The sequence below is a fragment of the Pleurodeles waltl genome, chromosome 4_2, assembly GCF_031143425.1.
Source record: "Pleurodeles waltl isolate 20211129_DDA chromosome 4_2, aPleWal1.hap1.20221129, whole genome shotgun sequence".
NCBI classification, from domain to species: Eukaryota; Metazoa; Chordata; class Amphibia; order Caudata; family Salamandridae; genus Pleurodeles; species Pleurodeles waltl.
The window spans coordinates 570841577-570913665 of record NC_090443.1 but is presented as its reverse complement, the minus strand read 5'-3'; positions in this window follow the sequence as shown (position 1 = coordinate 570913665).

The window sequence follows — 72089 nt, the reverse complement described above, 5'->3', positions numbered from 1 at the left end:
GTTATAGCTAGGTATGATAAAAAAGACCTTATATTACAGGAAAAAAACTGAAATTCACTGAAGTGACTTTGTAGTTAGGTGATGAAGTCACACAAGATGTAACATTTAAAAATGAAAAATCACTGAAATGCACCAGTTATACTTCTGTGAACTAACAATAATATGCGCCCTCATCATGCACTGCTTATAAATTCACATATTATATCAATTATGACCTGTTAAATTATATCATTGATGACATCACTGCTGACATCATTCAATGATTGTGACAGTGTGCTATATGTTTTTTGGTCTGGAAGGTACTCAGCAAACTACACTTAGACTGAATGCAAATTACATCTAGACCCGATTTTCTATCACCACTCTAATGCTAACATGAAGCCCATTAGTATATCTGTCAAATCACCCACATTTAGTAGATATTATGCTTTTTTTAACTGGCATTCAGGTGTGTAAGAGATGGAATGGCTCTGCAGGCAATAATGTGATCAGCAACCCATTCAGTCTTGAAAACACCCCAAAAACATGTTTAGACATTATTTACTTTAATTATCAACCCTTCATAGTTTAAATTAAATTCACTACACATATTCCTGTGGTGTGAGGAGAGAGTCCCATGTGCACTCCCTCCTAGGGCAAATTAAATAACAAGCACTGCATCATCCACTGGTCGTTTGGCCCACCCAATCTAGACAGTAGTGACTGAGCCCCACAAGCTCAGGTGCTCGGTTTAAGTGGGCCAATTTTTAAACTTGCACAACTTGGGCCCCTCTGGTGCATTTACAAAATTATTTTGGGCTCGTTCTGCTCTTTGTGGTAGGCCCTAGCCACCTAGAGCTGTTTCAGAAGACCTCCTAGCCTCCCAAATGGCTCACTGGCTCCGTGCATTCATTTCTCCAGTGCCTGGCTCATGATGCTCCCCTCCTCCTGCTGGAGCCCTGAAGTCCAGGTCTCCCCACATCTGGTCCTCAGGGCATGCATGGGGGCAGAATCACTGTCCCTAGAGAGGACACGTGTCCTGGAGAGCGCTGCAGATGGAGTCCTCAGTTTATCAAGGCATCAGCTTGTCCTTACAGATGTCCTTGGTTTTGTCGCCTTAGTAGTACAGATCTTAAGCCCTGCTCTCCTTCATGTTCTGGGGATGCAACTTTTATGCCCAACCCAGCCTATGTATTCTATACCCAGTCCAGCCTTTGTCTGTCCCAAAAACTGGTTCTGGTAAGTTCTCCCCTGTAACCTTGGCTTGGCTCCAGCAAAACTAGTGACACAAAAGGCTCAGGGCTCTCAGTGCATGCTGGGGAAAGTCACTCTGAAGTGTAATCAGGGCAGTCTCCAACTTCCCCCAGCCATCCTGTCAAGAAGACCCGCTCCCTGTACATCCAGATCCTTTTGTGCCCAGTCTGGCTCAAATATGCATTTCCCAGTGGCAGAGTAATCACCATCCCTAGTTGCTGGGAACTCCAAGAACCTTTAGGCAGGAAATTAAAGAGGTTTTTAAATTACAATTCATAAAGAGCGTGAGAATTATTTTCTAGCTGCTACCTTCTGATTTTAGCTTTTAATAAAGGAAACAAGGTAGCATAATGATTCCTAATGGCAGCAGCCAGTCTTACTACAGTCTAAATATTTTTTGGGGGAATATGTCACTGTATCGACATCCCTCATATCAATGTCTACATGTCCTACCTTTAAATATCTGCACCCTGCCTTTATGGATAGTAAGGCCTACACGTGGGCAACACTATTATTTGAAGGAGGGATTAGACCTGTCAAAAAGGGGATTTTTACAGGTCTGTTTTGCATTTTAAACTGTCACAGTCAGATTATCTGTGTGTAGCTTCCAGGCGGGGCATGGCTGTAGTCTCCCATGTGCAGTCTTTACCAACACACACACTTTTGCAGTGCTCCTCAACTTAGCTGCGACACTGGCGGCAGAAATGTGCATTTCAATTTACTATGAAATTACTAAGAGGGAGTCTCAGGTATGCAGACTCACCCACAATAAAAGGTCCAAAACCAGATTGTCAGAAAGCAAAAAAGCTAAAATTATTTGCATATAAAATGGTCAGAACCCATTAGCAACAGTTAAGTTAGACTTTCAATTGAAAAAAAAACATTTTATTACCTGTGGTGTTGTTTCACAAACCTACATGAGACTTTCTACTAAAAATTATCATTCTCTTTGGATTCTTCTTAGCAAGTTGTCTGCAGATCTGCTAGGCAGGGGCTTGGGAGCAAAGAAAGGAGGGTGCCAAAAGTGTCATTTACCACTTTAAATTCAATGGAAATCCTGCTCTTCAGTCCAGAATAAATGACTTGATGGAAATGAAGCAAACTTGGCAAAAAAGATCTTTCCCCAAGGAAGTGCCTTTGCATGATTTTGATGTAAATCCATTCAGTAGTTTGGGGGAAACTAGCACTTTAAAAATGCTCTGATCAGGGAATGGGGAAATTAAATTTTAGAAGCATCTAAATCATTAATTTGCAGGTCCTCTGCCGATTCACAAATACACAGAGGATTCATGAATCCAACTGAAAAAAAATAAAAGGATACCATTGGACTTTTTACCATTGTCCATTGCATGTTCGCAAATCTGGTGATGGGTGTATTGTATCTGCTATGCTCTGACTGGCTGGTTGCCACCAAAGAATGTCTGTTCCAACTGCCATTATTCAAAACAAGGCACTGAACACATTAGTAGATAAATAAATCAAGGGTATAACTAGGCAGGCAAAGCCTCTCTTAAGCCCCAGGTAGACGTTGGGGGATGGGACCCAAACGGATCCCCGGTCATTATAACAATAAATATTTTTTTTTTAAAATCTTGTAGGATTCATGAACTCTGTACCAAATTTGTCAATCCAGGACCTTCTTGCACTGTATGAGTTGGTCACGCAAGGGGCTTTGGTGCAGAGCCTGGAGAAAGATGAGTCCATGGGATTGTATGCAGGGTACTGCTGGATTTTGTTTATGCCTAAAGAAAAACAAAATTCACTGAAAAAGCAGCTATTCAAGTGACATGATAGTTAGGTTTGGTTATAACACAGCAACCTATGATTAATGAAACGGATGAAATTAACTTAAAAGGGCATTATTAAACTTCATTTATAGTGACTAATAAGAAACAAAGAATATCTGAAGTTAGAAAGCTGTGGTTAGTACCACAGCACATAACTTTCACAATAGCCATGAAAACCATAACTTGCACACCAAATGCAATGGTTATGACTTTGAAATATTTATACCTAAAAAAATAACATCATCTGAAAGCAAGATGAATTACATAACAACATATACTCAAACCAGTAAACAATATTACAGTGGTAAAAGCATTGTGTAGTCTATTTGTAGGTTTATTTACAAATTTGTAATTGAAACTGTTGCATGAACGGTGAGATAATATGAAATGTATTGGATGTGAAAGTTATGGCTTGCATGGCTGTTAAGGACAATTTTCTGAACCATAATTTATCAATTTTAATGCACTTGCTAAAACTGCATTTAAACAAGTATTGCCAAAACCAATAATTCTGGCTTTCAAACTGAAAATTCAAGTCCAGCCTCTTCATATTTTCTTTCAAGATAACGCAGTGAAGCAACAGAGCTTAATTTGTAAAACTATATGTGCAGAGGCAGAACGTTCTTCTTGGAAGACAGCCACCATAGCTCCGAAATATGGCACCAAAGCAGCCAAATCTTGATACTATCCCATGCCTCTTTCTTTCGCCACCAAACACTTTCTTCTTGTCTCTTTAACTCACTCTTTTTCATGCATGCTTTGCCACTTTGCTGCTGTTTTCTTGTCTTTCTAATTGTTCTGACATTCTCTCTGCTGTTCTGGGTCAAAGTGTGATGTCAGTGCTTAATTTGTAAAAAACAATAAGTGCCAGAGCTCTCCTCCTGAGGCCACTGCAGCTTAAACCACACATTGCCCCTGCCATGCTGCCAATGATGGTAACAACACAACTTCTAACCATTAGACTGCTGCAAGTGCTCCTATTTCATGCCCCCAAAGCTTTAAGAATGTATTGGGCGACAGGTAATAGTCATTTTGTATAATAAATTAATAATTAATTGTTGCTGTGGTCATCTCTAAAATACGGGACAGCACCACCTTGTGGCAGACTCTCACAAGCACCGGTGGTTGACACATAAGTGCCCTGGCTGAGCACCAGAAACCACCGGCTCAAATAAAGCACTATGAAAAATAAGTCCTCATCCCAAAACTAAGTGCTAGTGTCTTTCATCTCGTTCCACCAACACAAATGAGCCAGTCATAACAAGCAGTGTTTTCCATTGATGTCGGGCTGCCTTTGACCCATAAATCCATAACAGAAGGCTTCTGGTCTATTCTGTCCTGTTTTCATTAGTTAAAAGCCCAGTACAAGAAGCAAGCATTAACTACGCCACATAGAAGACTATAAGCGCTCTGTGTTTGATAGTTATCTAACAAAACGATATTTTTTGAGTCTGGCTTCTCGCTACCAAAATGCAAGATGTCATAGCAACTGTAATTATCTTTGCTGCCTTAATAAGTGTTTATAAAATTCTCTGGAGAGTCTCACCCCATGGATGAGGCCTTTGTTTGTGTTGCTCCCCTTGTTCAATGAAATCCATTACCTTTTACAGTAACCAAGAGGAGACTGATAAGAGATCTTTGCCTGGAAAGCAAAAAGAACATGATTTGCTTTTATTTATAACTCTTTCTATTGGTTTCTTTGGGAACGTGCTCAGAAGGTGACCTACGACAGTTTTACACTTGCCATGAGATTAATGTAAAAAAGAGGAGAGCACAAAAATCACATTCTGCCTGCTGCAGGAAAAGCTTTGTTTCTGTTTTGCATATAGGAAGCACATGTAATTTGTTTTTTAGGGTCGAGCGCAAAGTGCTATGTCCCCGGTGTAATCTCTTTGTGGGCTTTTAACCATGTCCATGAGTTTGGTTGGTTAGTGGCTAGATCGATTGATTTAATTAGTGAAAGGCATGCATACGCCATGCCTTTTCCCGTGTTTAGCCTGCCTCGAGCGCACAAGTAAACTACTGAAATCTTACAAAGCTGTGTTTTCTGTATGGTTTCTGAAATGTGTTTTCTCTTCATTTCGTAGGCAACGTGATCTCGCTGGGCAGCAGTTGAGCGCTTTGCGTAACACCGACCCTGTTACATGAATATTTGCACATTTGCCGGTTACATGGATAATTGCACTTTTGCCGGTTACATGTATATTTGTACTTTTGCCGATACGTTTCACTGTGAGCAAACTTCTGTTTCCTTTTGTGTGTGTGCTTTGCACTCATGGCAGACGTCGGCTCGCACATGTGAAACTGTTTAACTTTTCAGATTATGTGGCAAGAAAAGTCCAGTTAGGAGTTTACAACGATATTAGCTTTAACTCGTTCTTTTTTTATTTTTTAATGGCGGTACTTGCATCAAGTTTGATGTGCTTTATTTTTTTCAGTTCAACAGCGCGGAATTGTGAAGTGCCACTACTAGCGCAGGTGTAATAAAATAGTGTTCATGTATTCTGAATAAGGGATTTGTGTAGAAAACATAATAGCGTAGAAAAATAATGAACTAATTTGAAAATTTGATTACAAAGAGTGGCCGCCAATATTCACAAAGTGTATTTATTAGTAGATTAATATTATATCTTTGACTAATGTAATAATATGTCATTATAAGGGCTATGCATTATGCTCTAAATGTATTAATTGTAGGCCTTAACTTAGTGTCTTGGCCTACTTGCCAGTCCTCATGTCAAAGCTGTTTTTCTTAACATTTAATAAATGGCTGTCCTAGAGAGTTAAACTGTGATTTTTATTTTGCATTGTTTAAATGTGCTCACTATGGAAAGTTCTCATGTGAACCGAATGCTAAAGATGTTGTTCTTGCTAATGTAACATTTTGTGTATGATGCGTGTGAGACTGACTTGCTAAGGAGGAGAACAATGGAGATACTGACTGGAGTGGAAGCTGCAACAATATTGTTACCTGACAAGCCTTATGTTGAGGACATTGCAGGACAAACGAATCAACAACATGTGAACTGAGTAATAGTAGAAATCATAGATTTGGAATTTTAGTTTTATTGGACAAAACGTGAAAATGCGATTAACTGACCAATAGGGATTTGGGAAGTGGTTTTACTAGTTTTAATTTAATGACACTGCACTGAGAAGAACCCAGCATTCTGCATTTGCCACACTGTCATTGTCCATTTTCTTGTGCATCTTTACAACAGACGTGCTTAACTTTAATGCTTAAAGACTTTGCATTTTTGAACTTCGATGCTGAATCCTGATGTCTTGCTGATCGACTGATGTCCTGAGGATGAAGACTGACTCTGCTTGCTGATTCACACTGGAGGATAGGTATTAAGAATTAGACTGTTGAGTATTATGCATATTGGCTTTTTCTTTCTAGGTACCAACTGCACTGTTTTGATAGAGCCATAGTTAGATGTTTTCCAAACTTGTGTTACTAAGGGCCATATGAACGAACACATTTTCCCATAAGGACAGAATGGGTTAAGCCCTTTGCTACATCTGGCCCTAAATTGTTTTGCATGAAGCCCAACATGCTGATGCTAATCTCATGTTAGTTAAGGATCTTTACTAATGAAATTCTGCGAACAGGGAATACTGTTTCACAATTTTCTCTGCTGAATTCGAATGTATGTAATCACTTTGACGCAGTTGACTTTGCTATTAATTTGCACCATAGCCTTAGAATGTGTTGTAGTTTAAGCTTTGATTAGATTATGTTTCTTCCGCCCCTTTGGAAAGCCAGTATTGTTTCTGTACGTGTTTCATTTGATTTTGAGATTGATCTACATGACCTTAGCATTGTTAATATAGGGAAATACATATTCTAACTTTTACTAAAAGGTGTGGTCATTCATGGCTGAAAGGCTAAGTGAGTGATAATTACTGACTCCATTGATTATTTATGTTATTCATTGTTGTTGATTATTGATATTGTGTATTGGTTATTGATTATGTACTGGAGCTATGGTTAGAACATCTTAATTGTGAGTCAAAAGGTTCATTGATCTATTCGCGTCCCCTTGTAAGTTTACTTATCAAGGTCAGACGCGCTAACACCACCAAGTACTCTGTGTGTAGATTTTCTTTTCCTTTGGGATAGCTTTTAGACTAACATCTTTTGTGATTATATTTGGTTTCAAAGGTGTGGATTGTTTAATTTCTACAGTAAAGTGTGTAGTGTGCTGTTTTTATATTGGCTTGAAGCGGATTCAAGCAGGTTGCGATGCAAAACTTTACGAGCATTTAATGCAACACTTCAGTAACTTTGCAAACAGTTACTGGGGTTTAAAGTTATGCGCTCCCATATGTATTTTTTGGCACTGTAATCAAAATTTTACTGTGCAGAAGGTTAGATATTTTAAAGCTGACACACCAGCAGCGCTGTAGGGGCCCTGAGGTTGGGGGTATAAAATAGTATAGATAGGGTCACTATAATTTTACTAATAAGCAGCTACAAAGATTTTTTACATAAATATACATTTGCCTCCTTTGCCACATAGTCCATCATCTGTCGTATATGTATTTTTAAACAGAAAATTAATTTGAAGCTTAAACTGTTAAAAAGGTTTACAAAACAGAACTTTTTAATACCTTGTTCACATGTGTGCTTGTAACTGCGGTACTGTAGGGATCTGTAGGAGGAGACATTAGGTTTTATAATACACGGTCTGGTATTTACCATATTTGTTGTTTAATTTTATTTTTCTGGTATTGTCTATTAAGTGTTTTTTATATGTATGTGTTATTGCTAAATTGGAAATTTGTCACTTTTTGACAAATTACTGCACTTACACTATTTTGGTGCGATTTTCTAATGTGCATGCATTTCTGATGTGGCACTGTGTGGATTTTTATGTAGAAGCACTGGTTTGTTTCTTTAAACGATTGTGCTTTGTTTAAGGAAATGTTTTTGCTGTTTTTAATTCTATTTGCGTGCCCGGTTTAAAAAAAATAGGGAAAAAGCAGTAACACTTATTGCTGCACAGTAAAAAGTCCTTTGTAAAACTGGACTTACCATTTTAGTGCTTACTGCGATAGTTGGGTTTTAAGCTGATACCAATATGAGGCAGCCAATAATAAGACAGAGTTATCAAGTTTAACAATACTGAAATAATGAAGTAATACTAAAACCAAATGTGCACAGCTGTGACGCAGCTGGAAAACTTCATAGAGGCACCAGGGTTTAAAGATCAGCTTTACTAAAAGTAGTGAATTTGCACTTTAAGCAAGGTTTTACTGTCTTGCTATTTGGTTTAAAACGTTCTGGATCATTTAATTTTTTAGAATAAAATATTTATGATGCTGCTTCTATAGCGGCTTGAAAAGCCTTAATGCTGGTTGCGCTGCAGCCCTTTAGGAGCTTTGAAAGCGAACCCCCCCCCCATTTGGCTTATTTAATTTCATTTTAGTGAAACCCGCATCATCGTTGCTGTGCCTAATTTTTATCACCTGAGCAGCGTGGCATTGTGATCTAGCACCAAGTATTCTGTCCATTTTTGGGACTATAATGCAACAATTTAAAATTTGCTGCAGAAAAAAAGGGAATTGCTTTAGTTGTATGCAGGGTCACTGGAATTTTATGGCAAAAAAAGACAAAATTAGTCACAAAGTAGACCAATTTTTATGGCAAACATAGTCCAATTAAGCATTTAAAACACCAATAGCTCTAACTCTTGCAAATGTGAGATCTATTGCATTGAAAATGCTTGTTTCTCGAGAGGTGGACCAGTCAGCAAATTAACAGGCATCTCTAAGGGCACAAGCTGACCCAGCAAGATATTTGGCATGTAAACAGTGCAAAAAAAGACATATAAGCATGGAATAAACAAGATGCAAATCAGTGTATTTCTTTGCAATGTGGGATCATTCCATTAGTGCATTACGTTAGATCATTGCACCGAGTGTCGTGCTGGAAGTGAAAGCTTCTAAAATAAACCTAGGAACATTGATGACTTTCTTCATGTCCAGGAAGCCATAAATAAACGTAGATGCAAATTTAGCATCCTCTGCCCCTCACCTACCCTCTACCTATGTACCTGATGGTCTTCTTTATATATAACATTATAGTCTGTTAAAACACATAGAAGACAGTATTTTGTTCAGTGCATGTCCTAAACTGATGTGTTTCAAAGTGATGGAACATATGATGAAGAATGAAAAGGAGACAGTAGAAGGAAACAATTGCCCAGGATCACAAAATTTGGTCAAGTGAGGTGAGGAAGTCGGAACCTATCAGTGGTTTTCTGATTTCACACTGCACAATTAGCTACTAGACTTTCATGACAGAGCGTGTACTGTGCAAGCTTTCTGCATTGTTAGTTATCCACTAGGGGAGTTGGCAGCAACATTCAAAGGGCGGTATAGCTCCTCACTCTCTCTCCAGCTATTTAAAGACCATGATAGCAGGGCTCTGGGCATACCCTATACAGTAGGATGGGCCAGGGCAGGTTTGTACATTGATGTACAGGGCTGGCTTTAGCAATGGTGGCGCCCTGTGCAACAATCTTTTTTGCCCCCACATGACCTCTTCTTTAGATTCCTGCACTGCCACCCAGCAAAAGTGCCCCTCATCTCTCCATAGCTTCTCCCTCACATACATTTCATTTGTTTTAAAGCACTGACAAAGGCTAGCTTTACTACATCCACTCAGCTGTCCACATAAATATAGATCTGTTCTTTGCGGCAGGCACATTAACCCTATGTGCTACTTTTTGATGAGTCAAAACGGCCATGGGATAATGCTCCGATCTCTCTCTGTCAGAAACATTAATCACAAGAGTTATCTTGACATCCTTATTGTTGCCTGACAACTGGTGCACATGGAAATTTGCTTTGGGTTCTTTTAAATTGTAAGTTACTGCTAAATACAGCACCCCCTCCCCTGAGGTCAGTGCCCACTACCAGGTCAGCTTCCAGGGCATCCGCACCACGACCCCCCCTCCCCTAGAATCCAGGCCTGTTGATGTAAAAGAGTGGGCAACAGCAGATGCTGCAGCCTCTTAAATTTGTTTTTCTTTAGGGCCCCCTCAGTCTTTAGTAGATGCTATGATGAAACAACATAAAAAAGCCGGGCCAGTGGAGAATGTACAGGGGCAAAAGGGAAACAAGAATGAACTCTCCGCCTTATCACAACCTTCTTCTTTTACATTGTTAGTACTCTCTTCTCACTGGACACTCACACTCTTGTTGATAGCACTCATGACAACCAGTTAGTTCACAGCTCCATCATGACTCATACTACACCTCTCCTGTCACTGCTACATCGCTCCCAAGATTTCCCACAATACCGCTCTGCTCCATCACTGTTCACCTCTCCAGTCAGTACACTTGTTCTATAAGCATCTATCTGCCCATCAACATCCATTTTTTTCACAGCATAACTCCGCCATTATTGTCCATACCTCCTGTCACTGCCCAGCTCTTTCATCACTTACCCCTCTCTTGCTAGGGTGCATTCTTCCTACTAATGTACACTTCTCTCATCTCCCTGCCCATCCCTCCCACAGACACCTCTCTCATCAATGACCACCCCCCCATAACGGTCCACTTCTCCCACTGCCGACCCTTTCTTTCATCACTGTCATGCAGTATGAACAGTTTTAACTTCTCCAGTCAGCGTCACCATCGCCTCTGTGCACCATTCACACCACTGTCCATCCTCCATCACTACGTTTTTCCTCCATCAGTGCCCATCACACATCAGTGACCCCCTTCATGAAGGCCCACCTATTCAATTCCTCCCCATGATTCCTATAAACATTCACCACTCATGCCAATGTCCTCCTAATATTGCTAGCATCTCTTGTCAAAGCTCACCTTTCCTATCACGCTATCACCACCAACATTTCACTTTCCCTACCCTTTCTAGGGTTGCCATCTTTCCAACAGAAAAACACTGGCCATTTGTTCATGTTTTGAGCGTTCCAAAAGCTCAGATGTGATACTTGAATAGAACTTCATATAATATCATCTGTATAAATTTGACAAGACTTTTCTGTTTTTGTTTACTTTTATTATTACATATTATTATTGAGGTATCTCTAGAGCACATTTTAAAGAGTTTTTTTTTAAATATTTGCTCTTTGAAGTATGTATTGATAAGGGAAAGAAATCAGTGCTGGAACAATTTTCAGAGGGAGGGCGCTGTCTTTAACGGATTTCACTGAAGCAATAGGGATTGTAAAAAATTCAAGAAATTGACTAAGAGCAAGTGTAGCAAATGAGCCACCTCTATTCAGGAGTGTAGTGCTAAGGGTGTGGTGTATAGATGGTGGTTCATTTTAGAGAACACAGTAGCACACATAGGCCCTCATTACAACCCTGGCGGTCGGTGATATAGCAGCGGTAATTCAGCCAACAGGCCGGCGGTAATAAATATAAAATAATGACCATGGCGAAAACCACTCAGACCGCCACTTTAAGACACCGACGGCCATGGTGAAATCAAAAGGCACCACAGCGGTAACCGCCTACAGCCAGGCGGAAGACAATGTTCCGCCCACTGTATTATGACACACCAATCCACCACCTTTTCCGGGGCGGTACTAACGACAGCAAAAGCCTGGCGGAATCATTGCACAGAAGGGAAACGACTCACCTCTGGAGACTCAAGGAAGATTCACGCCACCATGGAGCCCGAGTTGCATGTGTTCCCCATGCTCTTCTACGTTCTGCTCCACTGCGAACACCAACACCGGCGAAGACGACCATTGTGAGTACTGCTGCCTAGCACACAGGGGAGGGAGAAGGAAAAAGAGAGTAATACACACACGCAACACCCCCATCCCCCAACACCATATACATAACCAGATGCAATAACATTACATATTAACCCCATATCCCTCAGGAATAGTGCAAGGACAAAATGAATTGATTAAAGTGAGTGTAATAAGAAAATATTGTATAAATACGTGCATTCAAAATCAACAAGTATAAACATATTTACAAATGTAGGTACACTGCCCAGTCCTCAATATCCGTGGGCCACAGGGCCACATCACATAGTCCAAGGCCCCACCTCACTCTTGCAACAACACAGAGAAAACACTGCAGGGGCATCAGGTCGAAAATAGCCAGGCACCCCAGGGGGACAGGGAATGGGGCCACCTCAGCCGGAAGATAGTACAACGCCACTGGTCCTGGAGGGGGCAAAATGCCCATTACTCTGTCCTGGGTAGTGCAAGGCCACAGTCTCTCAAGTGGGTGACTTGCCCACTGGCTCTGGAGGGGGAAACATGCCCTGTGCTTGATCCTGGGGAGTGCAAGGCTACAGTCTCTCAAGTGGGTGACTTGCCCACATGCTCTGGAGGGGGAAACATGCCCTGTGCTTGGTCCTGAGGAGAGCACGGCCACAGTCTCTCATGTGGGTGACTTGCCCACTGGCTCTGGAGAGGGCAATATGCCTTGAGCTTGGTCCTGGGGATTGCAAGGCCATAGTCGCTCAAGCGGATGGTTTCTTCCACTGGATCTGGAGGGAGCATTGTACCCAGTGAGCTTCATCCTGTGGAGGATGTGGTGAGTGGATGGCTTCTCCACTGGTTCTGGAAGGGACATTGTGCCCTGTGATGCAGATCTTGGTGAGTGCAAGGTCACAGTCTCTCACCTGGGTTTCAGACCCACAAGATTTAAAGGGGCAAGGCCGCACAACACCCCATGGACGCAGGACTACACACTGTCCGCCTGCAGTGACGGCTGCTCAGTTGTGGCAGTGGCGGTGCTGCTGGTGGAACTGGCAGTGGTGGGGGGAGGCTCCAGACCATCTCCTGCAGCCTCGGACGTCTGCCCACTGGGGCTGCTGATACTGGCATTGGTGCTGTTGGTGGTGCTGGCAGCGGTGGGGGGAGGCTCCTGCCCATCTCCTGCAACCTCGGACGTCTGCCCACTGGGGCTAGTGATGCTGGCAGTGGTGCTGTTGGCGGTGCTGGCAGCGATGGGAGGAGGCTCCAGCCCACCCCCTGCAGCCTCGGACTGCTGCCCACTGGAGCTGCTGCTACTGGCAGTGGTGCTGGTGGTGGTCCTGGAAGTGGTGGGGGGAGGCTCCAGCCCATCCCCTGCAGCCTTGAATGGCTGCCCACTGGGACTGCTGCTGCTGGTGGCGGTGCTTTGGCAGTGCTGGTGGCAGTGCTGGCAGTGATGGGGGGAGGTTCCAGCCCATCCTCTGCAGCCTCGTTCCGCTGCCCACTGGGGCTGATGCTGCTGGCAGTGATGCTGGTGGTGGTGCTGGCAGTGGTGGATGGAGGCTCCAGCCCATCCCCTGCAGCCTCGGGCGGCTGCCCACTGGGGCTGCTGCTGCTGGCAGTGGTGCTGGTGGTGGTGCTGGTAGTGGTGAGGGGAGGCTTCAGCCCATCCCCTGCAGCCTCAGATGGCTGCCCACTGGGGCTGCTGCTGTTGGTGGCAGTGCTTGTGGCATTGCTGGCAGTGGTGGGGGGAGGTTCCAGCCCGTCTCCTGCAGCCTCGGATGCCTGCACCACCATGGTTGGTGGTGGGGGCTCCGACTGAATCCCTGCACCAGGCCCCTTGTCTCTACTGGCTTCTGTTGCAGGCCACTTGCCCTGGGGCTGACTCCTTGTCCTTCCTTCCTGCAGCTGGGGCTGACTCCTTGCCCTTCTGTCCTGAAGCTGGGGCTGCCTCCTTGCCCTTCTGTCCTGCAGCTGTGGCTGCCTTTTTGCCCTTCTGTCCTGCAGCTGGAGCTGTCTCCTTGCCCTTCTTTGATGCACTTGGGGCTGGCACCATGTCCGTCTGGCTGGTGGCCGGGATCCTTTCCCACCTGGAGTAGTTGGTAACACTGCTGTGCCCGAGGACTGGTTGGCTGAGGTGCTTGCCTGGGTTTTTACCGCCCTGGCCTGACGTGAGGGACAGGGTAGGGAAGAGGTCAATGGTGGAGTGGAAAAGCTTCTTAGGGACATTGTGGCAGGAAGAGGGAGATGGTTTGGGAGTGGAGGAAGAGGGAGTGGTGGTAGGAGGTGTCTGTCTCCTGTGTTTGGGTGCAGGTGCATGGGCTGGATGCTGTTGTGAGGTGGATAGCTGTTGGGTGTCTGAGTGCTTGCGTTTGTGTACTTTTAGAGGAGGGGACACATACACAGTGGGAGAGGACACGGGGACGTGTGCATGGATGTGGGGGTGGTGACTGCCAGTGAGGGCTGTGTACTGTTAGGTGTGATGGTGGAGGTGGATGAGGATCTAGTGCATGCAAGTGTGAGTGGAGATGCACCTGGGAGGGAGGTGAATGACAAGGAGGAGGGGGCCACAGTGGAGGCAGTTGATGTTGGTATGTCTGTTTCTGGATGGTGTTTGTGTGAGTGCTGTGGGATGAAGTGTGGTGCTTGTGTTTGCCATGTTCACTCTTGTGTGTTGTCCTGGGTGCATGCTTGTCTGACTGTGTGCTTGGGATAGGTTGGGGTTGAGGGGAGTGGGATTGGGAAGAGGAAGTTGGAGGGGGGAGGCTGGAAACAGGGACAATGGCTGCCATCAGAGAGGAGGCCAGAGCCTGGATTGATTAATGTTGGGCCACCAAGCCAGTGTGAATGCCTTCCAGGAATGCATTTGTCTGTTGCATTTGGGCTGCCAGCCCCTGAATGGCATTCACAATGGTTGACTGCCTAACAGAGATGGATCGCAGGAGCTCAATAGCCTCCTCACTCAGGGCAGAAGGGATAACTGGGGCAGGGACTGAGGTGCTTGGGGAGAAGGAGATGCCCATCCTCCTCGCTGAGGGGCCGCTGGGAGGGCAGTGCTGGTACGGGGGTGGCAGCTGTACCTGTAGCTGGGGTGGTCACAGAAGTGTCTGCCACCACCAGGGAGCTCCCATCGGAGGAGGTATCTGTGTCTGAGCTGTCCCCTCCTGTCTCCACCGTGGTGCTCCCCTTGCCCTCCATCCCACTGGTGCCCTTATCAAGGGTGGATTCGGCCTCCTGGGTTCTGTGGGATGCAGCTCCCTCCGTCGCTGGTGCCTCTGCTCCTCCGCCAGATGATGCTAATGCACATAAGGACAGGGTGACAAAACAAAAAGTGGGGGGGGAGACAAAGGATACACTTGGTCATTGGCACCAACAACACCATGTTGGTGTACATGACACACTCACACACAGGGAAGAGCCCTACGCACTAGGCAATTCACTACCAGTCACAATGCTAGTCACCAGCCCATTGATAGCGACACCTAACGCCAATTGCAGCATACCTGAGACCGTCAGACCCCTGCCCAGTAGTGGATGCCTACTAGCTTGGTTGGAGTACTTTCACATCAGAATCCTGCCCAACATCGGACCTACCCTGCAATGCCAGGCCTGGGCTAGGGGCACCCACAGGGCCCACACCCCCACCCGGATACCACCCCACCAGACGCATGTTGTTTTTTAGAGCACTGTACTCACCCCCTTGAGGCTGCTGTGATGCCCCCAAGCACCCATCTACCTCTGGATAGGCCACCCCCCATATGAGGGCCATCAGGGGGGTCAGGGCTCGATGTACACCCCATCAGGGGGGGCAGGGTCCAATGTGCACCCCTTCCGCGTTGGGAGGCCATCCTCATCTGGGCCTCCGCCATCTTCCGTGCCCAGGGTCTCAGGTCCTCACACTGTTTACGACAGTGGGTGCTCCGCCTGCCGTAGACCCCCAGGGTCCACACGTCCTTGCGATGGCACGCCATATACCCTTCTTTTGATGGGCGCTGACCTGCAGGGAAATAGACACAGGGAAAGGTATTAGTCTGACCAACCTGCCTGTTACACTCATGGTCCACCATGCCCCTTTCCATCCCCATTAGCACAGACATGGCCTGTTATACATGCTGTATGCTGCCCAGGGCCCATCCACCACCCACCCACTACGTGAGGCCTTCACACACAGCACTCCATGCATTCACGCCCCATGCATCGTACTCACGGTGTACTCACCTGTTGGTCTGGAGGCTCATACAGCAGTCGGTACTGGGGTAGGACCCCATCCGCCAGTCACTCCAACTCTGCCGAGGTGAAGGCACGGGCCCTTTCCCCAGTCACACGAGCCATGGTCAGTTCCAGACACAGGTCACAGCAGCACATGCAGTGTAGGTCCTCTCCTGTTCAAGGTCAGGTAGCAAGTGAGGAATTAGATAGAAAATGGCGGTGACGTCTGCGGCGGTGCATACCATCACAGCAGGCGTACATCACCAGTGGGCACTGTACCCCATTGGGCCCTTTGTTAACCAATGAGGAGTTGCACGGCAGAACTCGACTGCCCACGGCAACGGTGCACGTCAGCGGAATTACCTCATTTCTGTTGGAGGCTGGCGTGGCTCATAGTGGGTACCTTGTGGTACTTACACCTTGTGCCAGGTCCAGTTATCCGTTATTCGTAGATTAGTACTGTTCTAGCAGCTTAGGCTGATAGAGGTAGCTATAGCAGAGCAGCTTAGGGTGAACTAGGAGACATGCAAAGCTCCTACGATACCACTTATATCATATAGTACTATATCATAAGAAACACAATACTCAGAGTTACTAAAAATAAAGGTACTTTATTTTAGTGACAATATGCCAAAAGTATCTCAGAGGATATACTCCTTTAGGAGGTAAGTAAAATACACAAAATATACACACAAACTAAAACTAGGTACATAAAACACTTAGAAAAGTAGTGCAAACACTGAAGAACACAATAGAATCCAATAGGAGACAATAGGCCTAGGGGTAAAACAAACCATATACTCCAAAAGTGGAATGCGAGCCACGAATGGACCCCAGGCCTAGTGTAGTGTGTAGAGGGTCGCTGAGAGTGTAAGAAAACACTAAGGGTGTCCAAGATCCCCCACCCCAATACCCTGAAAAGTAGGAGTAAAATTACCCTACTACCCCAGAAAGACAGTATAGTCGAGATAGGGGATTCTGCAAAGACAACAACTGACTGCAAAGCACTGAAGACGGATTCCTGGACCTGAGGACCTGTAAAGGAAGGGGACCAAGTCCAAGAGTCACGCAAGTGTCCGGGGGGCAGGAGCCCACTAAACCCAGGATGAAGGTGCAAAAGGGCTGCCTCTGGGTGGAAGAAGCCAAAGATTCTGCAACAATGGAAGGTGCCAGGAACTTCTCTTTTGGTCAGAAGATGTCCTACGGCGTGCTGGAGGATGCAGAGTTGTTTCCACCCAGAAAGACTGCAAACAAGCCTTGAGTCGCGGTTGAAGATTATGGGGGTCATTACAACATTGGCGGTAAAAGCCGCTTACAGCCGTGCAGAAGACCGCCAATACACCGCCGTGGAAAAATGCCACAGCTATTATGACCCACATCTCGGAATCTGCCAAAATTCAGACACCCACACAACTCTGCCACACCAAAGGTCAGTGATAAACTGGCGAAAACAAATCCTCCACCATCACGGCAACAGAAACACGCCCATGCTATCACGACCCACGAATCCATGCGGCGGTCATTCAAACGCGGTATTCCATTGGCGGTACACACCGCCGCGCTCAAAATACACACACATCTCCAAAACACCGCCACATTGGACAATTCGAAATACACACACCTGATACACATACAAACACCACTCCCACACACCCAACACAATATAAAGCACACACCCACATCACCCACAAACCCCTATGACCAAAAACTAGAGACGAAGGCGACATAGAGATTACAGCAATAGACAACCCCACCACACAGAGGCACACAACACCATCACCCACACAACATCCACGCACAAAACACCACACACCACTACACATCACCACATACACCACCCCACACATCACCTACACCACCCCATGGCACGCCAAAGACACCCCAGGTTTTCGGAGGAGGAGCTCAGGGTCATGGTGGAGGAAATCATCCGGGTAGAGCCACAGCTATTTGGATCACAGGTGCAGCACACCTCTAAAGCTAGGAAGATGGAGCTATGGCGAAGAATAGTCGACAGGGTCAACGCAGTGGGACAGCACCCAAGAAATTGGGAGGACATCAGGAAGCGGTGGAACGACCTACGGGGAAAGGTGCGTTCCGTGGTCTCCAGGCACAACATCGCGGTACAGCGGACTGGCGGCAGACCCCCATCTCCTCCCCCACAACTAACAACATGGGAGGAGCAAGTCTTGACCATTATGCATCCAGAGGGCCTCGGAGGAGTCGGTGGAGGAATGGACACTGGTAAGTCAAATCTTAACTATCATTTCCCCCACCCTACCTGCATGCTATCACACCCCCCCTATCACTCAAACTCCTCGCTAATGTACTAATTACACAAACCACCCATCCCAACACCAAGCCCTGCATGCAACATCAAAGCATGGACACCCATCACTAAAGCATGCCCACTGCACATACCCATAACACCCCCTAACCATCATCACACAAGCCCACACACAGGAATGCTAGCACTGGGGTACACGCTCACCCACCCATTGCACACCATGAGACACACACATGCAAAAATCATGCTTTTATACCCCTGCAGGTCCACTACCTAACGTCACCAGACAGGAGGGTCCAGACATCTCTACCCCACCCACAGAAGAGGCCCACAGTAATGACAGCAGCTCTGGCCAACTGGATCCAGATGACCAGCCCGGACCATCGTGGGCCTCGGGACAGTCGGATCCCATTCGCACAGGCACAGCCCAACACTGACCTTCCACCCTCTGGTAACACCAGCACAGCACCCACCCAGCGGGCCCATACCTCCGTCCCTAGGACACGTCAATCAGCTGTGTGTCCACCACTGCAGGGAACCCAGGATAACCCACCACCCCAACAACAACAGGGACCTGGGGGCAGTGGTAGTGGGCACACGGTCCAGGGGACGGAGGCAGAGGAACACAGGGGAACTGGGAGGGTTGCTGTGCGACAGGGGGCGGACAGGCCTAGGGAACCCACTCTCCACGAGGCCCTCTCCTCCATCATGGGAGCATACCACCACTCCCAGGAGATGATGGCGACGGTCCTGGCCAAGTTTCAGGAGACCCAGCGCATGCAGGACGAACTGTATTTGGGGTTCAGGGAGGAGCTCAGAATCATCAGCTCCGCCCTGGGCACCATCGTAGGGGTGCTGAAGGACAGACAGAAGACCATGAGGGACACCGTGGCACTCCAAGGGGCCCCTGACACTATCCTGGACGATGAACTGCCCACCACCTCCGCCGGTGCTAGTGGACAGGACACCCCGCCACAGGACCACCACACCAGCACCCCACCCCCTGCAAACGGAGAACCACCCCGCAAGCGGTCCCTGAGATCCAGGAACAGGACAGAGCAAGATGGCAAGACCCCCGCCAGGAAATGAGATCACCCTGATTGTCATCCCACTGTCCCACTTTGTTACCCTGTCCAGATTGGAACTGTTCCAGCTCCACTTCCTATGCCCATATGGGCAGTGCACTTGTGAGACTAATAGACTGGACTCTGCCATGGACATTCCTCCACCATCACCCATCACCATTTTGCCACCCCCTCCATTAATTAGCACTTCAGTAAACACCCTTGAACCATAAAACAATCTGGAGTCAGTCTGTGATTATGAAAATGTGTATTAACTATGACAATGGCCAAATCCGTTCGAAAATGTAATGTCAACATACCTATCTCACACATCACAAGTCCATGAAGGATGCAAGCAGATGACACACGTTGGTAACCACACCTGTGAAACCGTAATGGAAATGTACCACTCAGTTAGCAAATAGTGCTTCAAATTGACAGACAGGATAGAGGTAGAAGTGTGAAAGTAAATGTGATAGTAAAAAAATTGTTCTCACCTGTGTGTCACTGGAAATATTGTGATATGACTGAGTCCCTGTTATCAATGTCTTCTTCCTCTGCTTCTTCCTCATCACTGTCCACAGGCTCCACAGCTGGCACAACACCGTCACCTGGACCATCCTCCTGCAGAAAAGGCACCTGGCGTCGCAAAGCAAGATTGTGAAGCATAGAGCAGGCGATGATGATCTGGCACACCTTCCTTGGTGAGTAGAATAGGGAACCACCTGTCATATGGAGGCACCTGAACCTGGCCTTCAGGAGGCTGAAGGTGTGTTTGATCACCCTCCTAGTCCGCCCATGGGCCTCATTGTAGCGTTCCTCTGCCCTGGGATTCCTAACTGGGGTCAAATGCCATGACAGCTCTGTCAAACATACCATCTGTACATTCATGGAATGATAACTCTTCCGGTTCCTGTACACCTGTTCACTCCTGTGGGGGTTACCAAAGCCACATGGGTCCAATCAATGGCACCTATGATGTTGGGGATGTGTCCAAGGGCATAGAAGTCACCTTTCACTATAGCCAAATCCTCCACCTGAGGGAAAACGATGTAGCTCCTCACATGTTTCAGCAGGGCAGACAACACTCTGGACAATACATTAGAAAACATAGGCTGGGACATCCCTGATGCCATGGCCACTGTTGTCTGAAATGACCCAATTGCTAGGAAATGGAGTACTGACAGCACCTGCACTTGAGGGGGGATACCTGTGGGATGGCGGATTGGTGACATCAGATCTGGCTCCAACTGGGTACACAGTTCCTGGATTGTGGCACGGTCAAACCTGTAGGTGATGATTAAATGTCGCTCCTCCATTGTCAACGTGTCCACCAGTGGTCGGTACACCGGAGGATTCCGCCATCTCCTCACATGTCCCAGCTGACGGTGCCTAGGAAGGACAACAGCGACCAGAGAGTCAACCAATTCAGAGGTATGTACCCACAGCTACACAGAACACGACACAAAATACAAAACTCTTCCTGTATGTGTGTTGAGTCCAGGCCTAGGTATGTGTGACACAGTTGTAAATGAAGCCATGTGGGTCCCTGAAATGGCGGATGCCTGACCTCTAAAGTGGGACAATGGGATGTGAGGTAACTGCGCTGGCATTGTACACCGTCGCGGTAGGCGGTCGAAGACCACGGCGCAATGCTGCATTGGTTAACATTGGACCCTATGGGTCCCAGGAGCCAATGACGAAGTGCGCCGGCTGTGATGATACGCACCGCCGCGGACGTCACCGCCGCGGACGTGACCACCATTTTCTATCTGTTCAATCACTCGATACCTGATCTTCGACAGGAGAGGACCTACACTGCAAGTGCTGCTGTGACCTCGGTCTGGAAGAGACAATGGCACGTGCGTCTGGGGAAAGGGCCCCTGCCTTCACTGCACAGGAATTGGAGAAGCTCGTGGACGGGGTCCTCCCCCAGTACAAGCTACTCTACGGTCCTCCAGACCAACAGGTGAGTACATAGGGTGCAAGTTGTATGGGCTATGCCTGGTTGCAGAGGGCTGGATGTAAGTAGGAAGGGGGCAGAGTAATGCGAGCATGAAGGACTGTGAATGCATGTGCCACATGGCAAGGGTAGCGATGTGGGCCACTCACTTCGACGGTGCAGTTGTTAATGACTTCTCTTCTTCCCCTGTACATTTCATGTAGGTCAGCCCCCACCAGAAGAAGGATATTTGGTGTGCCATTGCCAAGGAAGTCCGGACCCTGGGGGTCCACCAGAGACGGAGCACCCACTGCCGTAAAAGATGGGAGGACATTCGCCACTGGAGCAAGAAGACGGTGGAGGCTCAGCTGGGGATGGCCTCCCAACGTGGGAGGGGTGCCCGTCGCACCATGACCCCCCTGATGTTCCGGATCCTGGTGGTGGCCTACCCTGAGTTGGATGGGCGCATGAGGGCATCACAGCAGACACAAGAGGGTGAGTACACTCACAATTCAATGACTTTGCGCGCAGTGGAGGGGTCTGGGTGGGGGAGGAGGGCTGTGGGTTTCCCCAGGCCAGGGCGAGTTCCCTTTGCTAGGCCCCTCCGTAATGCAGGCAATGTGACACTCCACCCCACCTCTGTAGATTGCCAAAAACAGGTATACATGCCACTGTGTCATCTATGTGGGCAGATGATACTCATAGGCAAGTAGGAAATATCCCAGGAACTGCATCTGTAGAGGCCAAGAGCACGGCATAGTGCATGGGGCTGCTGTGTCTGTATTGTCTGCCAACAGTAGCGGTAAGCCATGCACTCAACCTGTCTTTCTTCTGTTTCCCCACCCCTTTTTGTGGTCTCCCTGTTCTTTTGTGCATCAGCATCATCAGGCGGAGGTACAGGGGCACCGGAGCACGAGGGGGCTGCGTCCCACATGGCCATGAAGGGCCACACCATGGACTCTGAATACACCAGTGGGACGGAGGGCGAGGGGAGCTTCACGGCGGTCAGCGGATCAGCAAACAGCGACACAGACTCGTCCTCCGATGGGAGCTCCCTTGTGGTGGCGGCACCATCTGTGCCCCCCACTTCTACAGGTACAGCCGCCACCCCCCTACCAGCACCGCCCTCCCAGCAGCCCCTCAGCGTTCGCCCCGTGCCCGATCACCCAGGAGGGTGGGCATCACCTTCGCCCCAGGCACCTCAGCCCCTGCCCCTGTCACTCCTGCTGCCCTCAGTGAGGAGGCCATTGATCTCCTCAGGTCACTCACTGTTGGGCAGTCTACCATTGTGAATGCCATCCAGGGTGTAGAAAGGGAGTTGCAACACAGTAATGCATTCCTGGAGGGCACTCATTCTGGTCAGGCTGCCCTTCATCGAACCCTGCAATCTCTGGCCTCAGCACTGATGGCAGCCATTTTCCCTGTGTCTAGCCTCCCCCCTCCAACTTCCTCCACTTAGACCCAATCCCCTGTACCCCAGCCTATCCCAGGCACACCATCAGACCAGCCTGCACACACCTCACATAAGGGCAGCTCAGGCAAACATAGGCACCACACATCCCACAGGCACTCACACAAGCATCACCCACATACAGACACAGCAACATCCACTGCCTCCCCTGTGTCCCCCTCCTCGTCGTCTCCCTCCTCCCTTCCAGTCTCGTCTACACTCTCACCTGCATGCACTACCACAACAGCCACTAGGACTCGCACCAGAACACCCAGCACCACACCCCGCACACCTGCACTCACCACCCCCACTACCATTTACATGTCCCCTGTGTCCTCTCCCAGTGTGTCTGTGACGCCCCCTCCCAAAGTACACAAACGCGGCCACACACACACCCAACATCCATCCACCTCACGACAGCCTCCAGAACATTCACCTGCACCCAAATCACCAAAAGTTACACCTCCTACAACCACCTCCTCTTCCTCCACTTCCAGACCCCCTCCAGCTACCCGTCCCAGTGTTCGTCAGAAAAATTTCCTGAGCAACCTTGACCTCTGGCCCATCACCCCCCCTCCAATTCATAGGTCCCGTAGTAGCACCTCAGCCAAAAACATACCGGTATCAGTGGTGCCTGTTCGAGGTATGTGGAGAGCACCGGGCACCAGGGCAGCCAGTGTGACACGGAGCCAAAGCACAGCCAGTTCACCCCCTGTGAAGCACCAGAAGTTGGACAGTGCCAGACTGGAGAGGGGGAAGACACTTGCCGGCAAAGCCGCCCACAAGGGTCCCGGGAGGAGTGTCGAGTCAGCTGTGACTCCTCCCAAGGTGGTGAAGGGGCAGAAGAAGTCTCCAAAGTCTGGGAAGAGCAGCACGGCGGAGAAGGCCGCCATCCTCTCCGCTGCCCAAGACGACACCGCCAGCCCCATCGTCACTGGTCAGGAGACCACCACCAGAGTCAGTGCCCAGGAGGGCAGCACTATCGTCACTGGTCAGGAGAACACCGCCAAAATCAGTGCCCAGGAGGGCAGCACTATCGTCACTGGTCAGGAGACCACCCCCGGAGTCAGTGCCCAGGAGGGCCCCGGCTGCCACATCCCCGCTGGGCAATGAGGGACCGCCATGGCACACACAGCAGCACAGGTCAGAGACAGCAAAGTCAAGAACCGCTGAACAGGGCAAAGACCGCCATGGCAAGCACCGATGAACAGGGCAAGTACCGCCAACTCAAGCACCGCTGAACAGGGCAAAGACCGCCATGGCAAGCACCGCTGAACAGGGCAAGCACCGCCAACCCAAGCACCGCTGAACAGGGCAAAAACCGCCATGGCAAGCACCGCTGAAGAGGTCAGAGACAGCAAAGTCAAGCACGGCTGAACAGGGCAAAGACCGCCATGGCAAGCACCGCTGAACAGAGCAAGCATCGCCAACTCAAGCACCGCTGAACAGGGCAAAGACCGCCATGTCAAGCACCGCTGAACAGGGCAAGCACCGCCAACTCAAGCACCGCTAGCCCATGAGCGGCAGGGGCAGTGACGCAACAGGGACCGTCACGGGGTGAGTGATGCACTCTGGGCACCAGTCCCGCTCCAGAACCAGTGGAGACCTGCATCCACTCCATTTATCCTTGGCAGGATGAAGCACTCTGGGCACCAGTCCCCCTCCAGAACCAGTGGAGACATGCATCCACTCCATCTATCCTTGGCAGGAGGAAGCACTCTGGGCACCAGTCCCCCTCCAGAACCAGTGGAGACTGTTATCCACTTGAGAGACTTTGGCTTTGCACTCCCCAGGATAGAGCAGTGGGCAAACCACCCACTGCAAAGACTTGTGAGACTGTGGCTTTGCACTCCCAAGGATGGTACAGTGGGCAAACCACCCACTGCAAAGACTTGTGAGACTGTGGCTTTGCACTCCCCAGGATGGTACAGTGGGCAAACCAACCACTGCAAAGACTTGTGAGACTGTGGCTTTGCACTCCCCAGGATACAGCAGTGGGCAAACCACCCACTGTAGAGACTTGAGAGACTGTGGCTTTGCACTCCCCAGGATACAGCAGTGGGCAAACCACCCACTGCAAAGACTTGTGAGACTGTGGCTTTGCACTCCCCAGGATACAGCAGTGGGCAAACCACCCACTGCAAACACTGCAAAGACTTGTGAGACTGTGGCTTTGCACTCCCCAGGATACAGCAGTGGGCAAACCACCCACTGTAGAGAATTGTGAGACTGTGGCTTTGCACTCTCCAGGATACATCAATGGACATGGCCCTGTCTTCCCTTCCCCCTGAGGTGCCTGTTGTATTTCTATCTGATGCCCCTGCAGTGTTCTCTCCGTTCCAGGACAGGTATCCTATGTGGGCCTCGCCCATGCATTTGGGGCCCCGTGGTCCACGGACATTGAAATGTGCATACCTGTACTACTAATCGTGATGTATATATTTGGAATGTGTATATATTGATGTATATATGAGCTAACTGTTTTTTGATGCATTACAATGGTTGAACTCATTTCCTTTTGTCTTAGCATTCTTCCGGGGGGGTTGGGGGTTGTTACTGTGATGTTCGAAAATGCATTGGTGTGTGTGTTGTAGTGGGTGAGGGTCGGGTTGGGGGTGGGAGTGTTGCATGTGTGTGTCCGTGACTTTTGCCTCCACCCTCCCCTATATAGTAGGTGCAGTACTCACTGTTGTCTTCGGCGATGCTGTTGCTGATGTTCGTAGAGGAGCAGGAAGACAAGCGCAGGGAGTATTTGGAGTTCCGGCTCCATGGTGCCCTCCTTCCTCATGGAGTTTGTTCAGGTGAGCGTTTTCCCATTGAAATGGCTGTTTCCGGCGTGTTTTTATCTGCGGTGAATCCGCCCCGGAAAAGGTGGCGGATTGGCCTGTTGTAATACTGTGGGCGGTACTTTGTCTTCCGCCTGTCTGTTGGCGGTGACCGCCGCGCTGCTTGTCTGTACCGCCGTGGCGGTCGGAGTGTTAAAGTGGCTGTCTATGTTGGCGGTTTCCGCCACGGTCATAATTCCCTTTTTTTTCCGCCGGCCTGTTTGCGGTATTACCGCCACTTTAACACCGTCCGCCAGGGTTGTAATGACCCCCTCTGTGTGCTGACAGGGCCCAGGAAGGACCAGGAGGTCGCCCATTGGAAGAGGAGACAGAGGGGGCACTCAGCAACACAGAGAGCTCACGCAGAAGCAGGCAGCACCCGCATAAGTACTTGAACAGGCCTTCAAGAAATCTGAGCATGGTGGTCGTCTCAACACAACAAGAGAGGGTCCCATGAAGCTAGAGGTCCACTCAGCGAGTTAGGAAATGCAGGACAGAGTGCTGGGGATGTGGGCTGTGCTGTGCATGAAGGAAGTCTTGCAAAGTGCACAGAAGCCCTAGCTGCAGATCACGCAGTTCCAGTGCAGGGTGAAGGCGGAGAGCCCTCAGAGCATGCACCACCAGGAAACAGTCGAGAAAGCCGGCAGGATTAGGCACTACAATGTTGCTGGTAGTCGTCTTGCTACTTTGTTGTGGTTTTGCAGGCGTCCTGGAGCAGTCAGCGGTCTATCCATGGCTGAAGTCGAAGAGAGAAGTGCAGAGGAACTCTGGTGAGCTCCTGCATTCGTTATCTGAAGAGAAATCCACAGGAGAGACCCTAAGTAGCCCTCAGAGGAGGATTGGCTACCTAACCAGGTAAGAGCCTATCAGGAGGGGTCTCTGATGTCACCTGCTGGTACTGGTTACTCAGAGGTCTCCATTGTGCCCTCACACCTCTGCATTCAAGATGGCAGAGGTGTGGGACACACTGGAGGAGCTCGGGGCACCACCCGTGGGGTGGTGATGGACAGGGGAGTGGTCACTCCCCTTTCTTTTGTCCATTTTCGCTCCAGAGCAGGGGCTGGGGGCTACCTGAACCGGTGTAGACTGGCTTATGCTAGGAGGGCACCATTTGTGCCCTTCAAAGCATTCCCAGAGGCTGTGGGAGGCTACTCCTCCCCAGCCCTTGGCACCTATTTCCAAAGGGAGAGGGTGTAACACCCTCTCTCAGAGGAAATCCTTTGTTCTGCCTTCCTCGGACTGGGCTGCCCAGACTCAAGGAGGGCAGAAACCTGTCTGAGGGTTGGCAGCAGCAGTAGCTGCAGAGAAAACCCCAGAGAGCTAGTTTGGCAGTACCCGGGGTCCATGCTGGAGCCCCGGGATGCATGGAATTGGCACCCCAATACCAGATTTGGCATGAGGGGACAATTCCATGATCTTAGACATGTTACATGGCCATGTTCGGAATTACCATTGTGAAGCTACATAGAGGTATTGACCTATATGTAGTGCACATGTGTAATGGTGTCCCCGCACTCACAAAGTCCGGGGAAATTGCCCTGAACAATGTTGGGGCACCTCTGCTAGTGCCAGGGTGCCCTCACACTTAGTAACTTTGCACCTAACCTTCACCAAGTGAGGGTTACACATATAGGTGACTTATAAGTTACTTAAGTGCAGTGTAAAATGGCATTATTTCACTCAGGCTGCATTGACAGTCCTGTGTAAGAATTGTCTGAGCTCCCTATGGGTGGCAAAAGAAATGTTGCAGCCCATAGGGATCTCCTGGAACCCCAATACCATGGGTACCTAGGTACCATATACTAGGGAATTATAAGGGCGTTCCAGTGTGCCAATCAGAATTGGTGAAAATGGTCACTAGCCTGCAGTGACAATTTTAAAAGCAGAGAGAGCATAAACACTGAGATTTTGGTTAGCAGAGCCTCAGTGATACAGTTAGGCACCACACAGGGAACACATATAGGCCACAAACTATGAGCATTGGGGTCCTGGCTAGCAGGATCCCAGTGACACATATTAAACACAATGACAAATAGGGTTTCCACTATGAGCACTGGGGCCCTGGCTAGCAGGATCCCAGTGAGACAGTAAAAACACCCTAACATATACTCACAAACAGACCAAAAGTGGGGGTAACAAGGCTAGAAAGAGGCTACCTTCCTACAATTTCCACCTGTCCCTCCATACAGTACAGGTGGACGCTATTTATGAGGGGTGCAGGCCATGGATCCTAACTGCGTCACAGCACACAAATGCACCATTTGGACATTTCAAACAAAATACTGTTACAATCACAACATGCATTGAACTGTAGTGGTTGGAATGTTGAGATAATGACCAGCTGCTCACTATTTTACCCCATAGTTTGCAACTGCTGCGGATGAATAGAAAATGGAGACATCGACCCGTGTACAGACCCCTGGTGCGCTTTGCAACAAATGAGGACAGGCACATTACACTAACCTATAGACTTGATAAGGCCACAATCATGGAGCTGTGTGCCCAATTGGAGCCTGACCTAATCTCTGCTATCTGTCACCCCAACGGGATCCCCCTACTTGCGCAAGTGCTATCAGTGCTCCATTTCCTGGCAACTGGCTCCTTCCAAGTGACAGTGGGATTGTCAGCAGGAATGTCTCAGCCAATGTTCTCAATAGTGCTGACCAGAGTGTTGTCTGCTCTGATTAAACACATATGCAGCTACATCGTTTTCCCCCAGGTGGAGGATTTGGCCATAGTGAAAGCTGATTTCTATGCAATGGGACATATCCCCAACATTATTGGTGCTATTGATGGAACACATATTGCATTTGTCCCCCACCCCCTGTGAATAGCAGCATCCCAAATGTGATGGCTCAACTCCAGAGGCACAGGGTGTGGCTAATAGGTGAGCCCTGGTTCCCACCCAGTATATGTTGGTGAATGGGTATGGTGTGGGCCCTAAGGGTTGGTGTGTGGGTAACAGTTGTCCCTCGATATTTGAAGGTGACTCCTGTTACCCAAACCACTCATGGCTACTTATCCCTGTGAGGAATCCCAGGACAAGGGCAGAGGAACATTACAATGATATACATGGGCGAACAAGAAGAATTTTAGAGAGGACCTTTGGCCTCCTGAAGGCTAGGTTTCAGTGCCTCCATCTAACAGATGGATCCCTGTGCTACTCACCCAAGAAAGTCAGCCAGATCATTGTGGCATGATGTATATTGCACAACCTTGTCTTGCGTCGCCTGATGCCTTTTCTGCAGGAGGAGGAGGCTGGAGATGGCTGTGTGGCAGCAGTGGACCCTGTGGACAGTGAAGATGAGGAGGCAGAGGATGAGGATGAGGACAACAGAAGTGCAATTATTCGTAAATACTTCCAATGACACACAGGTAGGACGGTGTAACTTCACATTTAATTGACAGTTTTGTGTTTGACATTGTCAAGGGCAGGCTGTGATTTCCCACTTCTATGCCCACTCACTGTACCCTTTGGCAACTCTTTTTGCAGATGTTGGTGCCCAACTATCGCTCCTGGTGTGTTCACTGCAGCCAACTACAGGTCTTTCCTATGTATACATTACTGTACAATTGAATTGCAATATTTAACCTTGTTAATTGAATATATACTTAAATTATTTGACATACTCCGTACTTTTATTGTTCCAGTCTATTTGTATCACAAGTGCATTGTCGAAGGGGGCATAGGAAGGGGAGCAATAGCAGTTCAAGGTGGACAGGGTCACTGAGTGGGCTATAAGGGTGACAATCAGGAGAGTCTTATTTCCTGGAGGGGGTCTTGGGAATAGTCTCTGGCTTCTGCCTGGATCGCAGGGAACGTTTGCGGGGTGGTTCTCCTTCTGCATGGGGAGGGGTGCTGGTGGCCTGTTGTTCCTGTGGCAGGGCCTCCTGTATACTAGCGAAATCAGAGGTGGAGGGCTGTTCGGCGGTTTGCCTTAGGTCAGGGGCCCAGTGGTGTACAACTGCCTCTCTCATAGTGTTGCCCATGTCTGCCAGCACCCCTGCATTGAGACCAGGGTGGTATTGATGTCCTTCAAATCCTCCGTGATCCCCAGGTACAGTCCCTCCTGCAGCCACATGTTCTCCTGCAATTTGTCCAGTATCTGGCCCAGCGTATCCTGGGAATGCTGGTATGCTCCCAGGATAGCGGTGAGTGCCTCCTGGAGAGTCAGTTCTCTGGGGCTGTCCTCCCGTCGCACAGCAGTCCTCCCAGTCTGCTTCCCTGTTGTCCTGTGCCTCTGTCCCCTGAACCGTGTGCCCACTGCCACTGACCCCAGATCCCTGATCGACCTGTGTTTGTGGGGTTACCATGGGTCCCTGTAGTGGTGGACACACTGCTGATTGACGTGTCCTAGGGACAGAGGTATGGGCCTGCTGGGTGGGTGCTGTGGTGGTGTTTCTTGAGGGGGAGGCTCTGTGGTGGTGTGAGACTGTCCCTGGGTAACCGACTGTCCGGAGATCCCTGATGGGCCTTGTTGGTCATCCAGATACAGGAACCAGTGCTGCTGTCATCACTGTGGACCTCTTCTGTGGGTGGACTGGATGTTGCTGGCACCTCTTCTGCGGTGGCATTGGCTGGGATACATGTGGGGATGGAATTGCAGTGTTATTGTTTCTGCGTGTCACATATTGTTCATGGGTATGTTGCCCTCTATAGTTGTTATTGCCCTGGCAGATTTGCCTTTTGTGAGTTGTTATTTGGTGAGCTAGGTGAATCTATCCAGTGTGCATGCAGTGGTGATAGGTGTCCAGGCAGGTCTGTGAGGAGTGTCCATGTATTGGTGCTGCATACAGGGCTTGGTATTGGGATGAGTGGATTGTGATGGTGGGGTATGTTGGAGGTGGTGGAGTAATGGGAGTGATGGTGAGGGTGGGGGTATGTGATGGCATGCAGGTAGGGGGGGTGTTAGTAATAGAGAATTGACTTACCAGAGTCCAACCCTCCTCCTACTCCTACCAGACCCTGAGGATGCATGATTACCAAGACTTTCTCCTCCAATGTTGTAAATGTTGGGGGGGTGGAGGTGGGGGTCCACCGCCAATCCTCTGTACTGCGAGCTGGTATTTAGCTGCAATGGAATGTACCTTCCACCATAGGTATTTCCACCTCTTCTTGATGTCATCTCTTGTTCTGCGGTGCTGTCCCACGGCGTTGACCCTGTCCACGATTCTCTGCCATATCTCCATCTTCCTAGCAATGGATATCTGCTGCTGTGATCCAAATAGCTGTGGTTCTACCCAGATGATTTTCTCCACCATGACCCTTTCCTCTGAGAACCTGGGTGTCGTTGTGGTGCCATGAGTGTGGTGTGAGTAGTGAGGGTGAGGGTGTATGGGGTGATGTGTAGGGGTGTGTGATGTAAGGTGTGTGGGTGGTGTAGAGTTGATGGTGGTATGCGGCTCTGGTTGTGTGGGTGCTCTTGCTGTATCTCTCTCTGTTGGCAATTGTTTGTAGTTGTAAAGGGTTGTGGGCAATGTGGGTGTGTGTTTTACAGTGGTGTGGGTGTGTGGCTGTGGTGTGTGTATGGGTATCAGGTGTGAGTTGTTTGAATGTGGTGTTGTTTTGTATGTGTGTGTGTATTTTGAGCGCAGTGGTATGTACCACCCATGGTTTACGGCCATTGAATGCCCGCCAAGGTGATTCATGGCTCATAATATGATGGGCGTTGTTCTGTTGGTGTAACAGTGTGGATTTTGAAACCGCCATTTTATCACTGACCTTAGGGCTGGTGGACTTGTGTGTGTGGCTGCATAGTGACGGATTGGTATGTGTGTGTCATAATATGGTTGGTGGTTATTTGCCACAGCAGCGTTATGTTGGCAGCAGTCAGCATGGGGGTAAGTGGTATTTACCGCCAATGTCATAATGAGGGCCATAGTACTAAGCCATGGTCTGGTAACACACAGTCATTTATAGACACATTTTTCATTGAAATGGCCACTAAATTTGCACATACATGCAGTTTTACTGATAAAACAATATAACACACAATCCATTATATGTGGAAATCAGGTTCTTACAAATATGTTTAATTTGACCATCACCACGCAAAGCGCCTTGACTTGTTTTGATCATATTAAAATCCTTTGTTTATATCATGATTCAGAATTACAATAAAGTGCCTTATTTGTGCTTTCCTAATTGCTGCTAAACGTTTGAACAATTGTGCAGTTCATTTAAGGTATTTAATTTTTGTTGTGTGTTAGAAACAAAATGAATTCCTATCACTCTCCCTGCACCTCCAGTAAGACTATTACAAAGTAGTTCACTTTACAAAATGCTTCCACTTTGCTGTCAGTGAAAGAAAAGTAAAGACCAATCCCCATGCTAAAATAATAAGCAGCAGTTTGACAGAAGTCATAACCTGACCTTTGCCCTCCATTTTAAACCCACAGTAGATGTGACAAAATGCAAAAGGTGTCTTTATTTCTCATTCTCCTTCTGAAATCCAGCATGGCTATTATGGGGATGCTGCTTGAGTTCTGTGTGTTAGTAATGTTTTGAGTTCGGATAGAATGATGGGAATGGATTTGAAAACGGAGAGTTGTAACTTCTTATTCGTGGATGTGGACATGTGCTTCTGTTAGTTGGTCTGTTAGTTGGGTGAATTGATAGGTGAGAGAAGTTTCAAAAAGTATGTTTGGAAGTTCATAGTAGTTGATTTTTTCAACAAATAGCAAATTCATTCAGACGTGCACAATACTTTGTAAAGTTTTAGTAGCAGGCATAAATCCCTCTATATCTACATCCACAAGTACACTGAAGCAGGAATGTTTACATGGGCTGATATACACATGTATCTTGTGGTGAAGTATATATTTTTTATTGTTTTCCGAGCATAATTTGCCATGTCTCTCTCACACACACACACACATATTTATATGCATATTTATTGATGTATATATATATATATATATATATATATATATATATATATATATGTACGCCAAGGATTAGCAGTGCACTCCATCAACTTAACTCACAATTTACAGGATGAAGACTATACTGAAATGGAAGTTTTACAACAATTAAATGTCAACACTAAACGTCATATGTCATCTGGTTTGAAAGAGAAATCAAAGTTTTGCCCGGTTCTATCACCAGGCAATAAAATAGATCTGTATTCAGAATTAGTTTTAGAAGACTGGGAACGTTTACAAAATAAAAGGCAAAGAAAGAACACAGAGAATCTGACAAAAAATAACCGCTTGGCATTAAAAAGCATGATGGAAAACAATCGTATTATCATTAAACCAGCAGATAAAGGAGGAAATGTTGTCATTTTGAATACATCTGATTATATGATGGAAGCTTATAGGCAACTGAATAATCCAACTGAGTACAAGAAATTGACAAAAAATCCCATCAAAAATATGACTCTTCTCTTGCACACCAAATTGGACAATTGGCACTAACAATTGTTACTTGATCGTGAGGAATATATTTATTTTAAAAAAGAGAATCCAACCTTACACACAGTTTATTTCTTGCCGAAAATTCATAAATCACTGACATCACCACCAGGAAGGCCAATAGTCTCTGCATGTAACTCATTGTTTGAAAGAGTCTCGAACTACATAGATATTTACTTAGCTACCATTGTGAAGACACTGAGCTCATATATTAAGGATTCTGGCGATCTTCTTAAAATTCTATTAGATTTAGATTGGCACCAAGGTTACTTACTGGCCACACTAGATGTAGTCTCTCTTTATACATCGATCAATCACAAAATTGGCTTAAATGCTTGTGAATACTTTTTAAAACAACGAAACATTTCAGAGTTAGAACATTCAAAAATGCTACTAGACATGATTGACATGTGTTTAAAAAACAATATATTTATCTTTAATCATGCGATTTAGCATCAATTATGTGGTACCGCTATGGGAATTTCATTTTCTCCAAACTATGCCAACTTAGTAATGGGTTGGTGGGAAAGAGAGATAGCTTGGGGAAAAAATAATGGGGAATATGCTGAAAAAGCATTATTTTGGGTTCGCTATATAGATGATCTTTTTATTATTTGGGATGGATCAAAGGATGAATTCATGCATATTTTAACATTCTAAATGACAATGAAGTAGGCCTTAAATTTACTTGTGAAACTAGTAAAACATCAATTAACTTTTTAGACATCACCATTTATATTGAGAATGATAAAATTGAAACAACAGTGTTTCGGGAAGAGACTGCCTGCAATAGCATATTAGATGGGAAAAGTTTTCATCCTAAATCTTTGATTGACAGTATTCCTTTGGGTGAATTCATTAGAATGAGTAGAAATTGTTCCAATGAAAAAGATTTATTATTAAAATGTCATGAAACTTACGAACGATTTAGGACCCGAGGATACAATGAGAACATCCTCAAGAAAAACTTAAATGTGATTCAGTCCAAAAATCTAGAGGAATTTCTGTTTCGTAAGAAAGATAAGAATTCAAAGGAAACAGTTAGGATGATAATGCAATATACTAAAGAAAGCACTCTTATCAAGAATATCTTGTGCAACCACTGGAAGATTATTAGTAGAGATTCAGATTTAGGACCCTTAGTTGGCTCTAAGCCGTTGTTCTCATACAAGAAGGCACCTAGTATTAAGGATATGATAATAAAAAGTCATTTTGTCTTAGAAAAAGATCGTAACTGGCTGGAGGTGGGACAAAAGGGATTCTTTAAATGTAATCGCTGCAAGGCTTGCAAAATAGGGCAATCCTTGAAAAAGGTCACATTTTCAAATGGACAAGAGCTGGGGCCAGATGCAGGAAACACTTTTTAAATGCAGCTCGTTTCCTTAGGCTACACTATTAAAAAAAAAAAAACTGCTTTATTTAAAAGCAGTCACAAACATGGAGGTCTGCTGACTACAGCAGGCCTCCATGTTTGCGAGTGCCTATAGTCGCTATGGGGCCACAATTTGCGACCCACCTCATTAATATTAATGAGGTGGTTTTTTGCGACCCCATAGCGACTCGCAGACGGTGTCTGAGACACTGTCCTGCATTGCAAATTGCGACTTGCAATTTGCGAGTCGCACCGACTCGCAAATTGCAAGTCGCAATTTGCAATAATGCTACATCTGGCCCCTGATTATCAAGCACAAGATTACATGTGATACGAAATTTGTAATTTATGTTATTGAATGCCATTGCGGCCTTAAATATATTGGTAGCACAATCTGTACACTAAAGAAAAGAATCCTAGAACATATTAGAGCAATTACTCATGAAGACTACACATATGCAACAGCCAGACATTTACAGACACACATGCAAAATGATTGGAGAACCCTTGGATATTATGGCATTGATCATATCCCGGAACATGAGAGAGGAGGTGATAGAGTCAAAAAACTAAGGCGACTAGAATCCAGGTTTATAACACAGATGAAAACGAGGGCCTCCTTTTGGATGAACAATGATGAGGAACTTTATGTTCACTTGTAGGTTTAGTACTCTTATCCATGCGCAATATTCATATTTAAATGTGTAATAAAATTCATTATGTTTATTAGAGCATTTGTTCTGACCACCTTTGCGGATATCTGTAATAGCCAACCATTATTTATTTTGAAAATAGGTGTGATCCTATTATATATATGATATACACTGGATAAGTATGACTGATACACTCATAACAGAGTTATTATTATTTGGATGTATTCATTGATATATAATGGAGCCAATGCATATATATAGATTTTTTTTCTCTAAAAGTAGCGATGATATTATTTGTAGAGCTGTAATAATGATTAATATAACAGGAAAGTTGGTATTCAAAGTTATCATGATATTAGGTTGTCTTTATCTAAATAGGATCTATTCAGGATTATGTTTGACTTAAATTGATGATAATTCTTTTGTAATTTATTTTAAACTGCAGCTAAATTCATTAGATTGTTTAATTATGTTCTATCACGTTAGATTTATTTCCGAACTTCAATTCCCAGTATGCATTGTAATAGTAATGAGTGTGTTACTATAAATAGGATCTGCAAAAGCAACAGGATGTTTGAACTCGAAAAAGACCTCACGGTCGAAACGAGTTGTTCTTTTGTTTCCAGTCCTAAAATAAAAATAAGGTTTATTGTTCCCTTGATGGAGTGCACTGCTAATCCTTGGCGTACACATTTCTTTATGGGATCGGCTCGCCCAGAGTGGTAGCACCGGTACTCGGAGCGCGGTGCCTTTTGGAATTGAGCCGCTTTGTTTTTCTATATATCTACATATATTTGTGAACAAGGCTACGGCTGAAACGCGTTGGGAGGAATAATCTGTGAAGAGTAAAAGCTTTAATCACACTGGAAGTGTCCTGACCTTTCTTGTTATTACAAGAATTTGTTGTGTATTTTTATGGTGTTTCTCGAAGCCATGGTCGAACCGCCACCTTTTTGAGCCTCGGTTATTCGGGTTCCTTTTTTTGTGAATTTTTGTGTGAATAGCACTATGCACTTTGTACTCTACAAGAAATAAGAAAATAAATTACCTTTCAAGTTGATGGATGGTGCCAGCGTCATTCCTGCCATGAGAAGCTGGTAAATATTGCCTCTCTAATGCTGTGTGATGATTTTTGTCTAAATGTATATATATATATATATATATATATATATATATATATATATAGAGAGAGAGAGAGAGAGAGAGAGAGTTTTCATTGAAGAGGCATAAAGCTGTGTACACATACTCCTCCACTTATGTTTTGTAAATGATATGTACCATGAGATAGCAGTTTATATAGCACACAGCCACATCAGCATTATGTTTATTAATATTGATATGCAAGGAATAAATTCCTATATATCCACTTCCAAGCCATATGTGCATGCTCGTAATAATAGTTACATGCTCATCATGCCCATGCATGTTGTGCATAAACATAGGAGGTATGGACTGATTTTTTTTTGTTTATTTATTTTTGTATGTCAAAATATACTGTTATACACCTCTGTAATAGTTGCTTTTCCCTCAGATCATATTTGCATACTTTAATCTGACATATATTTAGGAACCATAGAAGGTGGAGGAAACCTATATGCAGAAATGCATCAACATATATATTTTCTATGTACAGTGAGCTATTGAAGGGTGTAAATATATGGACATAAATGTCTTATTACACATGTGTTAGTCCTGACAGCCTAATGGTGGTCATCCCCCAACTTTTTCTCCGCCTCCTCCCACTTTTCTGACACTGTTTTTGCTGGTTTTAGGACTCTGCACACTTTACCACTGTTGACCAGTGCTAAAGTGCATATGCTCTCTCGCTTAAACATGGTAACATTGGTTCATCCCCAACTGGCATATCTGATTTACTTATAAGTCTCTAGCAAAGTTCACTACATGTGCCCAGGGCCTGTAAATTAAATGCTACTAATGGGCCTGCACCTCTAATTGTGCCACCCACATAAGTAGCCCCTTAACCATGTCTCAAGCCTGCCATTGCAGGGCCTGTGTGTGCAGTTTCACTGCAACTTCGACTTGGCATTTAAAAGTACTTGCCAAGCCTTAAACTCCCCTTTATCTACATATAAGTCTGCCCTACAGACGCCCTAGGTAACCCATAGGGCAGGGTGCTATGTAGGTAAAAGGCAGGACATGTACATTTGTGTTTTATATGTCCTGGTAGTGAAAAACTCCTAAATTTGTTTTCCACTACTGTGAAGCCTGCTCCTTTTATAGAATAGCATCAGGACTGCCCTCATTTACTTTTTGAGTGGTACATTCTGATCTGAAAGGGGTAAACAGGTTCTATTTAGTATGGCCAGAATGGTAATAGAAAGTCCTGCTTATTGGTGAGGTTGGATTTTATATTACTATTTTAGAAATGCCACTTTTAGAAAGAGAGCATTCCTCTGCACTTCTGTGCCTTACAGCCTGTCTCCAATCAATGTCTGGTCTGGGCTGGTTGACCGCTCCCTTGTGCATTTCACCAAGACAACTACAATACTGAATGGGTCTTCCTGGGCTGGAAGAGTGGATAGCCTGGCACTTACACTTCAACGGAGAGTGACCTGCCCGCACAGAATGGACTGGTAAACCCCTACTGGGACACTGCCAGACAGGACTGAACTGAAAGGAGAACTTGTGCACTTCAAAACCACTTCAAAGGCATTTTGGGTATATAAACTGGGTGTCAGACCCCACTAGACCAGACACTTCTGGATCTACACCTACACCCTGTGAGACCAGATGCCTGGCTGCCCAAATGACTCATCTGGACTTCCCTGCTGGTCTCTGACTTAGCTGAGAAGGACTCTGCCTTCTCTAAAAGTGCTCTCCAAGGGTTTAGATTCAGCTTGCTTCCTGTTTTTTGAAGTCTAAGGGCCAAAAAAATGTAATCTCTTCAGGAAACTCCTCAAAAATTGACACACAGCCTGCATTGCAACCGAGAAATTACTGCACAGTTGTCCGGAAAAATGAACCCCCGACTTCCCAACTGGAAATTCAATACAGCGCCTTCCTTGTGACTGAAAATTTGACGCATCGCCTATCAGATCGAAGCAGCATCCATGCCTACTTCCAGTGTGTCAAGAATTTTCCTCCAACATCTCCTGGGCATCAAAACATCCCTGCACCGCAGTGAGGAACCAAGACTGCATGCTGAAAAACATCGCAATCCCCTTGCAGCATGGAAAGAAACAACACATCGAAGCAACACCCTAATTTTCCACACATTTCTTCTTTTGCGGTCTCCGTGTGTCGTTATTTTTGACGCATACCAGGTACTGCGTGTAACAAAGAGACAACTGTTTATTTCTAAGGATTAAGACTCTTTTAAACCTTTTAAAAGTGATATTTCAACTTGTGTGTACTGGATCTTTGTTGTTTTGACCTTATTTTATTCAGATAAATATTATCTATTTTTCTAAACCTGTGTGGTGTATTTCTATGGTGTTTTCACTGTGTTACTGTATGATTTATTGCACAAATACTTTACACATTGCCTTCTAAGTTAAGTCTGACTGCTCAGTGCCAAGCTACCAGATGGTGGGCACAGGATGATTTGGATTGTGTGTGACTTACCCTGACTGGGACTGCGAGCCCTAATTGGACTAGTGTCAATACATCTGACAACTAGAGACCCCATTTCTAACAACATGGATTAGTTTAGTTTTAGAAATATATGTAGACATATGAAAAGATACATAATACATAGCATATCTGCATATATGTGCTTGCATTCACACATACATCTCATATATGTACTATAGTATATGCCCATAATGAAGTTTCTATAAATATCTATGTATTAGTACAACGGTGTAAACGTGCATGCAAATTACACACATATGTACACATATATGAGAGGTGAGATAAAATCTATGGGGGTCATTTTGACCTTGGCGGTCTTTTGCCAAAACCGCTGAGGGACTGCCCTGCGGAAGACCGCCAATGGTGGCGGTTTGCGCTCGGCCTATTATGACCGTTGGCAGCTCTCCATCCTTTTTCGGACGGAGAGCCACCAATAGCCATAGTGCCGGGCGGCGGGGAAGTGGAGGTTGCTCCACCTCCACCGCCACGCCAACAGAACACCGCCCAGCGAATCACGTCCTGTGATTCGGCGTGGCGGTGTTCTGTTGACGGTGTGGTGTTGGCGGAGCAGCCCCCAAGGCTCCCGTCCCCTCCCGGAGGATCGTCGGACCAGGTAAGTCGATCGCCCGTGAGGGGAGGGGGTTGGGGGAGTGTTGTGTGCGTGCATGGGGGTGTGCGTGTGTGTATGTAGAGGGGGTGTGTGGGTGAGTGTATGCTTGCGGGGGTGTTGTGTGTTTGGGAATGAGTGCGTGTATGTCTGTAGGTATGTCTGTATGGATGTGTGCATGTATGTTTGAATTGTGGGTGTGCGTGTCTGACTGTGTGTGGATGCTGGCATGTATGTCGGTGTGTGTGCGTGTATGTGTGTTGGTGGTGCCTGCGTGCTTGTCGTGTGTGCATGACTTCTGTGATGTTGGGGGTCGGGTGGGGAGAGGGGGCCTGCCACCTTTGGGGGGTGGCAGAGGTGGTGGGGGTGTAGGGGAGGGAGTTGGGGTGGGGGGGTGGGGGAGACCCCTATCAGTGCCAGGGAAGGAATTCCCTGGCACTGATAGTGCTTACCACCATGGATTTCATGGCTGTTTCAAACCGCATGAAATCCATGGCGGTCAGCCGGGTCCAAATACCGCCGGCGGTATAGTGACGCCCGCCGGGCTGGAGACCCTGGTCTCCAGCCTGGCGGGCGGAACGGAGAACCGGCGGATGACCATGGCGCTAACCACCATAGTCATAATTAAAAAAAAAAGACCGCCAGCCTGTTGCCGGTCTTACCGCCGCTTCTCCGCCTTCCGCCAGGGTCATAATGACCCCCTGTATCTTTAAATATGGACAAATGTGAAATAGAGTTCCAAACCTTCCAAGAGTTTGATAGGTAAGTCATTTTGAGCTCACTAGGATAAGCAAAAGACCCTCTGCTGTTCTTCTTTCCTCCGCTTATGAAACAACTCTTGCATAAGGGCTTTTCTTAACAGATCCTGGGTTTGTAAAGTACCCTTCATACCTAGTGTCGTAAAGACAGCTTTTACATATTTTAACCAAAGAATAGCTCTAACATTATCAAGTTGAACACAGTCCTGTACAATCTCCCTCAGAAGATTTAACCCCTTCTGTGCCGTGGACGTAATGGTGACGTCCTGCGGCACAGTGCTGCTGTGCCCAGGACGTAACCATTACGTCCTAGGCACACAGCCCAGAGGGAGCGATAGCGCTCCCTCTGTGGGGTGCCCCCCACCCCCTCAAATTAGGGATGGAAGGGGAAGCCCTTCCCCTTCCACCCCCGACCCCACACCCCCCCCTGTGATGTGAGCACGCGAGCGCACGCTGATTGTCACAGAGCCTCCCCCATCACGCTGGAAGCTCAGCTTCCAGTGCAATCGGAAGAGAAATGCAAAGCATTTCTCTTCCGATCACGTGAGGGAGGCCGAGAGAGGCTTCAAAGAGAAGAAAAAATGTATTTCCTTCCCTTTTAAGTCTCTCTCAGCGTTTTGGCAGCCGGATTGAAAGCAATCCGGCTGTCAAAACACCCACTAGACACCAGGGATGTCTTTTTAACAAAGAAAATTGGCATAAGGGAGAGACCCCATGGGCAAGGGTCGCTCCGGGGGGGGGGGGGCATTTTTTTTAAGGCCTTTTCTGCCCCCCCGGGGCCAGATAGGCCTATTATTAGGCCGATCTGCCCCCAGGGGGGACAGAAACCTCTAGGCACCAGGGATATTTTTTTTTGTTTTGTTTTGTTTTTGTTTAGTTTTTTGTTTTAGGTGTGGGGAGCGATCCCTTAGGCAAGGGTCGCTCCCATAGGGGGCAAATTCTATTTAGGACATTTCTGCCCCCTTTGGGGGTAGATTGGCCTATTTTTATGAGGCCAATCTGCCCCCAAGGGAGGGCAGAAACCACTAGACACCAGGGAGTTTTTTTTTTGTTCGTGAATTTCACGTAAGGGGAGCGATCCCTTAGGCAAGGTTCATTCCCCTGGGGGGCAAATTTATTTTCGGCCATTTCTGCCCCCCAGGGGGGGAGATCAGCCTATTTTAATTAGAAACCACTAGGCACCGGGGATTTTTGTTGTTGTTGTTTTACAGATGGGGGAGCAACCCCTTAGGCAAGGGTCGCTCCCCTGGAAGGGCAAATTGTATTTAGGCCATTTCTGCCCGCTTTGGGGGCAGATCGGCCAATTTTAGGTCAATCTGCCCCCAAGGGGGGCAGAAACCACAAGGCACCAGGGATCTTTTTTTTGCGCCGTCAGGCAAGGGGAACGACCCCGTAGGCAATGGTCGCTCCCTGGGGGGGGGGGCACATATATTTTTAGGCCATTTCTTCCCCCCCCGGGGCAGATCGGCCTATTGTTATTAGGCCGATCTGCCCCTGGGGGGGCAGAAACCTCGAGGCGCCCGGGATAATTTTTTTTTTTTTTTTTAGAGATGGGGAGCGACCCCTCAGGCATGGGTCGCTCCCCTGGAGGGGCAAATTGAATTTAGACCATTTCTGCCCACCTTGGGGGCAAATCGGACGATTTTAGGTGAATCTGCCCCCAAGGGGGGCAGAAACCACTAGGCACTGGGGATCTTTTTTTTTGCGCCGTCACGCAAGGGGAGCGACCCCGTAGGCAAGGGTCGCTCCCCGGGGGGGGTGGATGGGGGGCAAATTTATTTTAGGCCATTTCTGCCCCCCTGGGGCCGGCTGAGCTAGAGGCCAAAATCCACAGGTAGGCACTTTGCAAAAACCACCTCTGTTTCTGTGAAAAAATGTGATGTGTCTACGCTGTGTTTTGGGCCATTTCCTTTCGTGGGCGCTAGGCCCACCCACACAAGTGAGGTACCATTTTTATTGGGAGACTTGGGGGAACACTGGGTGGAAGGACATTTGTGGCTCCTCTCAGATTCCAGAACTTTCTGTCACCGAAATGAGAGGAAAAAGTGTTTTTTGGCCACATTTTGAGGTTTGCAAAGGATTCTGGGTAACAGAACCTGGTCAGAGCCCCACAAGTCATCCCATCTTAGATTCCCCTAGGTGTCTAGTTTTCAGAAATGTGCTGGTTTGCTAGGTTTCCCCAGGTGCTGGCTGAGATAGAGGCCAAAATCCACAGGTAGGCACTGTTTTCTATGAAAAAATGTGATATGTCCTTGTTGTGTTTTGGGCCATTTCCTTTCGTGGGCGCTAGGCCTACCCACACAAGTGAGGTACCATTTTTATCAGGAGACTTGTGGGAACGCTAAGCGGAAGGAAATTTGTGGCTCCCCTCAGATTCCAGAACTTTCTGTCACCGAAATGTGAGGAAAATGTGTTTTATTAGCCAACTTTTGAGATTTGCAAAGGATTCTGGGTAACAGAACCTGGTCAGAGCCCCACAAGTTACCCCATCTTGGATTCCCCTAGGTCTCTAGTTTTTAAAAATGCACAGGTTTGGTAAGTTTCCCTAGGTGCCGGCTGAGCTAGAGGCCAAAATCTACAGGTAGGCACTTTGCAAAAAACACCTCTGTTTTCTGTCAAAAAAATGGGATGTGTCCACGTTGTGTTTTGGGGCATTTCCTGTCACGGGCGCTAGGCCTACACACACAAGTGAGGTATCATTTTTATCGGGAGACTTGGGGGAACGCTGGGTGGAAGGAAATTTGTGGCTCCTCTCAGAATCCAGAACTTTCTGTCACCGAAATGTGAGGAAAATGTGTTTTTTTAGCCATACTTTGAGGTTTGCAAGGGATTCTGGGTAACAGAACCTGGTCAGAGCCCCACAAGGCACCCCATCATGGATTCCCCTAGGTCTCTAGTTTTAAAAAATGCACAGGTTTGGTAGGTTTCCCTAGGTGCCGGCTGAGCTACGGGCCAAAATCTACTGGTAGGCACTTTGCAAAAAAACACCTCTGTTTTCTGTAAAAAAAATTGGGATGTGTCCACGTTGTGTTTTGGGCCATTTCCTTTCGTGGGCGCTAGGCCTACCCACACAAGTGAGGTACCATTTTTATCGGGAGGCTTGGGGGAACGCTGGGTGGAAGGAACTTTGTGGCTCCTCTCAGATTCCAGAACTTTCTGTCACCGAAATGTGAGGAAAATGTGTTTTTTTAGCCAAATGTTGAGGTTTGCAAAGGATTCTGGGTAACAGAACCTGGTCAGAGCCCCACAAGTCACCCCATCTTGGATTCCCCTAGGTCTCTAGTTTTCACAAATGCACAGGTTTGGTAGGTTTCCCTAGGTTCCGGCTGAGCTAGACGGCAAAATCTACAGGTACGCACTTTGCAAAAAACACCTCTGTTTTCTGTAAAAAAAATGGGATGTGTCCACGTTGTGTTTTGGGGCATTTCCTGTTGCGGGCGCTAGGCCTACCCACACAAGTGAGGTATCATTTTTATCGGGAGACTTGGGGGAACATAGAATAGCAAAACAAGTGTTATTGCCCCTTGTCTTTCTCTACAATTTTTTCCTTCCAAATATAAGAGAATGTGTAAAAAAGATGTCTATTTGAGAAAATGCCCTGTAATTCACATGCTAGTATGGGCACCCTGGAATTCAGCAATGTGCAAATAACCACTGCTCCTCAACACCTTATCTTGTGCCCATTTTGGAAATACAAAGGTTTTCTTGATAGCTATTTTTAACTCTTTATATTTCAGCAAATGAATTGCTGTACACCCGGTATAGAATGAAAACCCAAGGCAGGGTGCAGGTCATTTATTGGCTGTGGGTAACTAGAGTTCTTGATGAACCTACAAGCCCTATATATCCCCGCAACCAGAAGAGTCCAGCAGACGTAACGGTATATTGCTTTAAAAAATCTGACATTGCAGGAAAAAGTTACAGAGTAAAACGTAGAAAAAAAATTGCAGATTTTTTCACCTCAATTTCAACTTTTTTTTTTTTCACTTGTTATTTTCTGTAGGAAACCCTTGTAGGATCTACACAAATTACCCCTTGCTGAATGCAGAATTTTGTCTACTTTTCAGAAATGTTTCGGTTTCTGGGATCCAGCATTGGTTTCATGCCCATTTTTGTCACTGACTGGAAGGAGGCTGAAAGTACAAAAAATCGTAAAAATGGGGTATGTCCCAGTAAAATGGCAAAATTGTGTTGAAAAATTGGGTTTTCTGATTCAAGTCTGCCTGTTCCTGAAAGCTGGGAAGCTGGTGATTTTAGCACTGCAAACCCATTGTTGATGCCATTTTCTGGGGAAAAACCACAAGCCTTCTTCTGCAGCCCATTTTTCCAATTTTTTTTAAAAAAACGAAATTTTCGCTGTATTTTGGCTCATTTCTTGGCCTCCTTCTAAGGAACCTGCAAAGTCTGGGTACCTCTAGAATCCCTAGGATGTTGGAAAAAAAAGGACGCAAATTTGGCGTGGGTAGATTATGAGAACAAAAAGTTATGAGGGCCTAAGCGCGAACTGCCCCAAATAGCCAAAAAAAGGCTCGGCACAGGAGGGGGAAAAGGCCTGGCAGCGAAGGGGTTAATTCAGGGGTCGACCAGATTTTCAGCCACAGTAATAACGGGCAATGCAGACAAGAAGCACCTCCAGGCACTTAGAATGCTGGTAGAAGTAGTTCAAAGCCCCTGCGGTCCTGCAAATCTGAAGATGTACCCCGCACTGCGGGAGGTGTGCGCGCTTAATAAGCACTAGGAGGGCGGGCAATGCAGACAGAAAGCACCTCCAGGCAGGTAGAATGCTGGAAGGAGTAGTTTAATCCCCCGCCGGTCACGCAAAGCAGAAGATACAAAGCTGAAGATGTATTGAATCAACCACTGTAAACTATGGTAATCATTCAGTTCATACTTAGCCCATGTGAAAACTTGTAATCCATTCAAGTAATTGCCAGGTTCCTCTTTCTTCTTGCTCACACCTTTCGTTTATATTTATTTTTTGTTGTTTGACCTTGTAAATCCCCCTGTCCTACAAAGACTATTTTAAAGCATATTGTCCAAAGTGATGCCACCATGATTAATAAGATTTTTTGAAGTTTTGTTGTACCTATTTACTATCCCTGGCCTGCAGAGCTCAATTTCTTGCAGTTGTATGTGTCAGCTTAGGGCTAAAAACATCTACTGTTCTGGCTCGTTTTTCTGCTGTTCTATTACCAAAGAAGGAAGCATTGTGTATGGCTGGTGGTGTCCTACTTCTCATTTTGTCGTCAAGAAATCATTAAACCAATGAAAAGCCGAGCTGGTAAAGTAAGGCATTACCTAACGTCTGAGCTGTACTTTGAATTCCTCCTAATTTCGTAAACACACTCAGTCACCTCACACCATGGAGAGAAGACTATACTCTCTCTTCCACTAAACGAATAGTGCCTTTGGGCTGTAGAATGCAAAGGGCACAAAATAAACTAATGCAATTAGGGGTACCATTACCCAGTAAATGATCTAAAAGATACAAGCGCAGGTAAGCATGCGTTGGTGGGAGAGCTACGTTCATTTGTTTTCACAGAAGACAAGTAAATTCAATGGTAAATCAGTCATGGTGGTAAAATGTGTCCATTTAAACCCTCTTTTTCAAGTGTCATATTTTGGAAATTTATTGAAGTAATTTAATACCTGCCAATAAAACTGAGTTCAGACATCAGCATGCCACTAGAACTGTTTTCCAAAACTCAGGGTCAAGTGACAGATTAGATATTTTCAGTTCTGGGATGTCTTTAGGTACAGGAACCAGAGTAATGCATTGGTCAGTTGATCATAGCTGCAACACTGTTCCTGTAGTCACACCCATTCTGTAATGATATGTCATGTAGCATAGAAAGTGTACGAGATGTGTCGCTAAAAACGTCTACTCGTGTGGTGTGGGGCGGGCGAGCTCTAGGGGGCCTCCTGAGCTTAGCACCAGGCCCGAGTGAGTCTAGAAGGGAGCCCCCTCCATGTTCTGTTCGGGGGACTTCCATTTTCGTTACATCACTGTGATGAACATGTAACTTGCATCTTCTGAAACTGTCTTCCAGTTCCTCGGGGAGTACCACACAAACTCCACTTTCAAGGTTGGGAACACAGCTATGGAACTCCTTGCCATCACACCTAACTGTTCACGTCTGAGTATGTTCAAGAAAAAGATAAAAACTGTTCTATTCAAAGAGATGTTCGCGTAATGCACCTGGCACTGGCCCTTCTCCGAGGGACCTAATCCCAATTCATGTAAACCTGTCACCAAGACAGGCTACAGCCGAATAAGCCACAGGAGATGCAGACCAATCCCTACACAGTCACCTGGCTGGTGTATGTGGAAGGGAAGGTTCTTCACACAAACATCATCTGTTCGCAGCAGCTTCACGAAGTGGTCTCTGGCACAAGTCTACATTTTGCAAATGCCTAAATAAATAGGCTCAAGATATTATAAAGATGAGCAGCTGTAAACAAACGCATTGTTTTCCACTGAGCATTTCAAGTGCCATCCATTTGAAGTGACATCAAAAAAATACCATTAGCAAATTGCGAGCTGCATGTGGTGTGAATTGTAACATTTATGTGGAAATCTCTACGTTATAGCAGCTGCCCATCTCCAATTTTAATTACACATCGGCTACTCATGGGTGGGAGGAGAGACCATGCAGAATATGACATAATCTCTCTCAAATCCTCCCTACAGTGTTGTGCATTAAAAATGACATACAATTTATGTCCTTACACCCACCTCAAACATCCTCTGACTGCCTCGCTCCTCTGCCTCTCAAATATTATAGAACAATACAGGCATCCTACGACCTGCGATCTTTCCCTTCCACCCCCGCCACTACCGTCTCATTCACTGCACAAATATGTAAAAAGCATCAGGCAATTTTTTAAAAATGCATACCTTTTTCTACATTTCCTCCCCAAATAAACAACAACCTAGTGTTATGTTAACTTCCTCCCCTACCTTTTGAGCTGTCCTTCCACATCCAAAGCCATGCTTTCTACTTTCAATGCCACAGCAGAGATCTGGCACGTTGCCGACAGTGGCTCTGACTAAGCGACAGAACAGACGGCAATAACAGTGGAGGGTCTGCACGGACACGTGGCTGACTCAGGAGGTGATGGTTGGCGGAACAAGAGTGCCATCTGCATCCAACTCCCATCTACGATTTGCAGACACGAAGGAGAGGAAGTAGAAGATGGAAGGGGTGACAAACCGTCATCTGCAATTTCACTACGTCATTCAAATCTGTGGAGAACTGGTGGAGCAGCGAAATTAGTGACGTCACATCAGTGGAAAATAACTTTTATTTAAGAAAAACAGTACATAATCAAGGTTCGGATCAAGTACTCACGCTAAAGTACACAACAATTTTGATTAGTTGTTAATCTACAGATCATTTTCAATGTCGAGGAGCTTGGTCACAGGAGGATATTTATATTACAGCATAGGTGACCTTAGAAATGTTAGAAATGGACCGTTTCTGAATTTCATTCAGGGAAATCAAACAATTGTTTTCGTGTCACTTAGGGAGCTGGCAGACCCTGGCATGCACCCTAAATAGTGATCAGAAATGTCTAGGAGGACATACATGGTGTCTATTTAATGATGTGGTTTACAAAACTAAAGAGAATGCTACTGCAGTGGACCGAAAATATGTCAATTACATGAGGTCTAAGATGAAGTTCGAATGTTTTGAGAAAGAAAATGATCATATAGGGCCTGATTACAACTTTGGAGGAGGCCTTCTACCAACATCACTTGTAGAATTACCAGCCTTCTATGGGATGTCTTACCGCAGCTGGCAAAAAAGGTTGAGAGCACCACATTCATATCAAATCATCTTCTTGCACACCACTGCATACTCTCTGGGGCAGACTCATTGCACATGCCATTGTCTGAAACATGCCGTCGGCATCACTTCAGCAAATGGTGCTATTACGATTTAACAGGCCATTTGCCTATAATTGATTAACTATTATTTTCAATACATAACAAACCGCGTACTTCCTGAAAATGTCAGAGCAAGGCAAGCCCACATTTATAGAGAACAATGTCCAGATATGGACAGTATATTTCTTGCACACCCAAAACGCGGAATTTGGGCACACGATTGGAATGATTTAAGTGTTCACTCGTGTACATGTAACCTGTGGCATTAGGTTGTTTAAAATTGTGATTACTTTCCCTGTATTTCAGAAACCAAGTTACACTTGTTTACAAAGCAAGGCACTCCCAGATTCTATATTTAGTTTGTTATGAACTAATTCACAGGCTATAAAAAACACATTACAATTCCCGTCACTATTACATGACATTTAGTTCACCCGGCTACGGGAAGGGGACAAGGATTACTTCAGGCTAAAAGCTTAGAATTTAATTTTCAGGTCAGTGAGGAAGTGTCCATGAACATTTCATTTTACTGTGTTCGACTTTTCCCGTGCACACTCAAGAAACTCACAAATAACGCCTAAAAATAAAAAAAACGGCACACCATGACTCTGTGAAAAAAAACATTTCTCGTCGTGCTTTGTCTCTGAGCTTTGGATTAGTTTAGCATTCCCCCGTTAAAAAATGAAGCCGTCACTTCCGGCTTGTACCACTCTCTTCCTCTCACCTACAAATAAAACACGATGCCTGTTATCAAGAGCTGCCTTGACGCGCACAACAAGCTGAGGCTGCTAATGGCTCCTTCTGTAAGTATGAAATGAGTGGACCGTGCGTGTTTTATGCTCTGTAATGTAGTGCATAACTACTTAGTATATCAGTTAAATATCACATTATCCACTCTCTTAGTCATGGAAATAGAATACACAGGTCAGAGTGTGATCTCAATGCCACAGACCCTGCTGGAAAGTTAGCAAGAGATCAACTTCTCCTCCCTCAGTCATGTTACTAAGTAGCATATCCCGCAACACACACCTGTATACATGCTCGTTTGTTGTATGTATAAGATATAAAAATTGTATCTAACCTACCTACAAGTGGTTGAGTACTTGCATTGCGGTAACATGGTATTGTCTAAGCGTCATGACTTTTAGCAGAGTTGTTTCTTCTTGTAAAGTCATTGTAACATGCTTTCTGTGAGACAGTAATCATTACTTTCTTATGTTAGGTATTCAGGCCTAAGATATTACCATGAGTTGTGAAACTTCGTGATGTAGCAATAAATGTGTGAATGTGCACTTATCAAATAAAATGTCGATTTGACCACATTTGCTATTTCCACCACTTATAAACATAATACGTGACGTCTATGTTATGATTAAAAAATAAACATCACTAGTGTTGGCTGATTATGATGAGCTACATAAAAATTCTCTCTCAAAGAACCGCACATGACCTAAAACATGACATTGCAGATTACATCAGAAATGACATCATCAACAGCACCGTTGACAATATCACAATTCAGATCACCATTGGCGTGATCTATGACCCCACTCAAGTCTCAGTGGGCGTCTACTGTACATTTGACATAGTGATACCAAGAAGAGTTAGTGGGGAATCTGCAACTTTTAAAAATGGAAGAAACATTTTATTTAGTGGAATTCTAACTTCTTTTCATGCTTTTGCACAAATTCTGTTTTGGATAGTAGGCAGCGCGTTTAAACCCATGGATGTCATAATTGCATTTTGGAATTATGGAAATGTTTTTTTATTACAAATGGTTATTTGGATAATTTCGCCAATCTCAGATAGGGATGGCTCCTAAAATAAAGCCTACACATATATATACAACCTTATCAACCTCTACATTTAATCACCACTGAATCCTAAAAGCACTCTCGCCACCCAAATACTGTTACTCACCCTAAGCCCTAAAATTACCATTGCCCCCAAATACCTCAACCTACCCTACACCCTAAAATCACACTTTCCACCCAAATAACCTTAATCACCCTAAACCTTAAAAAATATGCTCTCTACCCACATGCCCCTACCAACCCTAAATCCTAAGATGAACCTTTCCACCCTATACCCCTACCCACCTTATACCCTTGATCCAGCTTGGACTATATCTCAAATTATTGACTCAGAGGAATCTTTCCTTCACTGTTCCAAGTGGTGAAGAGACTCACATCAAATTATTGAAATTAATTATAGTGCAACTAAATAGTCACACATTCAATCTCGGAGGCTAACTTAAAGTTTCAAACGGCTTTACTACAAATCCAAAGCCACACTTACATAAATGAGTCTCAAAACCATGGTACAGATATACAGACTCACTAAAGGAGAGTTAAAATGTTGCAGAATATTGAATATGATTAGGATATGAAATAACAATATCAATAGGAGTGACAATTACAAAATCATGAAGAGTGTTTGATTTTTGAAATCCAAAATCAAATTCTCCTGCCTAAGCACTGAATCTAGATTCCTAACTATTCTACTGTCTACAAGGAGTTCAGAGAAAATGTCAGTATAGCAGAATTTCTGCAGAAGATTCCATCAAGAAAGGTGTGTACAGCATAAAACTTTAGAATCTCTAAGAATTGAGGTCCATATCTCAAATATGTCCATTCTCCTCAAAGGAAAAGAGGGGTCTGAAACTTTCACTAACTAACCCACACTTAAATATCAATCCCTCCAAAAATGACATAATTGTTGAACTCTCCTGAAAAACAAAGCCATAAATCAAATGGGTAACTGGTAACATTACCTACTGTAAATTTCTTCTATTTGGCCTTAGTGCAGCCTCGCACTCAGGAATTTCTTAACAATAACTGCCAATTCAAGATACTCCTTCTAACCTTGGAACCCTTCTTTCAGACTCTTATCTCTCATGCACAATAGGCTCTTTATTGGCACCTGCAGCTTCAGAAAAACATGCAAGAAGCAAACTTCACACTAAAAATTAAAACACAGGAAAAATGTGGGCCTTCACTCCGGCCAAGCTAAATATGCACAAGTAAATTTTCAAATTAATTAGTTTCTGTATGTCTTCTTATATTGTATATATCATGATTATAAAGAGGTAAAGTGCTTTAAATAGTATAACATAAATATTTTTCAAACAATGATTAAATGTGGCATACATGAAACATTATATTCATCTATGCACTTTCTTGTATACATTCAGTGCAAAATGGTTAAATTAAAAACACTTCACGTTATACAGGAAAATAACCACCCCTTAATTTCATGTTTAAGAGACACAAAGGCACAGCCAGGTTATGCTGTCTCACTCTAAAATTACCCTTCCCACCCAAATACCCCTACCCACCCTAAACCCCGAACATTCCCTTGCTGCAACATTCCCTTATCCACCCAAAACCATACAAATACCCCTGTCATCCAAATAACCTTACCCACCCAAACTCCAATAACATCCTTACTATCCAAACACCTCTATCCAGCCTAAACTCTAAAAACACTATTGACACCAAAATATCCTTACCCACATTGTACTTTAACAACACTCTTGCCTTCCAAATACCCTTACCCACCCTACACCCTAAAAACACAGTTCCCACCCAAATATCCTTACCCACCCTATCCCTTAAAAACACCCTTACCACCCACATTCCCTTACCCACCCTACACCCTTGCACCCAAATACCATTACCCACACTAAACTCTAAAAACATCCTTGCCACCCAAATATCCTTACCCACCCTAAATACTAAACATACCATAACCCCCCACATGCCCTTAACCATCCTGGCCCTTAACACCCACACCCTAAATTCACCCTTGCCACCCACATACCCTTACCCATCCTAAACCCTAAAAACACCCTTGCCACTTAAATTCCCCTGACTAACCTAAACCCTAAAAGTACCCTTGCCACTCAAATGCCCTTACCCACCCTAAATCCTAAAAATACCTTTACAACCCACATGGACTTACCCAGCCCATACACTAAAATTACCCTTACCACCCAAAAGCCCTCCCCATCTTAACCCTAAAATCGCCCTTGCTACCCAAATATCCTTACCCACCTTGCACCCTAAAAATACCTTTACCAACCACATGCCTTTACTCACCATAAACCCTAAAATTAACCTTACGACCAATACCTCTGCCCAACCTATACCCTTAAATTACCCTTGCCACCCAAATACCTTTACTCACCCTAAATCCTAGAGATACCCTTACCGTCCACATGCCCTTACCCATTCTTCCTTTGCACAGTATAATCCTCCACAAGTGGACTCTGTTCCACAAGGTGGTGAAGTCTATGATCCTCAAGGAATGGGAGGACTTGGAGAAGTCTTCTTTTATGAGATTTTGTTCCAAATGATATCCATTTGAAATTTTCAATGTTAATTTCCAGCAGGTGCCAAAGACAAATTCAATGTTGGCAAGTATGGCTTCCAAATAGTTTTGGCAACTGAGGAGTCATCTCTTTTAGATAATGTGGAATGTAAGAATTAAAGTGCCTTTAAGAGGAGTTACTTGGCCTCCCAGTTTGCATTAAGGGCTACCACATATGCAACTTGTGTTTCTCAAGCAATGTTAAATGGTTTTCAGTTGCTCTTTATATATTTAGAAGAGAAAAAAGACCCTACTATGATATTGATGAAAATGGCACTTTTTGAACCGTTTATACAGTTTTATTATTCATGGTCAATTTCTCAGGCATCAAGCGCCACAATGGCAGATAGAGATTTGATGTGGATGAAGTTGTGAAAGGTGGAGCAAGCACAAAGGTCTTTAATCCATCTTCTATTTTTCGGGGACAAGTTGTATGATTCTCAGTTGGATGACATGGTCAAGAAGTCGGCAGAGTAAAGGAAGTTGCTTTTTCCATTTTGTGCTTTGGGGTAAAAACATATTTTTCAAAAAAGTCAAGTGGTCAAGGAAAATAAGTATCCAATTCAATTAATTATTCAAAAATGTAATTATGATTTAAATCTACAATGAGTTCCAAAGAAAAATACAAAATGCATTTTAAATACAGATCTAACAAATGTAAAACAAATACTTTCATTCACTGGGTTTAATAACAATTGAAACACTTCCTTTGTTGTACGAACCCCTTATTTAACACACAATGGAGGAAAGGTCTAAAAAGAATACATATTCACAAGTTGAATAAAGTCCCCACAAAGATCACAAAGGCTGTTCTCTAGAGCCAACCAACTCCAAGCAAATTTAAATGGTAAGTTATTCATAAGGAGCAATAATAAAAAAAATCAATGAACACCGTGCTCTAAATTCCAAGCTAAATAGGGAGGCGGCTGTGCTACAGAATATGAGATAATTATAATATCCATCTTCTTTTTTCCCTTGCACACCATCATGTTGTGTTTTATGGAACTGGTCCTGATACTAAATTTCAGGAAGTTTTTAAGGGCAACGTGAGACGTCCGATAATTCAGCTTTACTCAATCTAATGTGCAAAAGTGGCTAGTTAAAAGTCCTGTGGAAAATGTTAGTCTTCTTGTTCTGGTGTACTGCTTCTACACATATTAGGCATCGATGGCCATATTAGGCCTTACTGTGTAGTAGCCAGAGCCCCACAGAAGAACAGTAGCAAACGCCCTAACATACGAACTTGAAAGACCCATTTTGCTACAATTGGGGTGAGCATACATAAATGAAAGATTTGATAAAATATTTTCCCTTCTATTTTGTGCATGAAGTTTTAATACTTTGTATTGATCACTTCAATGGCATAAAGCAAGTGTGGAGGAGCATTAAAGCTATATACAGAAATTAAATGACTAAGGCGGTCATTCTGACCGCGGCGGGCGGCGGTTGCCGCCCGCCATGCAGTTACCGCCGAATGACCGCCCCGCGGTCAAAAGACCGCGGCGGTCATTCCAACTTTCACACTGGGCCGGCGGGTGACCGCCAAAAGGCCGCCCGCCGGCCCAGCGGGAAAGCCCCTGCAACGAGGAAGCCAGCTCCGAATGGAGCCGGCGGAGTTGCAGGGATGCGACGGGTGCAGTGGCACCCGTCGCGATTTTCACTGTCTGCTAAGCAGACAGTGAAAATCTGTATGGGGCCCTGTGAGGGGGCCCCTGCACTGCCCATGCCAGTGGAATGGGCAGTGCAGGGGCCCCCAGGGGCCCCACGACACCCGTTTCCGCCATCCTGGTTCTGGCGGTGACAACCGCCAGAAACAGGCTGGCGGGAAGGGGTTCGGAATCCCCGTGGCGGTGCTGCAAGCAGCACCGCCATGGCGGATTCCCTGGGCCAGGGGAAAACCGGCGGGAAACCGCCAGTTCCCCTTTTCTGACCGCAGCTTTACCGCCGCGGTCAGAATAGCCCAGGAAGCACCGCCAGCCTGTTGGCGGTGCTTCCGCTGCCCTCCGCCATGGCGGTCATGGACCGCCAGGGTCGGAATGACCCCCTAAATGCCTTCAACAGGATGCCTGATAAAGAGACAAAAGTGGGTCTGCAAGTGGCATCTCTTCACTTGAAAGACGTGAGACATGTAGAGATCATAATAACCTATTCCAAAACATCACTTCCTAAAAGCCTGAGTGTTCTACATTTCTTAGCACTGAAAGTCATCACTTTACTCTTTTTGGTATACACTTTCAAATAATGGCTCTCAGCGAACCTATACAAACAATCCAACCATTTTTGTAGGTCTCTAGGAGTAAGGTCCAAAATCACAGTATCATCAGCATATACCAGAAAAGTTTTATTGCAATAGTCTAGCTTTAGGGTATCATCTCCTGTTAGTCCTGTCAGCCTTAGGGTGGTCTTTCACTCAACTTTTTGTCTTCCTTCACTTTTCAGAACATGTATTTGCTGGTAATATGACTCTGCACACTTTACCACAACTAACCAGTACTAAAGTACTTCTGCTCTCTCCTCTAAAACATGGATATGTTGAATTATCCCAAACTGGCATATTTAATTTACTTATAAGTCCCTAGTAAAGGGCACTATGGGGGTCATTACAACCCTGGCGGACGGTGTTAAAGCAGCAGTAATACCGCAAACAGTCCGGCGGACAAAAAAAGGGAATTATGACCCTGGCGGAAACCGCCAACAAAGACAGCCACTTTAACACACCGCCCGCCACGGCGGTACAGACAAGCAGCGCGGCGGTCACTGCCAACAGACAGGCGGGAGACAATGTACCGCCCATAGTATCACAACCCGCCAATCCGCCACCTTTTCCGGGGAGGATTCACCGTGGATAAAAACACGGCAGAAACAGCTTTTGCAATGGGAAAACGCTCACCTGAACACATCCCACGAGGAACGAGGACTCCATGGACCCGGAACTCCAAATACTCCCTGCCCTTGTGTTTCTGCTCCTCTACGACCAACATCTACGAGGCGCCGAAGACAACGGTGAGTACTGCACCTACGACATGGGGGAGGCAAAAGTTAGGGGGACACCCACCAAACACCCCCACCCCCAACCTCGCATAATACAACATACACACCAATGCATTCACAAAAATCACAGTAACAACCCACAATCCCCCCGGAAGAATGAAAAGCCAAAGCGAAATTCGGTCAAACATTGTAATGTGGCAATATACATGTCATACAAAAATACACAGATATATATGAAAATCAGTCATAATTATATACATTACGAGAAGTAGTGCAGATATGTACATAACAATGTCCGTGCACCAACAGTCCAAAAATGCATGGGCGAGGCCCACAAAGGATACCTGACCACAATCGGAGAAAACACTGCCGGGGCATCAGATAGAAATACTACAGGCACCTCAGGGGGAAGGGAAGGGGGAGCACCTCAGCCGGATGACTGCAAAGCCAGATCCACGACAGGACTCCATGCCCATTGATGTATCCTGGGGAGTGCAAAGCCACAGTCTTTCAAGTCTCTACAGTGGGTGGGATGCCCACCGTGCCTTCCTGGGGAGTCCAAAGCCACAGTCTTTCAAGTCTCTACAGTGGGTGGGGTGCCCACCGTGCCATCCTGGGGAGTGCAAAGCCACAGTCTTTCAAGTCTCTACAGTGGGTGGGGTGCCCACTGTGCCATCCTGGGGAGTGCAAAGCCACAGTCTCTCAAGTAGATGCAGGTCTCCACTGGTACTGGGGGGGACTGGTGCCCAGAGTGCTTCATCCTGTGCAGGACAGACAGAGTGGATGCAGGTCTCCACTGGTTCTGGAGGGGCACTGGTGCCCAGACTGGATGAGTCTCCCCGTGAAAGTTCCTGTCCTGTCACTGTCCCAGCTGCACATGGGATAAGGATGCCTGATGTGGCGGTCTATTCATTCTTACCCGGTGCTTGCCCTGTTCAGCGGTGTATTGCCATGGCGGTCTTTGCCCTGTTCAGCGGTGCTTTGCCATGGCGGTCTTTGCCCTGTTCAGCAGTGCATTGCCATGGCGGTTCAGGACTGTTCAGCGGTGCTTAGCCATGGCGGACTTTGCCTTGTTCATCGGTGCTTTGACATGGCGGTTCAGGACTGTTCAGCGGTGCTTTGCCATGGTGGTTCAGGACTGTTCAGCGGTGCTTTGCCATGGCGGTCTTTGCCCTGTTCAGCGGTGCTTTGACATGGCGGTTCAGGACTGTTCAGCGGTGCTTTGCCATGGCGGTCTTTGCCCTGTTCAGCGGTGCTTTGCCATGGCGGTTCAGGACTGTTCAGCGGTGCTTTGCCATGGCAGTCTTTGCCCTGTTCACCGGTGCTTTGCCATGGCGGTTCAGGACTGTTCAGCGGTGCTTTGCCATGGCGGTCTTTGCCCTGTTCAGCGGTGCTTTGCCATGGCGGTTCAGGACTGTTCAGCGGTGCTTTGCCATGGCGGTCTTTGCTCTGTTCAGCGGTGCTTTGACATGGCGGTTCAGGACTGTTCAGCGATGCTTTGCCATGGCGGTTCAGGACTGTTCAGCGGTGCTTTGCCATGGCGGTCTTTGCCCTGTTCAGCGGTGCTTTGCCATGGCGGTTCAGGACTGTTCAGCGGTGCATTGCCATGGTGGTCTTTGCCCTTTTCAGTGGTGCTTTGCCGTGGCCGTTCAGGACTGTTCAGCGGTGCTTTGCCATGGCGGTCTTTGCCCTGTTCAGCAGTGCTTTGCCATGGCGGTTCAGGACTGTTCAGCGGTGCTTTGCCATGGCGGTCTTTGCCCTGTTCAGCGGTGCTTTGACATGGTGGTTCAGTACTGTTCAGCGGTGCTTTGCCATGGTGGTTCAGGACTGTTCAGCGGTGCTTTGACATGGCGGTTCTGGTACGGACATTGGTGTGTGGCATGAGGTTCCCTACACTGGGCATTGGTGTGTGGCATGACGTTCCCTACACTGGGCATTGGTGTGTGGCATGACGTTCCATCATAGCCCACCTGGGCTGTGGCAGCCGGGGCCCTCCTGGGCACTGACTCCGGCAGTGGTCTCCTGACCAATGACGATACTTGTGCCCTCCTGGGCACTGACTCCGGCGGTGGTCTCCTGACCAGTGACGATACTTGGGCCCTCCTGGGCAATGACTCTGGCGGTGGTCTCTGGACCAGTGACGAAACTTGGGCCCTCCTGGGCTGTGACTCCGGCGGTGGTCTCCTGACCAGTGACGATACTTGGGCCCTCCTGGGCAATGACTCTGACGGTGGTCTCTGGACCAGTGGCGATACTTGGGCCCTCCTGGGCTGTGACTCCGGCGGTGGTCTCCTGACCAATGACGATACTTGGGCCCTCCTGGGCAATGACTCTGGCGGTGGTCTCTGGACCAGTGACGATACTTGGGCCCTCCTGGGCTGTGACTCCGGCGGTGGTCTCCTGACCAGTGACGATACTTGGGCCCTCCTGGGCAATGACTCTGGCTGTGGTCTCTGGACCAGTGACGATACTTGGGCCCTCCTGGGCAATGACTCTGGCGGTGGTCTCTGGACCAGTGACGATACTTGGGCCCTCCTGGGCTGGGACTCCGGCGGTGGTCTCCTGACCAGTGACGATACTTGGGCCCTCCTGGGCAATTACTCTGGCGGTGGTATCTGGACCAGTGACGATACTTGGGCCCTCCTGGGCAATGACTCTGGCGGTGGTCTCTGGACCAGTGACGATACTTGGGTCCTACTGGGCTGTGACTCCGGCGGTGGTCTCCTGACCAGTGACGATACTTGGGCCCTCCTGGGCAATGACTCTGGCGGTGGTCTCTGGACCAGTGATGATACTTGGGCCCTCCTGTGCTGTGACTCCGGCGGTGGTCTCCTGACCAGTGACGATACTTGGGCCCTCCTGGGCAATGACTCTGGCGGTGGTCTCCGGACCAGTGACGACGGGGCTGGCGGTTGTGTCTCGACCGCCGGAAATGATGCCGCACTTCTCCATCGTGACACTCACAACAGGCTGGGCAGACTTCCTCTGGCCCTTCCCCACCTTTGGTGGAGTCACAGCTGACTCTCCAATCCCCTTGGAACCCATGTGAGTTGTTTTCCCACCAGGAGGCTTCACACGGTCCCGTCGTCCACTCTCCAATTTTAGAGCCTTTACAGGGGGTGGGCTGCCAGTGCCTTGGCTCCGGGTCACACTGCCTGCCCTGGTGGCCGGTGCACTCCACAAACCTTGAACAGGCACCACTGGTATTGGAGGCTTTTTGGCTGAGGCGCTACGAGGGGACTGATGAATTGGAGGGGGGAGTGGGGGCAAAAAGGGCAACTTTACAGAGGGACAGTTTCTGACGAACACTGGGATGGGTAGTTGGAGGGGGCCTGGGAGTGGAGGAAGAGGAGGTGGTTGTCGGAGGTGTCACTTTAGGTGTTTTGGGTGCAGGTGCAGGTACTGGAGGCTGTCGTGAGGTGGATGGATGTTGGGTGAGTGATTGCCGGCGTTTGTATACTTTGGGAGGGGGCGTCACAGACACACTGGGAGAAGACACAGGGGACGTGTAAATGGGAGTGGAGGTGGTGAGTGCAGGTGAGCGGCTTGTGGTGCTGGGTCTCCTTGTGCGATTCATGGTGCCTGTAGATGTGGTGCATGCAGGTGTGTGTGTAGACAAGACTGGGAGGGAGGAGGGGGAAGAGGAGGATGGGACCCAGTGGAGGCAGTGGATGTTGCTGTGTCTGTACGTGGGTGAGGCTTGCGTGAGTGCCTGTGGGTTGTGTGGTGCCTATGTTTAATTGAGCTACCTTTGTGTGCTGACTTGTGTGCATGCTGGTCTGTAGGTGTGCTTGTGATGGGCTGGGGTACAGGTGATTGGGTCTAGGTGGAGGAGGTTGGAGGGGGGAGGCTAGACACAGGGAAAATGGCTGCCATCAGTGCTGAGGCCAGAGATTGCAGGGTTCGCTGAAGGACAGCCTGACCAGAATGAATGCCCTCCAGGAATGCATTACCGTGTTGCAACTCTCGTTCTACACCCTGGATGGCATTCACAGTGGTAGACTGCCCAACAGTGAGTGACCTTAGGAGGTCGGCCTCCTCACTGAGGGCAGCAGGGGTGACTGGGGCAGGGCCTGAGGTGCCTGGGGCGAAGGTGATGCCCACCCTCCTGGGTGAGCGGGCACGGGGCGAACGCTGAGGGGCTGCTGGGAGGGCGGTGCTGGTAGGGGAGGTGGCGGCTGTACCTGTAGAAGTGGGGCGCACAGATGGTGCCGTCACCACAAGGGAGCCCCCATTGGTGAACGAGTCCGTGTCACGTCTTGGTGATCGGGTGGCCGACGTGAAGCTCCCCTCGCCCTCCATCCCACTGGTGCATTCAGAGTCTGTGGTGTGGCCCTCCATGGCCATGTGGGATGCAGCTCCCTCGTGCTCCGGTGCCACTTACCTCCGCCTGATGATGCTGATGTACAAAAGGACAGGGAGAGCAGAAAAAGGGGGGGGGGAGACAGAAGAAAGAGAGTTTTAGTGCATGGCATACCGCTACCATTGGCGGACAAGACAGACACAGCAGCCCCCTGCATTGCGCCATGCTCCTGCCCTCTGCACATGCAATTTCTGGGATATGGCCTACATGGCAATGGTGGACATCTGCGCACATGGATGCCACAGGGGCAACTATACCTCGACTTGGCACTCTGCTGAGGTGGGGTAGAGTGCCACATGGCCTACATTACGGAGGGGCCTTGCCTACCGAACTCGCCCTGGCCTAGGGACACCTACAGCCCACCTCCCCCACCCAGACACCTCCACTGCACACAAAGTCCGCAGAATGAGGTTGTACTCACCCCCTTGTGTCTGCTGTAATGCCCTCAAGCGCCCATCCAACTCCGGGTAGGCCACCGCCAGGATCCGGAATATCAGGGGGGTCATGTTGCAACGGGCACCCCTCCTACGTTGGGAGGCCATCCCCAGCTGAGCCTCCGCCGACTTCTTGCTGCAGCGGCGAATGTCCTCCCATCTCTTACGGCAGTGGGTGCCCCGTCTCTGGTGGGCCCCCAGGGTCCGGACCTCCTTGGCGATGGCACGCCAAATTTCCCTCTTGTGGTGGGCGCTGACCTACATGACATGCACAAGGAAAGAGGAACAGTCATTACCAACTGCACCGTCGTTGTGAGTTGCCCCCTCCCTACTCTGGCCATGTGGCCCATTCATTCCCATTCATTAATGCTCTATGAACTCTGCCCCCTTCCCTCTTCCACCCAGCCCTCTCCACCCAGGCCTAGCCCATACAACTTGCTGCCTGTGTACTAACCTGTTGGTTTGGAGGACCGTAGAGTAGCGTGTACTGGGGGAGGACCCCGTCTACCAGTTTCTCCAACTCCTGTGCAGTGAAGGCAGGGGCCCTTTCCCCAGATGCAGCAGCCATCGTCGCTTCCAGACCGAGGTCACAGCAGCACTTGCAGTGTAGGTCCTCTCCTGTCGAAGGTCAGGTATCTAGTGATTGAACAGATAGAAAATGGCGGTGACGTCCGCGGCGGTGACGTCCGCGGCGGTGCACATCATCACTGCCGGCGCACCTGTTCATTGGCTCCTGGCATCCATAGGGTCCTATGTCAACCAATGCAGCATTGCGCCGCGGTCTACGACCGCCTACCGCGACAGTGTGCAACGCTAGCGCAGTTACCCCACAATCCCATTGTCCCAGTTTAGAGGTCAGGCAGCCGCCATTTCAGGGGCCCACATGGCTTAATTTACCTCTGCGTCACACATAGCTAGGCCTACACTCAACACACATACAGGAAGGGTTTTGTGAGTGGTGTAGTCTTGTGTGCAACTGTGGGTACATACCTGGAGGAAAAATGACTGATTTGTCGCTGTTGTCCTTCGTAGGCACCGTCAGCTGGTACATTTGAGAAGATGGCGGAATCCTCCGGTGTTCCGACCGCTGGTGGACCTGTTGACAATGGAAGAGCGACATGTAATCGTCACCTACCGGTTTGACCGTGCCACAATCCAGGAACTATGTACCCAGTTGGAGCCAGACCTGATGTCACCAATCTGCCATCCGACTGGAATCCCCCCTGACGTGCAGGTGCTGTCAGTGCTCCATTTCCTTGCAAGTGGGTCTTTTCAGACAACAGTGGCCATGGCATCAGGGATGTCCCAGCCTATGTTTTCCAACGTCCTGTACAGAGTGCTGTCTGCCCTGCTGAAACACGTAAGGAGATACATCATTTTCCCTGAGGTGGCAGATTTGCCTACAGTGAAAGGTGACTTCTATGCCCTTGGACATATCCCCAACGTCATAGGTGCCATTGATGGGACCCATGTAGCTCTGGTCCCCCCCCACAGGAGTGAACAGGTGTACAGGAACAGGAAGAGTTATCATTCAATGAATGCCCAGATGGTATGTTTGGCAGACCAGTACATCTCGCAGGTAAATGCTATGTTCCCTGGCTCAGTGCATGATGCCTACATCCTGCGTAATAGTAGCATCCCTGATATGATGGGTCAACTCCAGAGGCACCGTGTATGGCTATTGGGGGACTCTGGTTACCCCAACCTTTCCTGGCTATTGAACCCAGTGAGGAATCCCAGGACCAGGGCAGAGGAACGGTACAATGAGGCCCATGGGCAGACTAGGAGGGTGATCGAACGCACCTTCGGCCTCCTAAAGGCCAGGTTCAGGTGCCTCCATATGACAGGTGGATCCCTATTCTACTCACCGAAGAAGGTGTGCGAGATCATCATCGCCTTCTCCATGCTCCATAATTTGGCTTTGCGACGCCAGGTGCCTTTTCTGAAGGAGGATGATCCAGATGACGGTGTTGTAGCAGCTGTGGAGCCTGTGGACCCTGTGGACAGTGATGAGGAGGAAGCTGAGGAAGAAGACAACGACAACAGGGAGTCAGTCATACAGCAATATTTCCAGTGACACACAGGTGAGAACATTTTAATGTTTTACATTACATTAACTTTCACACGTCTACCTCTATCCTGTCTGTCAGTTTCAACCACTATTTGGTAACTGAGTTGTACCTTTCGATTACTGTTTCACAGGTGTGGTTACCAACGTGTCATCTGCTTGCATCCTTCAAGGACTTGTGATGTGTGACATAGGTATGTTAGCTTTACAATAGGAAACGCATTATCACACTGTCATTGATAATACATATTTACTAAATCACAGACTGACTCCAGTTTGTTTTGTGTTTCAAGGGTGTTTATTGAAGTGCTAATTATTGGAGGGGGTGGTAAAATGGTGATGGGTGATGGTGGAGGAATGTCCATGGCAGAGTCCAGTCTATTAGTCTCACAGGTGCACTGCCCATCTGGGCATAGGAAGTGGAGCTTGGGCAGTTCCAATCTGGACAGGGTAACAAGGTGGGACAGTAGGAGGACAAACAGGGTGGTCTCATTTCCTGGTGGGGGTCTTGCCATCTTGCTCTGTCCTGTTCCTGGATCTCAGGGACCGCTTGCGGGTGGTTCTCCGTCTGCAGGGGGTGGAGTGCTGGTGTGGTGGTCCTGTGGTGGGGCGTCCTGTCCACTAGCGCCGGCGGAGGTGGTGGGCAGTTCATCATCCTGGCTAGTGTCAGGGGCCCCTTGGAGTGCTACGGTGTCCCTCATGGTGTTCTGTATGTCCTTCAGCACCCCTACGAAGGTGCCCAAGGCGGAGCTGATGGTCCTGAGCTCCTCCCTGAACCCAAAATACTGTTCCTCCTGCAGGCGCAGGGTCTCCTGCAACTTGTCCAGGACCGTGGCCATCGTCTCCTGGGAGTGGTGGTATGCTCCCATGATGGAGGATAGGGCCTTGTGGAGAGTGGGTTCCCTTGGCCTGTCCACCCCCTGTCGCACAGCAGCCCTCCCAGTTCCCCTGTGTTCCTGTGCCTCCGTCCCCTGGACCGTGTGCCCAGTACCACTGCCCCCAGGTCCCTGTTGTTGTTGGGGTGGTGGGTTATCCTGGGTTCCCTGTAGTGGTGGACACACCGCTGATTGACATGTCCTGGGAAGGGAGGTTTGGGCCCGCTGGGTGGGTGCTGTGCTGGTGTTACCAGAGGGTGGAAGGTCAGTGTTGGGCTGTGCCTGTGCAAGGGGAACCGACTGTCCCGAGGCCCACGATGGTCCGGGCTGGTCATCAGGATCCAGTAGGGCAGAGCTGCTCTCGTCACTGTGGGCCTCTTCTGGGGGTGGAGTGGTGTTGTCTGGACCCTCTGGTGTGGTGACGGTCCTTCGGGTTCCTGCAGGGGCATAAGAGCATGATTATTGCATGTGTGTGTGTAATGGTGTGCAATGGGTGGGTGTTTGTGTACCCCATTGCAAGCATTCCTGTGTGTGGGTTTGTGTGATGATGGTAAGGGGGTTGTTCTGGGTACGTGCAGTGAGCATGCTTTACTGAGGGGTGACCATGCTTAGTTGTGTCATGCAGGGCTTGGTGTTGGGATGGGTGGTTTGTGTTATTAGTACATTAGTGAGGAGTTGGAGTGATGGGGAGGGTGTGATGGTGGGGCTGTGTGATAGCAGGCAGGTAGGGTGGGGGATATGATAGTTAAGATTTGACTTATCAGTGTCCCATCCCCCACCGGCTCCTCCGAGGCCCTCTGGATGCATGATGGTCAAGACTTGCTCCTCCCATGTTGTTAGTTGTGGGGGAGGAGGTGGAGGTCCGCCGCCAGTCCGCTGCACCGCAATGTTGTGCCGGGGGACCATTGAACGCACCTTCCCCCGTAGGTCGTTCCACCTCTTCCTGATGTCCTCCCTATTTCTTGGGTGCTGTCCCACGGCCTTGACCCTGTCCACTATTCTGCGCCATAGCTCCATCTTCCTGTCTATTGATGTGTGCTGTACCTGTGATCCAAATAGCTGTGGCTCTACCCGGATGATTTCCTCCACCATGACCCTGAGCTCCTCCTCGGAGAAGCGGGGGTGTCTTTGGCGTGACATGGGGTGGTGTGTGTGATGTATTTGTTGATGTGTGTGGTGATGTGTAGTGGTGTGTGGTGTTTTGTGCGTGGATGTTGTGTGGGTGACGGTGTTGTGTGCCTCTGTGTGCTGGGGTTGTCTATTCTGTGCTCTCTCTCTGGCCTTCGTTCGTGATTTTTTGGTCGTAGGTGTTTGTGGGTGATGTGGGTGTGTGTTTTATATAGTATTGGGTGTGTGGGAGTGGTGTGTGTACTTGTATCAGGAGTGTGTATTTTGAAATGTCCAATGTGGCGGTGTTTTGTAGAAGTGTGTGTATTATGAGCGTGGCGGTGTGTACCGCCAATGGAATACTGCGGTTGAATGACCGCCGCGTGGATTCGTGGGTCGTAATAGCATGGGCGTGTTTCTGTTGGCGTGGAGGTGGAGGTTTTGTTATCACCAGTTTATCACTGACCTTTGGTGTGGCGGAGTTTTGTGGGTGTCTGAATTTCGGCAGATTCCGAGCTGTGTGTCATAATAGCTGTGGCGGAATTCCGCGGCGGTGTATTGGCGGTCTTCTGCACGGCGGTTAGCGGCTTTTACCACCAATGTTGAAATGACCCCCTATATGTCCCCAGGGCTTGTAAGTTAAATACTGCTAGTGGGCCTGCAGAACTGATTGTACCACCCACTTAAGTAGCCCTTTAAACGTGCCCCAGGCCTGCCATTGCAGAGCCTGTGTATGCAGTGTTAAACTAACCATTTGACCTGGCAAAATACATTTTCTGCCAGGACCAAACCTTCCTTTTTAAAAAATATGCCACCCCTAGGTAGGCCCTGGACAGCCCAGAGGAGAGGTTTCAGGACCCTATAGAGGATCCCAACTGATAAAACAATAGTAGCCAGTATAGTGACATCAACAAGAAGCGAGAAATGAATGAAACAAAAACCAATAACTGGAAACTAAGCTGACAGCACTGGAAATTCAAGATGGCAGCCATATCAGTTTTACCTGCAGTGCATAAGTTGCTCTCCTTAAAGTATGAATGGAATGTGAACCATTTCTGGCAAAAGAATGGGCACTTCAGTGAGGTGAATTCTGGAGAGAGCAGCCTCACCAGAGTTCTTCCTCACAAATATTTCAGTTAGGGTAGTGGTGTGGCATATGTACATCCTTGTAGTATCTTGGGATCTTGTGTTTGCGGTAAGTAGTCTGTTAGGTGAAGCAGTGTCTCAACTTAGATTGTGCTTTCTTTTAAATGAGTAGTGTCTTATCAGAGAGGCTGTGCTCTGAAGAATTTCATCATGCCATGGTACTGAGAGTATGAATAATGTTCAACTGAAACACTATGCTGGAGAGCAATTTTCCATTTTCAATTGCCCTATTCAAGCCTCAAGAAGAACAACTTAAAAAAATAATAATTAAAGACTGAAGTGGTTGTAGCAGTAATAAAAATACTGCAAGAAAAGAGTGTCACTTACCTGTGTGCTTCATAAGAGTTGACTGCCTCAGCTTTTTCCCCGCATCTTGGTGTATGCAAGTACTTCCTCTGGAAGGAAAAGACAAGAAATAATTTAGTTTTATAGTGATTATTGTACTGAATTAAAAGAAAAAGGGTCTTACGCAAATGTGAATGCAGAAGTTCAGTTTGGAAAATGTATATCAATATACAAAAGAGTACATATCACATTACATCGGAAGAGGAGCTAAAGTCCTAGATTAGGTATGTGATACTAATGTCATTAAAATAATTAAGCAGTGGTTGGTGCAGAATTGATAGGAAGCATAATCTATTGTTGTGTTCTTTTACAGGTTCTTAACTTCCACAAGAAAGGATTCATTATAGCAACAATTATAACACAGATAGAAGACAGAAGCTCCTTTCACGAGAAGAAACCACACTTTCTCTTCTTTTTTACCCCATCCCTTTTCCACCTTGGGTCACCATTGCTGCCTGGAAAAATATTGAAAGAACGGGGGGTGTTCCAGGTGGGCAATGGGAACTGTTGTTGTTCAGCTCCTGTGCAAGTCATAGGTAAGATCCTCCTGACAATAGGGTGCAACATATTTAAAAAGTAAGACATGTACATTTTAATTTTACATGTTCATGTAGTCAAAAACTCCTAAATTCGTTTTTTATTATTGCAAGGACTACCCTTCGAATAGGCTAACATTGGAGTTGCCATATAAATATTATAAGTATAACTTTAAAACGGGAAGAGATAATTGTTTTAAGTTTGATGTCTCTGAATCACAATTTAAAATACTAAATTGTAGTTAAGTCAGATTTTTAATTGCAATTCCGAAAATTCAAATTTTAGAAAGTTGGCATTTTCTTCTCTTAGATATTTGGTGCCTGCAGCCTGTCTCTGGTCACATGACTGGGGGTAGTTGGAAGATGGGCTTTGTGTATTCCTCCAGGTGGTCACACACAATAGGTCACACACAATGGGAGCTTAGGTGTGATTTGATGGGCCATTGTGGGCAGGATGAGATGGGAGGAGCGAGACCCAGCATCACTGCCACCTGAATAGGCTGTGTCTTGTCCCCACACAGAGGGCAGCATACCCCCTGTAGTTAGTCTGGAGCCAGAGAAGGTGGGGGCAAGACATCTGGGCACTTCAAATGCATGACTTTAAAGTCTGACCCACTTCAAAGACACAAACAGGTATAAGAACTGGACCCCGGGTACCACCACTTTAGTACACATCTAGACATGTGTACACTTTGCCAGTAAGAAGGACCACTATGCTGTTGAAGGACTTCTACTCTGCTGGACTGCATTCCGCTGGGCCCCTGCTTTGCTGTGCTGACCTGCTGCCTGTTCCTCTCTTGACTAGGTGAGAAGGACTAGGCCTGTATCTCTTTTGAACCCAGAACCCAGAGCGACTCCAAGGGCTAGTTGTCTGGCCTCCTAATCTGAAGTCTCAGGGTCAAAAAAGACTTCCAACAACCCTACTTCTGCACCTGGACTATGCCATCTGTGAGTCTACACTGGAGTCTTGGAAGTGAGCCTATGGTGCCTGCCAGTGGATTCGATGCATATTCTCTGCTGAGTGATGCATCCTACAGCAGAACCGATACATCTACTCAGCTAAGCGGTGCATCTACTCAGCTAAGCAGTGCATCTTCGAGGAGAACCAATGCATGACTGCTGCTGCATGGATTAGTCCCATTGCAAAAGACTTGCATTGCTGCCACATCCCACATCTTTGATTCGATGCATCACTTTCAGAGCTTCTGCTGTGCAATGCTTCTCTAAAGCAGATCCTTGCATCACTTGTCAACAGCAGCCTCAATGACAATGCTGGAAGCTCCACATCACAGCCTCACCACTCTTCGAAACCAATGCAGACTGCACACTGCATCCCTGACACAGGTCTTTGTACTGCAAGCCCTGTCAATGGTATCCTCAATGCAGACGCAACAGGACCTCACACTGCAGTCTTAGTACACCTCAGAACTGATGCATCGTTTCAGCTGCATGATGCGTCTTCAATTTAAATCCATGGAAAGCCCCACCGCTGGGATTTAATGCACCTAACTGGGTCCCTATTGCCGGCTTGTGCTCCATGGTAGCCAGCCTGAACTTGTACCTTTTAATCGGTCTGGGACAACCAGATATTCCTAATAGCGTTCCCTGTTCCTTGATGCCATTTTTTACTTAATACTTTAAAATGTATTATACCTTGTTCTACATTTGGATCTTTGCCATATTGGTCTTGTTTTATTTAATAAATCTACTCTATTTTTCTAACTGTTGTGGGCTCCTTTTGTGGAGTGTTTTCACTGTGTTACTGTTTGAAATGTTGCAGAAATACTTTACAAATTGCCTCTAAGTTAAGCCTGAATGCTCAGTGTCAAGTTACTAAGAGGTTTTGGACACGTTAATATGGGTTTGCTTGTGTCTCATACCCCAGTCAACCAACAACCTGATTTCTTACACTGGTGTTCAGCTGTGAGGACCTGACTTGCGCTTGTTCAGTGTCATACAGTGATTATGTTTTACACTACCACCCCACATAAATATTTTAAGGCAAATTCAGTTTTTCTATTCTACTTGATAGACTTGTTTTGTTTTTTCTTAATCTATCCTCATTCCTACTACTTGACTGTCTCAGACCATACCTGCAGCAAAGGAGTTTGAGCTGGCAAACCTGGAAAGCTATATAGTGGTTGAGCTTAAACAATTCTGGCAAGAAAAGGGACTAAAGGTGAAGGAGGGAACCAAAAAGGTTGGCACATCAGTAAGCTCTGAGGGCCTGGACAAAGATCCACCATTTGATGGCAGCCACAGAGGAGGAAGAGTAGGAAGATGGTATGGAGGACCAGGATTTAGACCAGGACAACAGTCCTGGAATGCCGGGATGGGGAGAACACATACCCCGATTTGGACCCACCCTGCCAGAGCAGGAATCAGTGTTTTATCATATGGCCTGTCCCCAGACGGTTGGCAGACAGGAAAGGAGAGAGTAATTCCAACTGCAGATTGCCCAACTAATAATTGAGGAGAGGAAGGCAGAAAGAGCCTTAGAGGAAAAGAAAATTGTGTTAGTTCAAGAGGTGAGTCTGAAGGATCTCGATAACAAAGCCAGACAGGCAGATTCAAGCAGTGATGGTGGCAGCATACCCACAGTATCTGAAGGAGACAAACGAGTTTTCATACCCAAGGATTTGGTGCAGAGTTACGTGGTAGGAGACAATACTGGCAAATTGTTTTCTGCCATTGAGGTAGCCCTGAGGGTTCCCAAGATCCCATAACTGCATTAGGTGTATTTTTTGGAAATACATGCATACCATGGGGCCGGACACATTGTCACACTAGGTTGGGGACCACACCAGGTAGACTTCAACGAAAGCCATTTTAATCGCTAAGTTTAGGCTGACATATGAAAATTACTACTAAGGTTCAGGGTCAGCCAGACGCTCCCCAATCATTCTTGGGTAGATTTTGTGGATTAACCCAGCAAGGCACTGAATGGTTGGGTAGGGGCAGCACAGTTACTGATTAGACTGGGTTATACAATTTAATCATGAGAAACACATACTCAGTGTTTGTTTTCCAGAGCTGGACCGGCACCTAGTTGACAGAAAGTTCACTGACCCCAGGAAGCTTAGCGAGGAGGCGGAATTATGGGCTAGTCCAGATAGGTGTCTGGGGGAGACTCCCACAGGGCTGGTCAGGGGTCTTACCAGAAGAAGGAAGAGAGAGAAAAACTTAAAATGGAGTTGTCAAAATACCACCAGACAAATTCTCAAGGCAATAGTGGTGACCAGTCCCAGTCTGAGCCTAAGAAAAAGGGGTTCTTTGATAAGCAGACAAGAAGGGTTGTACCCAAATTTACTGAGTGCTACAAGTATGAGCACTCCAAGGGAGATTCCAGATGTCCCAAGAGGGCACAGCCCCAGTGCTGGAGAAACACCTGGTTTGGGAAGTGTAGTGCTGGAGCAGAAGCTAGTCATATTTAGCTTTGGGGGGGCAGACAGAGGTAAACATAGTTTCCCTAGGGACAAGGAGATGGTGCCCAATGTTCATATGTCTGCCAATACTTCCAAAAACATGCTGTGGGTCATCATCAATGAGAAATGGGTGGAGGCTCTGAGAGGCACAGGAGCCACCATGACTACTGTGAAGTGTTAGTTAGTATCCTCGGAGCAGGTCCTCCCTAACTCATTCTACCAAGTCACACGGGCAACAATGGTGAGAGGCATCTACCCGTGGCTCAGGTTCACTTGGAGTTGATGGGGGTCTCAGGTTCTCTATAAGTAGCTGTGAGCCCTGCCATGCTTGTAGCTTGTCTGTTGGGCAACAATCTGAAGCACACTATCTGGAGGGAAGTAGAGCTTAGGTCACACTTGTAAGTACTGGGACTGCCTGTGTGGGTCTGTGTGATCACAAGGTCTGTGACTACCTGGGAAGGAAGTCAAGGGTGTCTGGAGCCTCGAACAATGGCCCAAACAGCTGCCAAGGAAAGGGGCAAGTGATAGAGAACCCACCGCTGACGTTCCCATGGTCAAGGTTGACAAAGCACCCAACGAGGATGCCCCCAAGTCAAATGAGGAGGGTATTGCTGCTCCTACCTGATCTGGCCAGTAGTGAGGAATTTTGCAAGGCACAAAAGGAGTGCCTCACTCTAGAGGGCTTGAGGTGGCAAGCTGAGTGCCAGGCAGCAGGTGACACCTCTGGAGATCACCTGATTTACTGAGAGAAAAACCTCCTATATGGTGAGCTTAAGGCTCCTAGCTCTAGGGCAGCCCACTTGCTGGTGGCCCACCAGTGTTACCGGGACTCTCTATTGGGTTTGTCTCAAGACATACCCCTGGCAGGACATCTATAACTCACTGTCCATTGATGTACCAAGTGTAGAAATATGTTCAGGTCAACAATATTTTTATATGGATTATCTACTTTTAAATATGCGGTCTAAATTGCTTGTTTAATATTGCTAATATTACACATAATAGATGTAATTTTGATAAGTTATAGTTCTTTCCATTTTTCTGCAACATTCATAAGTAATATGTAAATGTAAAGGGTAAAATACATTATGTAATAAAGTTCTAAATTTTAAAAAATATAACTACGATATTTCTAATGTTTGTGTAAGGTAAAGTTTTTGTTGTAGAAATGTAATAACCCCCAACTTGAAGGATCATTTAACCTTTGTTTTTTGTGCATTTGTTGGGTTTTTATAGGGAATGTGTTTTGTAAAAGTTATCATAACATTAAAGGTAATATATAGGATTCCTTTTTTTGTTTTTTCTTAATTTGTTTTTGGAGGGGTGTTATTTGGGCTACATTTGTATAGCCCAAATGTTTTAACAAATCATAATAATGAAACATTGTTTGAAATATTGTAGTGTAAGTTTAAAAGTTTTAAAACTAGTAGTACTGACCAGGGTTTGGATATGTAGATACAACAGGCATGTTTGCTTTGTATTTTTTTTAACCTTGCCAGTATGACAATACTTACTTGGTAGGCTGGAAGAAGATCTTTCCATCAAATAGGAAGCTTGTTTCTATTTTAGGTGGTTTCTGTTACGGTTCAGAGCTATTCAGAACTGTACCAGGCATGCTGCATCTTGTGCTGCTCTTGTAGCGGACTTTTTGTGAAGATAGCACAAAGACCTCAATCTGTTGCAGCTGCTCCAGATCCTTTGTAGGGGGAAAGAGGTGAAGATTGCGATGGCGAAGGAGGTGTTTCAGCACTGCAAAACGCTGAAGGAGTCCGTTCTCTGGAAGTTCTTCTACATTCCACCTGGGGAGAAGAAGGAGAATGCACAGCGGGTAACTTGCTGCCTGTGCAACAATGTAATTTCTCATGAGACTGGGCAGCAGTATTCCCTTGGGACAACAGGAATGAGAAACCATCTGCATGCCATGCATGCCACCTGCTTGTCACATGCAGAAAGGAGGAGCGACCTGGATTTGCAACAACTAGACTAGGAGACATCTGGAACTTAAAGACAAGCATCATCACAGCCTTCCAACTCTGCTCCACTCAACATTCCAGGAGCTTCCTCCCAAGCTGCGGTGAGCCATCTCCGGCAGAAACACAATATCATGGAACCATACATGGGTACAGCAATTTACTGTCTGTACTGCCAGACAATTATAGCAGGGGAAAGTGACTTAAACATTCGCTGATAGCTGCATCTTGCTTACGTTGCCCTCCCTAGAACCCATCGTTTTTTTGTATTTTTGCAGGACATCTGTACATATCCTCTTGAGTGCAATTGTGTTTTGGATTTACGTTGGTCCCATTGACCTCCAGTTCTTAAAAAAATGAAAACAATCTGAAAAATAAGAAAACAAACAGTTCTTGTTAGAACTTTTTCCAATATCATTTAAAAAAAGAGCTGTCCAATAACTTTTTTTCTTGACAGGTGCCTCAAGTAAGTGAATGCAAATGAAGAGTAAATTGGAAGGTAAGTGATTGGTAAATCTCCATAAAAAATATGCTTTAAGAAATTGAGTTAAAACATGTTATATACAGTATTTGATACAAATACATATTATAACAAACAGTTTGTATTTAGTGTTGTTCTGATGTTAGTAACAGCAATGTTACCAAAATATGTTGTCATTTATGACACACCA